General features: G+C 37.3%; 3 protein-coding genes across 3 annotated transcripts; 1 reads left to right on the forward strand and 2 right to left on the reverse strand.

The window, feature by feature from the left end:
• The first annotated feature begins 9,434 nt into the window (after window positions 1–9,434).
• On the forward strand, window positions 9,435–11,791 carry LOC104105108 (probable ascorbate-specific transmembrane electron transporter 1). The gene is made up of 5 exons (XM_018773745.3): window positions 9,435–9,572; window positions 9,886–10,069; window positions 10,143–10,191; window positions 10,316–10,515; window positions 11,344–11,791. Exons 2-5 carry the CDS (start codon window positions 9,917–9,919, stop codon window positions 11,605–11,607), a joined length of 666 nt encoding a protein of 221 aa, XP_018629261.1. The 5' UTR covers window positions 9,435–9,572; window positions 9,886–9,916; the 3' UTR covers window positions 11,608–11,791.
• A 9,504-nt stretch (window positions 11,792–21,295) lies between these two features.
• Window positions 21,296–22,156, reverse strand: LOC138901745 (uncharacterized). Its single transcript, XM_070189533.1, has one exon. The coding sequence runs from the start codon at window positions 22,154–22,156 to the stop codon at window positions 21,296–21,298; it is 861 nt and encodes a 286-aa protein (XP_070045634.1).
• Window positions 22,157–33,088: 10,932 nt separating this feature from the next.
• On the reverse strand, window positions 33,089–35,950 carry LOC104105116 (zinc finger protein 4-like). The gene is made up of 2 exons (XM_009613362.4): window positions 35,758–35,950; window positions 33,089–34,115 (listed from the first exon to the last, which is right to left on the reverse strand). The coding sequence occupies exon 2, from the start codon at window positions 34,057–34,059 to the stop codon at window positions 33,310–33,312; it is 750 nt and encodes a 249-aa protein (XP_009611657.1). The 5' UTR covers window positions 34,060–34,115; window positions 35,758–35,950; the 3' UTR covers window positions 33,089–33,309.
• Window positions 35,951–72,089: the final 36,139 nt, after the last annotated feature.

Genomic DNA, 72,089 nt, shown 5'->3' on the forward strand with positions numbered 1-72,089 from the left:
CTGCTGGCAGAATGACCAGGAGTTCCTTTCCACTCTAACCGAGGTAACCCCGATATAGCTAGAGTCACTGTCTTGGCATGACAATCCAATATAGCATGATAAAGGGACAGCCAATCCATACCCAAGATGACATCAAAATCCACCATATCAAGAAGTAGAAGATCCACACTAGTCTCAAGATTACCAATAGTAACCACACACGAACGATAGACATGATCTACCACAACAGAGTCTCCCACCGGTGTATATACACACACAGAAGCACTTAGAGAATCACAAGGCACAACCAAATATGAAGCAAAATAGGAGGACACATAGGAATAAGTAGATTCTGGATCAAATAGAACTTAAGCATCTCTATGGCAAGCTGAAATAATACCTGTGATCACAGCATCAGATGACTCGGCCTCAGGCCTAGCTGGAAAAGCATAAAATCGGGGCTGGGCCCCACCACTCTGAACTGCGTCCCTGGGACGGCCTCTGATTGGCTGGCCTCCACCTCTAACGGTCTGACCTCCACCTCTAATGGCCTGACCTCTACCTCTAATAGCTTGACCTCCACCTCTAGCTGCCTGAACCCTACCTCTAGTTGGCTGAGTAGGCGGTAAAGCAACCGGTGCTGGTATGATGGCATGAGAATCTTGTCGAGATCTGTTACTTGCCAATCTAGGGAAATACCTCTTGATGTGACAAATGTTCCCACACTCATAACACCTATCCTGATGCCGTGGCTGCTGAAGCTGAAGCTAACCCAAATGGGCCAGATAGCCACTGTAGTAACTCTAGAGTGGTGATGCACTGATAGGAGCTGAATGTGCACTGAATACTGGCTGCCCAGAGTAAGGCATAATAGGACCGTGACTCCTTGACGCACCGGGAGATACATGAAGTGCTGAATGAAACGGTCTGGGAAGATGACCCCTACCAAAATTACCTCTGCCTCCAGACGAGGGACCACTGAAACCACCGAACTGACGAGGCCTCTTATCGGACCTCTGCCCTCTCTCCTGTGCAAGAACCATCTTAATCCTCCTTGCGACATTAGCAGCCGCCTGAAAAGAAATCTCACTTCCGGTCTCCTTAGCCATCTGAAGTCTGATAGGGTGAGTGAGTCCCTCAATAAACCTCCTCACTCTCTCTCCCTCTGTAGGCAGTAAAAAGAGAGCATGACGGGCCAAATCTACAAAACGGGACTCATACTAAGTAACAGTCATACTGCCCTGCTGTAGACGCTCAAATTGCTTGCGGAATTCCTCTCTCAGTGTGATAGGGAGGAACTTCTCCAGAAATAGCTGAGAGAACTGCTCCCAGGTAAGAGCAGGCGATCCGACTGGTCGGGTCAATGTATAATCTCTCCATCACCTCTTGGCGGAACCCGTCATCTGAAATACAACAAAATCAACCCCATTGGTCTCAACTATACCCATCTTCCGCAACACCTCGTGGCAGCGTTCAAGATAATCCAGTGGGTCCTCAGAAGGTGTACAACTGAAGTGAACTAGAAAGAGCTTAATGAACTTATCCAGTCTCAATAAGGCCTCAAAAGACATGGCGGGCCTATCACCGGTCTGTGCCGCAACAACTAGCTGAACTACCCTAACTGACGGGGCTGCTGGAGCCTAATTTTGGGGAGCCATTTGCTCCGGAGCGGGAGTAGTGGGAGTTTGTGCTCCTCCCCCAGCCTGTGACACGGCTGGTGCCACTGAAAATGTATCATTCTGGGCCACGCCCTCCATAAGACTTACCAAATGGACTAGAGCGTCCTGAAGTACTGGAGTGGCTATAAAACCTTTCGGGACCAGAACTGGCCCAACTGGTACATTCTGAACTGGTACCTTCTCCTGAAGTTCTACCTGAGGTTCTACAACAGGTGCAGTTGCTCGAGCTCTGGACTGAGCTCTACCTCGGACTCTAGCACGACTTCGGCCTTGACCTCTACCCCTTGTCATAGTTGCCATCGGGGGTTCTGGTCCCTGTCCATCGGTAGAGGTATTACGTGTTCTCACCATCTCCGAGAGAATAAGAGTAGAATAGTTCAATCATCGATGAAAGAATAAAATTGCATGACAGAATAAGAAAGAAGTGATATTGTTCCTAAACTTCATAGCCTCTGAGAAATAAGTACAGACGTCTCCGTACCGATCCTTCAGACTCTACTAAGCTTGCTCGTGACTCGTGAGACCTATGTAACCTAGTGCTTTGATACCAACTGTCACAGCCCGAAATTCTCACCTTCGGACCGTGATGGCGCCTAATATTTCACTTGCTAGGCAAACCAATGTTAGAATAATATTAACCAATTTTTAAATAATTTTTAAATTATTAATAATCAAAGAAACAAATACGGAAGTAAAGTTTGAAATATAATTAATAATCCATAAAAATAACGGTGTCTAAATACCATCCCAGAATTGGTGTCACAAGTGCACGAGCTTCTAGAATAAATACAAATAAAGGTCTGAATAAAATAAAGCTGTCTGGAAATAAACACACAGCTAAAGTAAAATAGACGGGGACTTCAGAACTGCGGACGCCATGCAGTTATACCTTAAGTCTCCGCTGGTAGCTGAAATCCGAGCAAGTCTATGGTACGCCACTAGGACCAACTCCAAAATCTGCACAAGAAGTATAGAGTGTAGTATCAGTACAACCGACCCCATGTACTAGTAAGTACTGAGCCTAACCTCGATGAAATAGTGACGAGACTAAAGCAGGTCACTTACATTACCTGTAAGCAATATTAGTAACAACAATAATAGAAATAAATAAGGTAACTCATTTATAATAATTGAAGCCAACGCAGCAGTCATAATCAATTATCATTTCCATCAATTCTGTTGCAACGTGCAACCCGCTCTCACAATATTCACATTCAATTATGTTGCGGCGTGCAACCCGCTCCTCCAAAATATTCATTTTAATCAAGTCTGTTGCGGCGTGCAACCCGATCCCCCAATATATATATATATATATGTATGTCGACTTTTAAATAAGTCTGTTGCGGCGTGCAACCCCATCCTCCAATATGGACTTTTAATAAGTCTGTTGCTGCGTGCAACTCGATCCTCCAATATGGACTTTTAATAAGTTTGTTGCTGCGTGCAACCCGATCCTCCAATATGGACTTTTAATAAGTCTGTTGCTGCGTGCAACCCGATCCTCCAATATGGACTTTTAATAAGTCTGTTGCGGCGTGCAACGCGATCCTCCAATATATTCATTATAATCAATCCTGTTGCGGCGTGTAACCCGCTCCTCCAACATATTCATTTACCAATTCTTATAGAAGAAATTTTTCCAATAAATGTAACAATTAATATAAAATTATAAGACAACAAACATACAATAATTATGATTTAATTATGAAACAAACAATGACAAATAGCAAATTATTATGAAAATCAGGGAGAAAATAGGCAGTTTAATATTTAATATGTTAAATGTCAAATAACAATTAAGGCACATAATTCAAATAGCATGTAACAATTAATGCAGGAATTCAAGAATTAATATTTGACAAAGAATAGGAGGGAAACAATTATTATAATAATTAATTCATGATTTAAAACAATTTATGATTTTTCAAGTAAGAAGGCAAACAATTAATTTGACGACGTATAGACACTCGTCACCTCGCCTATACGTCGTTCACATGCAATTTACATAACAAACAATTTAAGGGTTCTATTTCCTCAAGTCAAGGTTAACCACGACACTTACCTCGCTTTATAAATTCCAATCAATTATTCAACCACAGCTTTTCCTTTTAAATTTATCTCCGAAAGCTTCAAATCTATTCACAAAAAAATTGATATATTCAATACGAATAATAGGAATTAATTCCATATGAATTTACTAAGTTTTCGGATAAAAATCTGAAATTCATTAAAATATTCGCCAGTGGGACCCACGTCTCAAATCTCGGAAAAACTTACAAAATTAGAAGACCCATCCCGAGACGAGTCCAACCATATAGAAATTATCCAATTTTGATGTCAAATGGACCTTCAAATCTTAAATTTTTATTTTTGAAAGATTTTTTGAAAAATCTGATTTTTCTTCCATAAATTCACGGATTCATGATATAAACGAGTATGGAATCATGAAATATAATCAATATAGGTTAAGGAACACTTACCCCAATATTTTTCCGTAAAAAGCGCCGAAATATCGTCTTACCCGAGCTCAAAAATGGGAAGGAGTTGAAAATGGGTCGAAACCCCATTTCTAGAACTTAAGTTCTGTTTCTGGGATTTTTACCCTTCGCGTTCGCGAAGATACTCTAGCGAACGCGAAGCACAACTTTGTGATGTCCAACTTTTACTCTTCGCGAACGCGAGGGCTACTTCGCGAACGCAAAGCTTGCCTGACTTGGCCTACGCGAACGCGAGATGCCCTTCGTGAACGCGAAGACAATTGACCTGGCCAGTCTCTTTCCCTTCGCGAACGCGAGGCTTCGATCGCGAACGCGAAGCTTCGCATCCCAAGCCTTCGCAAACACGTTCTCTATATCGCGAACGCGAAGCACAAAATGTGCTAGCCCCAATTTTCTCTTCGCGAACGCGAGACTCCCCTCGGAACGCGAAGAAGGAAACCAGAAGCAGGTTTCTACAGTTTCCTCAAGTAAAAAAATGATCCGTTAACCACCCGAAACTAACCCGCCCTCGGGGCTCCAAACCAAACATGCACCCAAGTCCTAAAACATCATACGAACTTGTTCGCACAATCAAATCGCCAAAATAACACCAAGAACTACGAATCGGATACCAAATCAAAGGAAAGTTTCAAGAAAACTTTAAAACTTATATTTTTACAACCGGTCCGAATCACGTCAAATCAACTCCGATTCTCACCAAATTTGGCAGACAAATCATAAATATTATACTGGACCTATACCGGGCTCCGAAACTAAAATACAGATCCGAGATCAATAAATCCAATTAGAAATATCTTAGAAATTATTAAGCTTTTAAGCTTTTAATTTTTCATCAAAATTCCATATCTCGAGTTAGGGACCTCTGAATTCAATTCCAGGCATACGCCCAAGTCCCAAATCACGATACAGACCTACCAAAATTATCAAAATACTGATCCATATCTGTTTGCTAAAATGTTGACTAAAGTCAACTCAATTGAATTTTAAAACTTTCCGAAAAATTTTACGGAATGCGCACGCAAGTCGAGGAATGATATGGTACTTTTTGAGATCTTAGAACACAGAATTTCTTATTAAATTTAAAGATGATATTTTGTGTCATCACAATACCATATAAGAGTTGATATGAATTGTAAAAGGCTTGTCGATATTGATTACAATAGAGAGGTTTATATACAATTACAAGAGGAGAATGGAGAGAGGAGATAGAGTTCTCTGTACATAAAACTCTTGTGGAGATAGAAAAGAATCTCATAAAATACAACTTAAACTAGGACTCCTGGATAGGCTTAGAGTGTCTATCCTTATCAAATATAAGCCTTTACGAATAGTAAAGGAGAAAATTTGACCCTTTTCCATGTTTAAATATCACTCCATTATTTAAATATTTCCTAGTTGTTTGAACTAAACAACATGAGGTTGTTTAAATAACATTCTATTATTTCTGGACGGACTACAGAATTTTCTATTATTATAAAAAAAAATTACAATTTTTTTTCAAAGATTTTCTCCAGAAGAGAATGAAAAAAGGATAAAAACTTAGAAGAAGAAAATTAGATCGCCAAAAGAAGAGAATGAAATAAAAGATGATGAAGAAGAAGAAAAAATTCAGAAAAGATAAGAAATGAGAAGAGAAGGAAGAAGAAGATGAGGAGACAAGAAAAAAGAAGAAGATGAAGAGAGAAGAGGGAATTTCAAGTTTGAAATTTGAAATTATTAAGTGGGAGGAATTTTTGAATGTTTTAATTCTTTCCCCTAACGTTTCAAAATTTCTAATTACACTCCAAATCCACTTAATTAATTTTGACAACATCAAAGTTCCTGATTCTTCATTCTGCACTTAAAAGGTCTTGGTACTCAATTTAATTAAGAGGTTCCTTGTACTTAATTCCATTCAACACACTCTTTCATTTTAAGAAGACCTAAAATTTTGACATCATTCTATCTCGATACATCTTTCATAACTTTTATGAATTTGAATTTATTAAACTATTCACTCTTCATTTTGAGGTGATGTTTCCTTTCTTCAACCACTATTTAAATATTTTCTATTCCATCGTTACTAATATATTAAATAATTAAAATTAATACCTTAATGTTCATGTCTAATAAATCAAACATTATCATATAAAATGAAATAGATAAAATATTTTACAGATGAAATGAGGTTGGCTTGTGATTGGGATAGAAACTAGAGAGTACTCTCCCTGTGATATTAATAACTCCAAATTGAGCAAATAAATTCTCGAATATTCAAAATTTGGCCATGTTCGCCCGACAATAAATGTGTCATATATTTAAGATTTGAGAAAAATACATCAAAAAAGATTTTCTTATTATGTGATATAGATTCAATCAAACTGGTCATAACATTATTGAAGTTGTCTTTTTTTTTTTAAATAAGCTAAATGTACAAATCACACTTGTTTATATCCTATAGCTCACACATTGCCCAAAGTTGTTAAAATGAGATATAAAGCTTCTAACAAATCCTTTTGGTAAATAAAGCCAAACCATGTACTAATAAGTGTCACTTGTCATGCTTTAGATGGCTAGATATTAAGAGAAAAGAAGTACAAGTGGAATTGTAATAAATATTGCAAGTATTATATTTACTAAATAAAAGTTACTCCTAACTAGTTAACCAAAAGCACAAATCTTGGGCTAAAAAAGAGTCCCACGTTGCAACTATATATCTAGACTAGACTTTGTCCCATTCTGATTTTATTTATTTTTTTATTTTGAACTTTTCCTTATGTAGTGCTTATGACAGCAAAGCATCATCATGACATTAATATTTAGGCAAAACAACTTAAAAACCTAAACTTGGCACATATTATTGATTACATCCTTAAATTATCTGTGGTCTTAATTACCCCTTATACTTGGTTATTTGATAGTTATTACCCCCTTGAATAATCTCATCCTAGGAAAGTTGCATGCACTCGCTTGCCACGTGAATTTTCCTGTCCATGTGGCATTTTTTAAAAAATAAAATATATTTTATACCTTTTTAGTGTGTTACTTTTTTAGATAATCTTTTTCGAATAAAATTTATGATAAACTTGGCTATAACTACATTATTTAGGCTAATTTTACTTATTTGGCTAAAAATAATAAATTTTTAGTTATTGTTTTTTGAATTTGACCTGAAAATAAAGAATTATACAGTTGAAATAAATAGTCAAGGTATCTAAAAAGATATAAAAAATACATAGTTTGATTTTTATTATTTTGGCTATAATTATTTATATAGCTCTAAATTATGGAGCTCTAATATATTTTTCCCCCAGATATTACCGAAAAAAATAAAAATACACAATTGAAATAAAGTCATTGGAAGAAATAAAAAGAGTGTACAATTGCAAGTTCATTATTTTGGTTATACCTTTTTATTTGGTAAAACATAATGGAGTTGTAGCCAATTTTTTACTGATTTGACTCCAAAAAAAAAATACACAATTAAAATAAATAGACATTATATCTAAAGAAAAGATAAAAGAAAATACACAACTAGTACTCCATTATTTTTGCTAAAAGTTTTCTATTTGGCTAAAATGATGGAGTTCCAACCAAACTTTTATAAATTTGGCCCAAAAAAAAAAAAATATACAGTTGGAACAAATAGATATTATATCTATAGAAAAAATTAAAAATAATAAAAGCCATAGTAAAGTCCATATTATATGTTAAGATAAAGCAAGAAGAAGTACATAGTTGTAACAAATAAATCATTATATATGACTATATGACAATTAAAAGTTAAAAAATAACCTATTTAGAAGCTGATTTTTTAATTTTTCTTTACTCCCACATGCTTAAAAGAGAATGCACCCACACTCTTTGCCACATCAGCGTCCAGGGAGGTAATGGCTTTCAAAAGGTCAAGTTCAGGGGGTAATTAAGACCATGAATAATTTAGGAATGTAACTAATAATCCGTGTTAAATTTAGAGGTTTTTTTTAGGTATTCCGCCTAATATTTATCGTACACTCTTGCCAAAATTTGAAGGAATAGAGGTTCTCAAATTCGAATTATAAGGTCTCTATTATTCCAAAAACAAATGACATCTTTTGTCTTCAAAAAACAAATTGAACGTCAGCCAACTTATCTTAATTCTTTTCTTCTTTAGTTTTAGTAAGTCAAAAACATCGAATTATAAAAATTTACTCTTGGCATGGAAATATATGTGCGTGTGTGTCGGGTATAATACACGATAGAACGTAAAAATAGCACGGACTAGTCAGTTTTTAGACTGATAATTGAAAAATAATCAGCGTTTGCAAAGTCATTGAAAAATAGCCACTATTTTGCTGCAACACGGACAAGTCCAGCATAATATACTGGAGATTGGTGCACCTGTGTATGAACATCCAGCATATTATGCTAGAACTCCAACATGCGAAAAATTTCAGCATAATATACTAGAGGTTGGAGCACATGTGTATGTACTTCCAGCATATTATGTTATACCGGTATATTATGCCATTATAATATACTGGAACTCCAGTATAATATGCTGGAATATTTTCCAGATTTTGAACAGTATTTTCGTTCAAATTTATCTTTACATGAAAAATGGTTAAATTTCGATTACTTTTGATATTGTGGCTATTTTTCAATTATCACTTGTAAATCTGGTTATTTTTGAATTTCTCCGTGACAGAACATATGTTTATAGTTTCTTCCTAATACAGTACGATAAAATATCTTTTCTTTTTCTTTTATCAAACGGAACCACCTTGCTTGTTGCCAAGTCGTTCACAATTTTTCCTCATTGAGTTTACCTTTACTGGTTTAGACGTTAACATTATGGTGACCTGCAAATTTACCCCCACCCCAAAGAAACTAAAACAACAGATAGTTAAATTAAAGTGACAATTTTGAGGAACTTCGGTTGTATTTTAGTCATATATATTTGTCAAATCTCCTAAATTTTGGGTTGATGGAAAGTAGAAGTTTCATGTGTCAACCTAGAATCATCCAGTTTTATTTTAGTACTTCTTTGATAAGGACCTCATTGTTAGGCATTAAAAGGGGGCAACCTGTAACATCAAAAATCCAACAAGGGTCCATTATTTGGTCCCATCTTTGAAAATTTGACCCTTCAAGTCTTTTTTGTTAAAATTTAATCTCTATCTCTAGACTCTAATGTTGTTGTATTTAAATAATATTGACAAACTTATCTCTTCTTTACTCCCTTTGTTATTGCTCACAAAAATCATCTTCCAATGTAATTAACTAAATCTTAAAAAGTTGTAAGATATTCAGCTTAAAGCATACTGACAAATCTAGACATTGTTATAAACAACATACACAAATCCCTTACGAAACGTTATCATATTCAATGCTGCTTTATTTATATCCATTTGTCAATCCGTAAGAGCAAAGTTTCAATCAAGTTCTTCCAAATTAAGTACTCTCTCTAACCCTTTATTCGCGTTTAATTAGCTTTTGATTATTTCCCGGGCTATATAGACAGTTTTACCTATTTTCTCTTAGTACGTCCATAGTTAAACCTCATTATTTTGTCTTACAACAATTTAAAAATGGAAAAAAAACAAATAACATGAAATAAAAATTCCCCTTTTTGTATCATATATTTGCTTAGTATACTAAGCAAGCAATATTTTCGAACAGATCTTCTTGCTTAGGCTTTTTCAAAACTATCTAAATATTTAATTTGCATTACAACTGTTATCACTACTTCATCTTCTTCTTGTGTCCAGAAAGCATTTGAAAGAAGAATTTGAGCAAAAAATGCCGAACAAGAATTACAAAGTGTCTCCAGTGCCAGTGACTTTGTTTGCGCACTTGTTGTTCATAGCTATCACTACACTGATACTAGTCTGGCTTTTGCACTTCAGAGAAGGCCTTGCTTTCACTTCAACCAACAAGCCCAAGATTTTCAATGTAACTAATTAAAAGTTACATTTGGTCTTTGATATATTTCTCTTTTAATTTACTAATTATTTGGTGTTTGCAGATTCACCCATTGCTTATGGTTATTGGGTTTCTCTTATTAGCTGGAGAAGGTAAGAAATCAGTTTTTAAAATATTCATGTACATAATTAGCAGAAATCATTTTATTTTTCTTTTCTATTTTTTCTGTCAGTATTTTAAAATATTCATGTACATAAAATTGGGGTTGTGGAACAGCAATAATGGCATACACAACAGTTCCAACATCAAGCAAGAAGCACAAGTTGTATCACATGATTCTTCATTTCATAGCTCTTGTTGCTGCGGTTATTGGTCTCTACGCAGTTTTCAAATATCATAAGGAAGCTGGAATTCCTCATATGTATACCTTTCACTCCTGGATTGGCCTTTCCACCATCATTCTCTTCGCTTTGCAGGTAAAAAAATGTTACTCATTGAATATTAATGAAATCCAGATTAGTCAAGATTATTTAAATGTTTATTTCAAATACCTTATTTGGTTTTTTTGTCTAAAAGATGATTCTTTTCCTTGACGTTCTTCTTGACACACACAACTAGAATTACTACGTATCATTTTTGTCAAGGAAATATTTGATCCTCTCTCCCTCTTTTTGTTACTAAGATATTAACTAGACGAAAACATAAGGGTTTAAAATTATTTATTGCGCCACCTCACCCTCCTCCACATAAGTTCTACTGCCTCTGTTCCAAGTTAGACGAAGTACTTTCCTTTTTAGTCTGTTCCAAAATAAATGACATATTTCTAAATTTGGAAATAATTCACCTTTAAACTTTTCATTTTACCTATTTTACCTTTAATGAGAAGTTTTTATAACCACACAAATGTCATGACCCCATAAAGCTTTTACCCTTTAAGCTTTTAATACCACAAGTTTCAAAAGTTTTTTTTATTTTCTTAAACTCCGTGTCAAGTCAAACTAATTCATCTAAATTGAAATGGAGGGAGTATTAACTTTATAAACATCAACAAATTGATTCAGGATTTCAGTTATTGAGTGCAAAGCTAATTCTTCTTTTTAATTTTTGCCAGTGGCTATCATGTTTGACGTTGTGGAATCTTTACCCAAATAGCCCGCCAGATTTATTTTTTACTTTTTTAATCGTTATATATAGATTATATATATATATATATATATATATATATTATATTCGTCGATAATTTTTAATTTAAACAATTGGTGAGCGTTTATTAGATAATTAATTTTTTTTATTATTTTGCCCAGTGGCTATTATCATTTTTGACCTTCTTATTCCCCGGGGCGCGAACGTCAACAAGGTCAAGGGTGGTTCCATGGCATGCCCTAATTGGGATCATCATCTTCTTCTTGGCAATAGTAGCTGCAGAGACAGGCTTGGTGCAGAAATTCATATTCTTGGGTCTTACAAGGAACCAAGAAGGACTTATAGTTAATTTTACTGGCCTTTTGATACTCCTCTTTGGAATTTCAGTTGGTGTCGCTGTTCTCCTGCCTGGTCGTGGTTATTAGTTAAATATTCAAATTTGTTGTAAATGTTTTTTATGTTTTTTTGTGTGCTATTAAGGGATTACTAAGTCCTTGTATGGGTGGGTTTGGTTTTATTATCTTTTAACCCTACACAATATTTCTTTCGATTTGGGTGTTACATGTATTTAAAAAGGTTATGTTATGTAAATAGACTGTTTTGTTTTTTTGTTCAGTTTATAAGTAATATTTTTGATCCATGACCTTTTCTGTAATTTTCTTCTCCATCTGTGGTCAAAGTCAATTCATCCCCTCTGCAAGATCAATTATAGCCTGTTTGGCAAGCAAACAAAAATCAACTTATTTTAAAAAATAATATTTTTTAAAAGCGTTTTTTTCAAATTACTTTTGATGAAAAGTAGTTTGTGTTTAGCTAATTAATTTGAAAAGTACTTTTAAATAGCAATTTGTGTTTGATCAAGATTTTAAAAAGTACTTCTAAGTATATTTTTTTTAAAAGTATTTTTTAAAAATATGATTATGGGAAGAAGCTATCTTTTTCTATTTCTTCAAAATTGCTTCTGATTCTATTTATTTTATTTTATTTTATTTTTCTAAAAGTTTGACCAAACGTAAACTTAAAAAAAAAAAAAAAAAGAACTTGGAGACGGGTGTTGATAAAAAGTTTCTTCGTGGTTAATCGAATTGAGCCAAATCCATCTTCCAGAATCTTCCACCACGAGTCAAGTTACCAAAATACCCTTTCATCTAAACTCAATCAAAGAGTTCAACAGTGAACAGACTCGCTCCAATGCACCAAAATACTTTCATATCCCAAAAAATCTCTTCCTTTCCTAGGAAAATTTTTACCCTCTTTTTAGAAATTTTACTTTTTCTTCTCTTTTCTCACGCCACCGACCCCCGCCCCATCGTCATCCTTTCACTTTAGAGAAAAAATACAAAAACTCTAGGACTCTTTCAGACCATCCCTCACCATTTTTATGCGAAATTCGACAACTATATGACTGCCAGCGTAAGAACGATCATATTAACTTTCAAAATTTTAAAATTCAAACAGACCATCCTAATTTGAAATTGAAGAATCCCACTATAAAAGGGAGTTCCATAAGCAAAAGTGACCAGGCGAGTTTAACACAAAAATGAGGGTATGATAATAAAATGTTAGTAGGGGGGACGACAATAAGAAGATCCGCATCTTGGCGTGGTCCATCTCTCTTTGTCCGGGCAAATACAGATGGTGAAAGTTTGGTTGAAACTTATGCTCTCTCCTGGTCTTTGATGGTGAAAGCTTGATTGAAGCTATAGTTGTGGACAACCAAGTCTTTCATCATGAGAGAGGGGAATAAGTGTAACAAAATGAACCCAGTAGAATACGTTATAAGCTCTTCACTCTCTGAATACGTTATGCACTTTCCGAGCCAGGATTCACCTACATACTTCTTACTCTCTTTTATATTATGTTTTTTTAAAAGAGTTTAGATTACCGTAATTAAAAGATTTGGAGAGTCAAAAGAGTTTTTTTAACCGTAATTATATTATGTTTTTTTTTAAAAATATTTTAGATTATTATTATTTTTTGTGACTTATACTTTTATTTATTTTATAATTCTATTTTAGATTATACTATTTCGTGACTTATATTATTTTTTGTGACTTATACTATTTTTTTATTTAATAATTCTAATTTTTGTGGCACATTTAAAATCTCACCTAGTATCTTTGCATCAAGAACTAGGTTCACTCCTCTAACTTCACAGTACTCACTTGGTCATTCTTTATCACTTTAAATTTCATGTAAAAATAAAGTATTGCTTCACCATACATGAGTGCTTGGCATAAGATCATATTAGTCCACCCCTGAACTTTCAACTTATCCGTTAGTTCCTTCATCCCAAACATAGTCACTACAACATGATCTATCACTAGAGGTATTCAAAATCAAACCGAAACCAAAAATCGAATCGAAATCGAACCTTAATAGTTTATTGGTATCGGGTTAACGGTTTAACGGATGGGAAACGGATTGAAATTTTTTTATTAACGGTTTATCGGTTTGGGGGCGGATTATTCAATTTTCTTAACGAATAATCTGTTAACCCGTTAAGAATATATATATATATATAATAGCGCATCTGCGTTTCCTGTAATAGCGCAACTACTTATAATCCATACATATTTCTATACATAACTGCCTTTTGCTCGGTATTGTTTGTATGGTTAATGATATAGCGTGAAATGCCTGGTTGAGAGTTTAAGTTAGAAATTTGAAGTTGTTGTTTGAACTTTGAAGCTGCATAAATTCAAGCTCGGTTAGGCGTTAGCTGCAGGCCAAACATTTCTGTGTATTCTGCTCACTTATGGATTAATCATTTTGAAATATGTATCCTGGACTCACTTTGAATATAGACTAGAATTTTCTATTCTGAATTTGTATGTTAGGCGTTAACAGACATATGTATGTCTGGACTCATGTAATGTAGTCTGCTTTGGGATTTAATGGTAGGCGTTAACATACATGTATGTCTGGACTTATATGTAGTCTGCTTTGGGATGTAATCTAGCCTACAATGTGTTCTACATTTTTCACTCTACAACACATGACACACTACATCATTCTTATGTAGGCGTTAGCAGACATGTTTGTCGGCGACTCAATGTGTAATTTCCTATTATGAATTTGTATACTAGGCGGTCAACAAACAATTAATGCAAGCAATATAGATTTAATTAGACCGATAAACTGCCCGATAAGAGCTAAACCGATACCAATCCGTCCGATATTTTATCGGGTGGATAGCGGATTGATACATTTAAAAGTCGATAACCGTTAAGCCAAACTGTTAAGAGTAATTAACCGCCTAATCCGCCCGATAAGCAGCCCTATCTATCACTCTTCCTTTCAACATCATCAACAAACCACTCATCTATACTAATAATGGCAATTTTTCTCTACCTCTTTTTCTTTCTTTTGGAACTAGTTCCTTTCACTTCAGGATCAGAGACCGCAGTTTTCTTTTCTTGGTAGGTTTTCCTTTGGGAGTGGCTGGAGAAGATTCATCCTTCTTCTTTCCCTTTTCTTGAATAGGAACTACCTCCTCATCCTCTTCATCGTCCTCATCTCCACTCACTAAGTCCACATTTTCTACGTCAGACTCATCAATTAGTTTGAAGCCTTGTCTCTCTTTATTCTTTCTTTTACACACCTCCATAGCTTTTTCAAGTGATGGCTTGCTTTTTCCTCTAGTCTCAGCTGTTTATCCCCCCTAAGTTCACAGCCCCAGAAGGCAAGACTGCTTTCTTTGCAATAGCTTTTACCCTCGTGGGAGCAGACTTTTCTTTAGCTTGTCGCTTCTCCTTCATCGTGGCAATGAGATTCACTAGAGCTTCATCATCACTGTCTTTATTGTCTTTCATTTCAACTTCTGCTTCTCCTTCCTTTTTCTTTTCTTCCTCAGTATCAATCCAATCAAAGGACTCAGATTTTTCATGTTTAGCATTCAAAGAAACCGGTTCTTGAACCGTAGTGGCCTCTTGCTCAGTCACAACTTCCATAGTAAGTTCTCCTTAACCAGCAGCAGAAGAACCTGGTTGTTGTCCATGGGCTTCTACTCCAGCACCTATAGTCTCCCCATGTTTTCCTACATCTTCCTTTTGTGTCCCCTTGCGTAAACCCTCACAAATATTTTCACCCTCCTTTACTGTACTCACCTCACTCTTCACCATTTCTTCACCTTGATGTTCATCCCTTTCCTTAGTAGTCGTTTTTTCAATAGTAGTTGTATCTGCATGTTCATCACAAACCCACTTCACATCATCAATTTTTGCTTCCCCCTAAATTCGTGGCTCATCCACAACTTGTTTCTCACTTTTGGGTCCTTCACTATCTTCTTCATTAGAATAGTCGACTAATCTGATAATGAGTTTTGGGGCTTTTAGTGGGGAGGGTAGTTCTTGGCTAGATCGGGATTAGGTGGTTGTGGAGATAGGTGCAGTAGAGTTAGGGTTTGTAGTTTCAGTGGTAATTTTATATGGTACTCTACTTGGTGAGGCTTCCATTATAATGGAGTTGTGTGGTTTTCACAGGAAGATGAAGTTAGGGTTTTAGATATTGTTGATAGCTTTTAGGGATTTTGATTAGAATGAGGAGAATGAAAAGAGGAGGAATTTATAGGGAGCAATTGACAGTTTGATGGCTCTAATTTTTCCTTTTAATTGTTCCTAATTCGGCTCTAATTAGGATAAGGTGTAACTGTCAATTGAGATGTGTGCAAGTGGTTTAGGAAACTGGTCCTAATTACATACGGACTGGAGCTATTCATGATTACCTTATGACTTGACGGTTTTGGAACCTGATCCATTAATTATTTTTTGGATTTAAGAGACTAGTTGACAAAATGAGTGGGAATCTGGTTTAATGACACGACAGTTTAACAGTTAAGCACAACAATCAATGGGAAAAGGGGTACATACCTGAATGTCAAATAACCAGGTTCTTTGACTTGTTTCCTTAGTGTTGGATGTGACATATTTTCTAGCCTAGACTTTTGTCTTCCGATTACACATCCATGCCCTAGAGTCCAGGTCATGCATGCATACCTGATACAGTATAAGACTGAGTTAGATATTTTTCAGCACATTTTCTTACTGAATACATTATTTATCCATAGTCAGTCATTGAGGGGAGTCAATAATGTCATAGTCGATTTTGATTAAATCAAGCTCCAAGCAGTTCCTTTCAAAGTTGTTACATCTCGCATTTTCGTATGTTAAAGTTTCGCCTTCTGTTAATCGACATAGACTCGGGGATGAGATTATCTTGAGGTTAACATATTTATGCTATTTATAACAAGCGATAAGTAAGTACCATGAAGGATAAAGGATACACAATAAAGAAAATGAGTTTCGTTGAAGGTTGTCGATTTGGGATAAAAACGGTCTGAGCTATAATACCCAATATTTACGGACTAGTACCATACAAGGTACCATATGACTGTGATAGTATGATGTATAAGGTATATTAAAAAATATGTAGAATTTTTAAGTAATTTAAAATAATTCTTAATTATGCGGCTAATTAGTTAATTATGGGTTAGCGGGATATTACCTAATTAATTAATAAACTAGTGGATAAAGATTTAAAATTCTCATCCCACCCCCACGTGGCAGCAAGCCACTTCCTAAGAATATGACTCTTAGTCATTTTTAACTAGGTGGAAAGATAATGTGTTAGTAACAAGATACCTCCCTTCTAATATTTTCTTAGTTAGCAATGTTAGTAACCAAAACACATCATTCTAACAAGACACCTCCCTTATAATATTTTTTTAGTTAGCAACGCTAGTAACCAAAACATATCATTCTAACAAGACACTTCCCTTTTACAAAGTTAGCAACGAAATTTCGTACAAAATTTCTACAATCAAAACGTTATCAATTCTTACAAGTTTTCAAAACTTCTTGCAACCAAACAATTCCAACAGGAATTATTAGCACCATAGCAACGTGAAATTTTACGGTTATAATGAAGTACGGTGCAACCTGTTCCAAGAATATCATACGGATTTTCCCTACTCCAGGTATGTTAAGGCTATCCCTTCTTTCATTTTGGCAAGATCCAAATTATACAGAAGAAATGAGCAAACGCACAGTTTTCATAAACGACTCTATTCATAGAAATACTAGGGGTCTCTGTGTTCTTGATTCCCCATGTGACATATTATTATATCTTCTATTCATGGGTCTCAGAATAATACGCAGTTGATAAAGTTTATCCGAAAGGAATATTGAGATTATTAATATATTTTCATGCATTTCATTCATTTATATATGTACATTGACCCATGACCAGATGGCGTTATATATGCGTATTTATATGTGTGTATATATATATATATATATATGTAAATGGGATATGGAAAAAAGGTTAAGGCGTTATATACGCACCACCACCTGATCAGTTGGTATATATTGATGATGTTGCCCACAGTGGCCGAGACAATATAATGGAATGCCCTTAGAGTCTTGATGATGTTATGTACACCTATACCTATGCATGACACGACATTTATATGCACGTGCATGCCACTATAAATGTTGCAGAATTTACAAAGTTATTCAGACTTATAGGTGTATTTCTTTCTTCTGTATTTTATCTATGTCTTTTATGTACTGATTTTCATGCCTTACATACTCAGTACATTATTCGTACTGACGCCCTATTTCCCGGGGCCTGCATTTCATGCCCGTAGGTGCAGGTAGGCAAGCTAACGGTCCCCCTTCTTAGGATCCTTGATCAACGAGAGTTGGCATGCTCCACTTGATCCGAAGCTGCTTTTGATTTTGGTACGATATGCTTGTATACATATATGGGTATGACGTGTCTCAGTCCCATCTTTGTGCAGTTATATTTCTATTAGAGGTTTGTAGACGGTTATGTATAGTTGTCTATAGCAGCTTTGTCGGCTCGCCCTACGTATTCCGTACGTATATGTATATATGTCTTTTGGACAGGTTTTCCTCACGCATGTTATTCTCGTAATTCAGCAGATGTTATTCATGTTTATATCTTAGTCGCATGCTTAAGGGTGTTCGACAGGTAGGAGTCAGCTTCAATGGTTGATAAGGCTACAGAAATCTATTTCATGGATGCCCATGAGATTAGACATGATCCAAGAAAGTGCGTCGTTCATGATGTGATTTTCCTGTCCACCATGTATCCAGCATAGTCAGCATTTGCATAACCAATCAATTCGAAGGAGTCTCATGTTGAGATATCTTAAAATTCTTTTAACGGCCTTCAAATGTGATTCTTTTGGACTAGATTGGAACCTTGCACACAGCCCCACACTGTACACAATGCCAGGTCTACTTGGAGTCAAGTAGAGTAGGGAACCTATCATACCTCTGTACTTCTTTTTACCAACAGGAGAACTGGATTCATCCACATCCTATCTGGTTGCAGTAACAATAAGAGTATCAATTGTTTTAGCATTATCCATATCAAACCTTTTGAGCAACTCCTTGATGTACTTATGTTGGTATATCATAGTTCCTTTCTCTATCTACTTAACTTGGAGTCCATGAAAGAAATTTAATTCTCCCATCATGCTCAATTTAAATTCACTTCCCTTGAGTTCAGCAAATCCATTATTACAAAGTGATTCACTTGTGGATCTGAAGATGATGTCATCAACATATATTTGCACTATCAGCAGGTTCTTACTACTCTTTAACAAGAATGACATGTTATCAAATTTGCCTCGTGAGAAACTGCTCTCTAGGAGAAATTTTGACAGTCTTTCATACCATGCTCGTGGAGCCTGTTTTAACCTATACAATACCTTTTCCAACTTCTACACATACTCTGGAAACTTATGACTTTCAAAACCTGGAGGTTGTCGAACAAACACTTCTTCCTTCAAGTATCCATTCAGGAAGGTACTCTTGATATCCAATTGATATAGCTTGAAACCCTTGTATGATGCAAATGCAATAAGCAATCGAATTGCCTCCATCCTGGACACAGGAGCAAATATTTTATCGTAGTTAATTCCTTCTTCTTGATTATATCCCTGTACAACCAATCTAACTTTATTTCTGGTACTTGATCATCTAACTTGTTCCTGAACACCCGCCCGATTCCAATAATTGTTTTGTCTTTTGGGCTGGGAACCAAGTCCCAAACTTTATTTCTCTCAAACTGGTTTAGTTCTTCCTGCATAGCCACTATCCAATCTGCATTTCCAAGAGATTCTTTGATGTTCTTAGGCTTCACCATGAATATGTATGTTGAGAAGACAATCATATTCATAAATTTTGATCTTGTTACCATTCCGGAGTTAACTGGGGTAAGCACATTTGTCAGAGGATGGGAGCTTTGATGTTTTCATCCCCTGGCATGAGATCTTTAATTCTCAGTGTTCTCTTCATGTTCAGCAGTGGTAGCAGGTGCTGCGGTTTTACCTTGATTCTTTTGTGATGTTCCCCCTATCTATGATACCTATTGAATCATTTCCGAAGGACCTGGTTCCTGTCCTGCATCAACTTCTAGTACTTCATGATTTATTTTCTCCTCATGATTTTCATCTGGTCCAAACTTACCATCATCAACAACCCGTGTATCTTTATCATCCAAAAGGTTATTAAATTCATCAAAGATTACATGAATGCTTTCTTCAAAATATTTTGTTCTTTTGTTATAGATCTTATTGGCCCTACTTTGTGGTGAGTAACCCTAGAAGACACCCTCATCACTCTTAGCATCAAACTTTCCTAGAGCCTTTTCCCATTGTTGTGTACAAAACACTTGCTTTCCAAGGCTCTTAGGTGGGCTAAATTTGGATTTTTGCCTTTTAGTAACTCATAGGGGCTCTTCTAAATTATTGACCTAATCATGTATCTATTTATTATGTAACATGTAGTATTTACAGTTTCAGCCCAGAAGGTCTTAGGAAGACCTACTGATTAGCATGGTTTTGGCCATGTCATCTGAGTTCTATTTTTTATTTCAACAATACCATTTTGCTGTGGGGTTCTAGGAACAGAAAAAATATGATCAATACCATTTACAGCGTAGAATTCAAGGAAGTTAGAATTTTCAAACTCAGTTCCATGGTCAGATTTAATGCTAGCTACATGACTATTCATCTTTCTTTGCAGTTTCTTCACAAAAGTTACAAATATATCGAAAGTTTCATCTTTAGTTGCAAGAAATATAGTCCATGTAAATCTAGAAAAATCATCAACAACTACAAATACTTACCTCTTACGTCTTCTACTCAGTACCTTCATTGGTCTACATAAGTCCATATGAAGTAGTTCCAAATGTCTAGAGGTACTTACTACCTTTTTAGATTTGAATGTAGACCTGACCAACTTACCTTTACACATGCATCACAAACTTTATCTTCTTGAATTTCGACTTGGGAAGCCCAAGGACCAGGTCCTTGGTAATTAGCTAGTTAAGCATAGAAAAGCTAACATTACCTAGTCTTTTGTGCCACATGTAGGAATCAATATCTAGTGCACTAAGACATGAATGTTCATTTTCTGGTGCAGACATGACATCAACTTTGTAAATATTTTTATTCCTTTTTTCTTTGAGAACTAGATTTCCAAAATTTTCATTTGACACCAAACATCTTTCAGAAGTAAAAAGAACTAGGTTCCCTTTATCACACATCTGAGACACACTCAACAAATTGTGCTTCAAACCTTTGGCAAAATACAAATTATCTATAGCATGAAAGTTGGACCTACCAACCTTACCTATGTCGATTATGTTTCTTTCTTTTTTTTTTCATTTTCAAAGCCTGCACTCCCTCCTTGATAGGCTCTTAATGAGAGAAAATTATTTATGTTTCCGGTCATGTGGTGGGAGCAAGAACTGTTAACATAATACCAATTTTTGCCTCCTCTCACCTTAGCCTAAAAACATATTCATGGATTAGTTTTAGGAATCCAGACTAGCTTGGGTCCCTTTCCTTGATTAAAAGGATGAATAATATTCTTTTTAGTCCATCCTGATAGTTTATTAACCTTCTGTAAAGGACCAGGTTTCACTGATTTCCTTTTCTCGGGATATGTAATATTTTTTAGACTTTCTTTGATTTTGGATGGGCATGTTTCCGTGAAGTATCCATAATTTCAATAGTGATTGCATAGGCGATTATCAGGAATGTCAACATATTTCCTGTGATGGTTGTATGGAGTTTTAATTCAAGTTCAAGTTCTTTTCTAATTCAAACTTGGTCTTGTCTAGGTTTTCTTGAAGTATCCTAACCTTTTTAGATTCAACTAGAAGTTTGTCATTTGTTTCCTTTAGTTCATTTTCTAGTGGCTCCTCACCTTTATTTGGTGCATTAAGCAATCTATTATTTTCAGTTTCTAAGGCAGCTTTTTTATCTTCTAACACAAGAATATGGTCCTTGAAATCCACTACGAAGACCTCGAGACTTTCTCTACTTATTTCTAGATCTTTTTCTTCAAGTTTAAGTGATGCATATTCAGTCATCAATTGCTCCTTTTCGTCATTTTTTTTATATGCATCAATTAAGAAGTCTGATAGAGAAATCAGTTTATTTTTAGAGTAGGTCTGAATTTTGTCTTTGATATCTTGAAAGCTTAACTCAGGTTTTTTTTCCTCATCGGCGTCAGAGTCTGAATTTTCCATCAATGCCAAGAGATCTTCTGATTCTGAGTCATTTTGCTTGGCCATTAATGACTGATCCTCATCTTCACTTTCATCATCATCATCAGACTCATCAGTTGAGGATGATTGTATATAAGCCATTGCCTTTTTCATAATTTTATCCATTGCCTTATTTGTCATTCTTCGTCCAGGAACCCGGTCTTTATTTTGTTGCTTTCCTTTATCATAATTTTTCTTTTTCCACTCGAGTTCCCATAGAGGACAGTCCTTGATGAAGTGGTCTTTCTTTCCACACTTGTAGTAACCATCAACATTGTTATTGTTATTGGTCTTCTCTACAAGCTTTGATTTTGATGAGCTACCCTTCTTCAAGAAACTACCTTTCCTTATTGCTCTCTGAAAGCGTGGAGTCAGCAATGCCATATATCTTCTTCAACGTCTTATTTGTGGGTTGTCTTAAGCATCAGGTTCTTGGTCTTGCGAGGTTCAGTATCTTATTGATCCAAGCGATCCTGATTATGCTTTAGCTCACAGGTTTCCAGATTTCTAGATGTCCAATCAAATCATCAAGAGTCATTGTATTCAGATTCCTTGCTTCAATAATTGCATTTACTTTGTTGTCCCATGAAGAAGGAAGTACGCTCATAATATTCCTCATAATTTTGTTGCGGGGAATCACTTCACCAAGAGATATTAGTTCATTAATAATTGAAGTGAACCTGGTATGCATCTCCAGGATTGTTTCCCCCTCTTTCATCTTGAACGGTTCATATTGCCTAATTAACATGTTTATTTTTGACTGCTTCACTTGAGAGGTACCTTCATGAGCATACTATATGGCATCCCATATAGCTTTTGTATCTCTGCAAGAAAATATTCTGTTATTTCATCCATAGATTAATATCTTCTTATCTTTGACATTCTTTTGAACTCCTTTGACATTTTCCTTAGAGTATTTTTCTCTTGGGTTGGTCCAGTATGGACACCCTTGTCATAAAAAAACATTGGGATTTTTGGTCCCTTTTCAACGATATCCCAGAGTTCTAGGTCTTCTCCCTCCATGAAATTACACATCCTTTCCTTCCAACATCCATAGTATTTTCCATTAAAAGTGGTGGCCTAATGACTAATTGTCTTTCTTGACAATCCGGTGGTGCAACCATTGTAGATCTTTTCAAGGTGTTAGCCTCTCATGAAAGAACCTGTTCTGATATCAATTGTTATTTTAGACTACACTTAGACACAAGAAGGGGGTTCAATTATGTCTTGCTTGATTTTCACTTTTTCAAAGAACCTAGTTCTTTGAATTAGTTTAGCACACTCAAACAAGAATAATTGCTGAAAAGTAATCAATACAGAAATTTTTAAGTGAAAAATCCCATTTCTCAAAAGAGTAAAAACCACGACCTACCTAGTAGAATTTTCTCCAAATCTCTACTAACTTCAAAGAGCAAGTTTAGGTTACAACTCAATAACCAAGGAAACTATCTCTAGTACCTTAACCCTTATAATCAACTCAATTGTAGCAACCCCTTTCTAAACTAACTCTAGTTTAGAAAGTGTAACACAACAAAGTCTCAATGATAACCTGTAACAAAACTTCAATGAAAGCGGATAGGTTATAACTCAGAATACAAAACTCAACCTAACAACTAAAGAACTCGAGAAGCTTCATCTTCAAGAACCTGTTCTTCAGTTTATTGAGTTGAATCTTCATAAGTATCTTGTTGCTTTTCTATGGTATTGTCAGAAGTATTCTCACGATTTCTCTCAATAGCAGTAGTCTTGAATTGTGGCAAAATATCTTCTTTTATAGGTGCAAGGTTGGCCGAAATTCTTCTTCAATTAATGCTCCAAAACCTAAAATATTTTGGTTAAGAAAATCCTTTCCCATTTAGACTAGGTTTCTTTATTTGACTCCAACTTGCATTATTCTTGCTTCCCACAAGTATTTTCCACATACACACATTCTTTTTATTGCACAAAATCCTCCAAACGCATATTCCTTTTTAGACACGGACATGATCTTCTAAAAATCCTTACTTGCATGGGAAAGCTAGTCTTCTGTGTCTGAGTTACTAACGTTAGCTAGCTTGCTGTAAACCTGGTTTTTTTGACGTTCAACATTCTTATTTTATCACATCTTCACAGCAGTCTTGTATACGCAAGACTAGAGCCTGAAACTTGATTCTTATCACAGTTTGTTAATCATCAAAACACAATACCATCTCAAATCAACACATTATAAAGTGATAATTTAAGAAACTATCTTAGGTTTCTCTTTATAATACTAATTTTTATGTGATTTACGAAGTTTTCCTTTGTTATTTTATTTTTTGTATAATAACTCTTTAACTTAATTAATGTGAAAAAATTACAATTTGCCAAATTTTTCCTTCCTAACACTCCTTTTGCTTAAATTCATGTGAAATTATTCGACTGAGTACTCAATTTAAGAAGAAAACATATTGTATGGCTATAAAAGCTTTTCATTATGGGTAAATGGAAAGTTGAAGTTAAAATTATTTTCATATTTAAAAGGTGGCCATTCTATTTTCTATCGAACTAAAAAGGAAAGGGAAAATATATATCTATACAGCTCCTTAAACTTGGCTCCAATTTTTATTTTGACACTTCGACTGTATTTTGTTATACCTATTAAACACAACGTATGACCGGTCAAAGGAGCGTTAGTTCCACTTATGGTAAGTGTGTGAGTGTTATTATTCTTTTCTTAAGTGTATATTCCAACAATAAAAAATTAATCCACCTATTGGAGCCACTTTAAAACGCCCAATTTGGCCATAATTTCTCTAAAAAAAAGCCCTAATTCCCCTCTCTTCCTCTTTCCCTTCAAAATCGCCATATTTGTTCTTCAATTGAAGCTTAGGGGTCGAAGCTTGAATCTTTATCTGATTTCTTCCTCATCTTTCTCGTTTTTGAGTGTTATGTCGCAAAAATCAACAACTTCTCGCAATGGAATAAATATTTGTCACTATGGATTTAATGTGCCACTAACTATATCATGGTCACCTGCAAACCCAGGTCATCGATTTTATGATAGTAAATTGGTGAGTCGATCGTACTGCTTTTCTCAAACATTTGAATTTCTTTAAGAAAAAAAAGAATCTGTTTTTCATTTTTTTTCCACAGTTCCTTCTCAATTTTGTAGGGCCGAGGTGGATGCAAATACTTCAAATGGTACGATGATGAAATGTCCGACCAAGCTAAGAGGGTTATACGGGATCTATTGAACAGGGTCGATAGAACTGAGAAAATAGTTGAGCACAATAAATTGGTTATTTGTTATTATTGTGGTATTGTTTTTATGGAATTGGATTTGTTGATGCTTGTGGTTAGTTGATATTTTTTGGATATAATGATTTAGGGAAGTTTTTGTAATGTTGTTGGAGTTGCTACTCATGTTTGATGTCTATTTAGTTGAAGAACAATGTAGTATTTGTATGTGGGTAGTATAAATTTGGCCTTTTGTTAATATACACTATCTTGTAATGAATGAAATGGAAATGACCTATTTTTTGTGCAAATTTATGTTCAGTTGCTTTTTCATATTATGTTATGAATGAAATGCAAATTTATATTTATGAACTGAAACTACCCAAACATTCTATTGCATAATGTGATCAACTAGCTGTGATGACCCGATAGGTTATTTTGAGTACTAGCATTTATTTTCATATTTTGAGACCTCTATTATCTCCATTTGAGATTTTTTGATTTGTGTGCATGGTCTGTGTCATTTTCCAGAAAGGTTTGTAAACAATTGAAGAAAAAATGATTTTAGGCTTAAAATGGGACTTGAGTTAACCACGGTCAATATTCTTATTAATTGATATTGAATCGGTATTTTGACGATTCTGGTAGGTTCGTATGATATTTTTGGACTTGTACGCACGTATGGTTGGGGTCTGGGGGTGACCCGCACACGTTTTAGCGCATTATGTGTAAAATAGTGAAAATTGAGTTTAAGTTAAAATTGTTTGAGTTTTGATGATCGATTGTTGTTATTTGATGTTATTTTGATGATTTGAGGTAGCAAGAAAGTTTGTATAATGTTATACACTTGCGTGTATGTTCAATTTGGAGCTCGAGGGGCTCGAGTGAGTTTCAGGTGTGTATCAGAGGAGTTTGGTTGGTTTTCGGATAGCTGGTGCAATGTTGGTTCTGGTGTCAATATGTAGATCTTGTATTTACGAGCTCGATTTTGCAGTCCAATGATCGCATTTCCGATAAGGGGCCGATGGATTGGTACTTCGCTTTTGCGAATATTTGACCGTATTTGCGGACTATGGGAGTTCAAGTTTGCGACCTTTGAGTTGCTTTTGCGACTTGGAGCTGGGGGCGAGCTTAGATCGCATTTGCGTTGAGGGGTGTATCGCATTTGAGAGATTTTTGTCGCATTTTCCACTTTTGTGCATCTAAACACTGATCGCATTTGCGGTCAGTGTGTCGCAGTTTCAGGCATCACATTTACGAACAAGTGTTTGCAAATGCAAGACTTGCAACCGGGTAAAAAAGGGAAAACCGTACTTAGCTTATTTTACACCATTTCTCAACCCCAAACACTCTAGAGACGATTTTGAAGTACTTTTTCTTCCCAAATTTATTGATTCAGTTGGTTTAGAGGCTTGTTTGAAAGGCAAAGTCATGGTTGATTGATTGAGTTGGTTGCGGAGTGAGGTAAGTATCGTGTTTAACTTTGATTTGAGGAAATTGGGGCTTGTTGTTCTATTTGCTATGTGAATTATATGTGGATACGGCGTACATGCAAGGTGACGATTATATATGTGTTATCATGGGTTAAAGCATACAAGTAGAAATTGATATATTGTACTATGTTGCTTATTTTACTATGCTTTCTATGCCTTAGTTAGATTATTATTATTTGGTGGTTCACTTCGTGTTTATTGAATAATTTGAAGTTGTTGGGATATCGAAAGTTGAGTTTGCGTATCATAACACCACGATTGAAGTTGAAATAAGTGGTTTTCCAACTTTCTTGATACTTTGGATTATTGTTGTTGCTTGGTGAAGAAGAGTGAAAAGCATGACGGGTGTTGCCGTGCCATATTTGTATATTGTTATCATTGAATGAGCGAATGTGAGGATTAAAGCACGAAGGGTAATACCATGCACTTGATTTATTTATTATCATTTATTATATTATGTGAGGATGAGAGTAAAGGCACGAAGGGTGATGTCGTTCCCCTGCATTTATTATACTACATGGTGAGGATGAGATGGAAAGCACAAAGAGTGATGCCGTACCATTTGATGATTTCATTGATTTATTTGATTTCCGAACTTGTGAATTATTTGACTGAATTGTTGTTCATTTCAGAAAGAGGCTACTTGGTGATTTTATACTTACTGTTCTTATCTTACTCCCTTTTTACGTGTTCCAGCCTCATTATTATTTTAAATTCTCTACTTGTTATTTCTTATCTTATGCACATATTTTTAGTAAGTGTCTTGTCAAAGCCTCGTCACTACCTCGTCGGGGTTAGACTAGACACTTACGGAATATATTGGATCGGTTGTACTCATACTCTGCACTTCTTATGCAGATTCTGGTATTGGTCCCAACGATGTCTAGCAGTGTTTATGCTCGGATCATATCTACATCTGGAGACTTGAGATAGACTTTCACGGTGATCGCAGACCCTGGAGTTGTCTTCCTTATATGGTGTTACTGCTTATTTTATTTCAAACAATTGTACTTTTATTCAAACATTGGTTTTAGCACTTTAGTATGCTCATGTACTTGTGACACTAGATTTCGGATTTTTGACTAGTCAATGTTTGAGTTATTATATTTACTTTGAAACTCTACAGCCTTAGTTCTGAATGTTTTGCTTTCAAATTTATCTAAAAATGATTAGTTGTGTACTAATATTGATTTACCAAGCAAGTGGACGTTAGGCGCCATCACGACCCCGCGGTTAAGATTTCGGGTTGTGACACTAGCATTACATCGAAGCTCTAAAACAGAACATAGTTTTGGTCTACAAAATACATAACGTAGAAGCTAAAAATAGAGACTTAGTTTGCAACCTACAATCAACTAAGCTCAAACAAAACATAATGTATCCAAAATATACAAAAAACCAGTGGTAAAACTTAGATAATATTTTACAAAAGTCGGCTACTTTGAAGATGAACTTGTACTTGAAGGGCCTTTTTTCCTTGATGCACTCATCTGCTGAAGTTGTGATCTTGTCACTGCATTTTTTTTCTTTAAACTTCAAACCAGGGGATTAAATCCATTGTGTATATTAGTTGCGGATGTATCCCTGAATGTCCCAACTGATATGACTCTCTCATATGATATACCAAGCTACAACATTCTATATATTAGTAAAAAGTTGGAAATAACAATACCACAAACTGCAATACAATAAAATTATACACCCTTACATTCAAGATAGTAGTTCCAGTCCTAGTGTCGGTGAAAATTACAAAACTAGCTTGACTTGGCCTTTTATGTCCAATGGTTGGCATATTATTTGAGCTTCCTCTAGATTGAGATATTGTTGAAGGTTTAGTGCTAGTAGATTTTTCTATAGCATATGCAAAATATCCCCTACCTATGCCAAGTTTAGTTCCCTTTTATTTTTCCCTGCCTAGTGTAAGGCCTTTTCCTCTTCCTCTTTACCTACCAAGCCTAGTTGATTGATTGTTTCTTTGTCTTTTGACAATATTTGTATCCTCACATATGGATAATGGATTGCTTTGTTGAGATGGTATTTCTTGAGATGATATTGGTGGAGGTAGTGCCATATTTTGACTTTGTTGAGTAGCACTTCTTGGAACATGTTGAAATAATAGTAAGAAAAGAATGTAAAACAATGTAAAGCTTAACATGTTCTTGCATCCAAATTTTGTTGGCAATTTGAACAAGTCATATTCATCCCTTTCTTTGATAGCTTATTATGCTATTTCCTTGGCTCGTCCTTGTTTTTTATCCTACATCTCTTTGGTCTACCTGGCAAAGGTTTAGGTTCAGGAGACTTTATACATGGATTTGTTGATTCTGGCCACATCCTCATGTTGAAAATTGGTTGAATGAAATGCTGGTAAGCTTTACGAAAAATTTCCTTTCTATACAAATGGGCAACATAATCATCTAGGTCCATTTCTTTATCATAGAATGCACATACTGCATATTGGCATGGAATACCCCTCAACATCCATGATCTACAAGTGCATGTCATATTTATAAAATCAACAATAATTATGTACACACCTTCATCAACCTCAAATTCGTGTTTTGCATTCCACATAACATTACACCTCTTAGAGAGGACTTTGTTCTCTTTCAGGATCAACCTAGCCCTTGGCGCAAGATGAGTAACCCAAGTCTCAACAAACTTTCTCATTTCAATAGTCCTCTTCATGATTTTATGTCTAATTGTTTCCAACATAGTTATAACAGACTTGTGCCTATGTCCTACTATCCAAGAATTGAATGTTTCACACATGTTATTCTCAATAACATCACTCTTTGAATCTTCTCTAAAGGATGCCCTACACCAATACTCTTTATCATATTTCAACAAGTTTTCTACTATCTTATAACCAAGCTATTCATTTCCTCTAGTTCTTCCTTGAATTTCACTTCATAAGATGCTTTAGTACATCTCCAGAACTGTTTCCTCCTTTCTTCATCCCTCCAATTTTTGGACCAGTTAGACAAAATGTGTCTAATACACATTCAGTGTTCTGCCATTAGTAGTAATTCATTTATAGTTAGTACTAGTCCCTACTAAAAATAGTAAGAAATGTTAGTAGACATCATATAAAATCAGGAAAAAAATAAGTCAAAAGTTGACTATAACTTCACCTTTTGCATATCTGGCATAATAGTTAAGCCAACACTATCTCCTAACCGTAAACCTGCAATCAAGCATGTGATGAACCAGCTCCAAGAGTGTTTTGTCTCTTGATCAACTACAACCCATACAATAGGAAAAATTTGATTCTTATTTCTACCAACATCAACAAGTAACTCACCCTTGCAGATTCCCTTTAGAAAATGACCATCAAATCATATGATCTTTCTGCACCCTTCTAACCATCCCCTTTTTAAAGCATCTAAACAGAGATAGAAATGCACAAATAGATTCTTGTCTGGAACAATCTCACTATCTGTCCTGATCCAGCAAGAACTCCTAGGATTTGTTTGCTTAATAATATCAGCATAATCACACAACCTGTTAAATTCCATCTTCCAGTCACCCATTAATTGGCTTATCACCCTACACTTAGCCCTATAACAAACAATCCTTCCAACATACAAACCTAACTTATCCCTGACCAAATTTTGAATCTCCCACAACTTAATATTTAGATAGAAATAATCCTATCTTTATACTTATTGGCAAATTACTTAGAAGTACATAATTTGTTCTTGTTTTTGGTATTGCACTTATAAGCTGGATAGTATTTATTCACAGTAAAGTCACATAAATCTCCATATTTGCTTGCATACAATTCCCATTTACAATTCACACCTTTACACTTAACTCTAACCAAATCCTTCTCATTTGGCCTAAGTGTTAGTTGTACTTTGTTCTCCACGGCATATTAGGCCACTGCTTTCCTAATTCTACAGCATTTTCAAAAATCATACCAAGCTCAAAAATAGTAAGGTAACAATCAGGGTCAAACCTTACCTTTTTACTTCTCCTTCTAGGAGGTAATTCAATACCCCTTTCAGCTAAAACATCTAAGTCATTTGTGTTATCATCACTTTCAATATCAGAACTGGTGTAGTAGTCCTCATCCCCTCTTAATTTTCAAGCAAACTTGTTCTCCTTAGATGGCCTACCAATATCCTTAAAGCCTTTATCCATTCCAGCTTCTTCCGGAATAATCTCCTCTGTTATAGTAGGTTTCTTTCTCTGTTTCTTCTAAAAAAAAATTCTTCTTCTTTCATGCTTTAATAAAGTGGGTTCTTCACGTACATCACTATCGTTTTCATCAAGTATGTGATCTAATTCAGACTCACTACTTGAAAGATCTAACACCAACATCTGCATTTATTGTTTCTTCAGCCCCTTGTAAATTCTCACCTAAAACCCCAACATCAACTAGATATTCTTCAGCCACAAATGTGTTGTCTGTAGCAGTTTCTTGGATATTTATATCCTCTAGAACAGTAAATGTTGCCCTAGCCTCTTTATTTAATGTAGTTTCACGTAGTTCAACAACTTCTGGCCCACATAAAAGTCTCGCCCCTAGATAATCAACCCAAGGTACTTGAAGCTGCCTCTACTTGAGATGACCTGTGAGTCAAGCCTCACATCCACGCCCTAATTTACTACATGCTTAATAAACAATTCCAAATTATCGAGATGATTAGAGTGACAAACTATATTATATAATTGTTCATCATTTTCAATCAAGACAAAGTCATTTATTTTCGGATTAATTAAATAGACTCCCTATACCTCAGCATACCTCATACTCATATCCTTTGTATATGACAGAAGCTCAAAAAGAGAAAAGTAGTTCTTGTCTATCATGTGATCATCCACACCCCTCTCCCCTATATATCTCGGGCCAAGATCTTTGACAATATGTCGACATGGTGAAAATCCACCAGAATATATTCGTTTTCATACATGACTAGATTTACCACTGTATTGAAAAACCCTAATTTTCACAAACTCCAAAAAACTAAATTACAACAACCAAAACCAACTAAATATTCGGTAAATAAAAGCTTACCAAGATGGAAAACTTCGATTGAAAGAGCATAAACCACGAAATTGAGCTAACTCCAGTCACGACCAACTCCAATCACCACCACGGTCGAAAGCAACAAACGGTTTTCAGTATTATACTATATAGTTGAGCAATGTTGTTGATAGAAAATTGAATCTAACTCAAAATCGATGAAAATTCCATCAAGAATTGGTCTCAATGCAGTTAATCAGGGTTTATTAGGTTAAGGAAAGGAGATTTGGGTGAAAAATCGAATAAGTTAGGTAAAATAAAATGGAGGTAAAGTAAAATGGGTCGGTTTTTATCTGACCCGGAGAAATAAACACATGTCAGTATTTTATTGGTAACCTATTCCACACCGGAAGCGTTTAAAAACACGCGATTAAGCTTTTACAGCTCGATCATGCGTTGTGTTTAATTGGTATAGACAAAATACGGTCAAAGTGTTCAATAGGAAAAGCGTTAGGTTAAAGTGTCAAAATGAAAACTAGAGCCAAGTTTAATTAAGGGGTTGTACACCTATTTGGCCAAAAGGAAATAAGTTCACATACATTGAAAAGGGAAAAGAGTATTATAATCTTTTAACCAATTAATTTTATATTCCCTCCGTTCATTTTTACTTGTCCACTATACTAAAAATATATTTTTACTTTTATTTTTTAATTTTAGCAAATCAAGAGAATACCATATTTTTTTGATGTTTTACCCTTATCATTAATTACTCATTTCACAAATCATTTTCCAATACTTCTCAAAATACTATCATTATAATGGATACTACGGTGAAATATGCACTTTATTTATTATTTCTTAAAGGTGTGCGAAGTTCATTGTGGACAAGTAAAAAAAAGGGAGTAAACATTTATTTAACAAACTGATATCTTGAGTCTGGCGTCCTCGAATCGCTCAATGCCCATAGCGCACCCTCCGATTACGTTAAAGATCTCATACAGGTAAAACTCAACCAGCCAGCTTTGTCCATTGTAATTTCAATCATACGTGCACGGATTTTCGAATTTACATTACTCTGAAAGGAAGAAACTATCGCATCCAAAGTAGAAAGGACAAATGGGTTTAAGAACAAATCCAGAAGTCGAAGACGAATTATAGTGTTGTGTGAAGTGGATGCAAAGGCAACTGGTTTTCATGCCTTATGCAGAAGAAAGTAGATCAAATTTCAAATTTAAAAGAGGATCTTTCAACTACTACTTGTCTTGCTTTATTTTTCAGAAAAATTTTACCAATGTTTTTCTAGGTGCATACTGTATGTAATTCAATTGAAAGTGAAAGGTGCAATTCTTGGCTAAAAGCTGTACAATTTTTAAGCAGTTTCTCTTGCAACGTCAAGGTACTAACCCTGAACAACAACAAATGTACCTCATATTCAAACAAGTTAGGGTCGGCTATATAAATCCTCACTTCTTCATTTAAGTTCAACTCATATCATCATATTAAATAAAATAAAAGTGAAAAATAGGGTATAGACTTTGAAGTTTCTACAAATTGGTTAAAGAAACACTACCATGGGTATTTGCAACCCTTAGAGTCCATTTTAAACAATCCTTAAAAACTAACAGGAAAGTAAGGATATACAGAAAGAATAGATGATATCAACAGTGTTCCAAAAATGTGAAATTTCCTTATAATCTTGTACAATTTTATAAACAAAGTAATGAATTAAGCACATTTCAGGAAGACAACAGTCTAATGAGGTAAAGTTGAAAGCTCAAATCAATCTAAGACATTTATCTCCCTGTACAGCGCGAATTTAACCGTGCATTTTGGAAAAGGACGCTGAAAATAGATACAGAAATGAAGTGTGAGTGTCACAGTTTCAAATTAAGATCAGGTAATGATGGATCTGTCCTAGGTGGTGGAGCCATTGCTACAAAATTAATATTGGAACTCTGACCTGAGTTGAACCCCACATTGCCACCAATTCCCTCAACTTGGCGGAAACTACCAGGCCAAAACATCTCCACTTCATCATCCTCCATATATACTGGCACCCCGATATAGCCCTGTTCAAATCTAGCCCCGCCTCTAATAGCATGCATATGCCTTTCTTGTTGTGACGCTCGCTGGTGCATAGACGCATGAGCTTCCATGCCAAGAGATCGATATGCAGACCCGTGAAGGGGCAGTGATGCCAAGCTGGCATACCTCTCTGATAGCATTCCCATCCGCATCGCCCTCTTTGCCAGAGTCCTCTCCCTCTTATGTGCATTCTGATGTCCTCCCAAAGCCTGCGAACTATAAAACTTGCGCCTACAAAAATTGCATGAGAAGATCCTTGGTACCGTTGCAGCTGGAGGATGCGGCACTACTTCACTGCCAGTCTCAGCATGTTCCTTCAACTCGGCATCACTGCTGTTGAAGCCAAGAGTCAAGTCAAGAGTAACTGGTTTTGACTCCTGCTGAAGATTAAAGGAGTTAGTCAGACAGGATGAATTGGTAGTGCTGTCCTTATAAGGATCAGGAGAGATTTCTTGGGCGGAAATGTTGGAGGAGGCAACTTGGCTGCTGCTGACTTCAGACTCGTCTTCCGATTCAAGATTGAAATTTGGGGGCTTCATGTTGCTTGCAAAAAATTGGTTACAGATTCGATGACGACTTCCGGTCCTTGATTAACCTGCAGGTACAGTGAAGTAAATGATTTTTTGAACGACAAAATAATCTCCACTGCCTAGAAGTATAAAGGTATGAGGAATAAAAGCTCGATAAGCAAAAGCATGTCTGATGTTCTCCAGTACAAAAGACAGTTTGATAAACGCTAGCTTGAAGACGCGGTTAATTGGGGTAGAGGGGACTCAACAAGATAGAAAAATTGCAAGACAATCTCAAAAAGTGAAGTGATCTATGGGTCTAAAATGGAATCATATATATCAGCAATCAGCACAACAATATGAGCTACAGTTCACTAAGAAAGTTTGATTCAATAACCTCTAGAAGAGCATAAATCACATAGGTCATTAGCTCCTTTACTAGAAAAGGATGCATAAAGTCTCTTAAATCTCTTTGTTAGATTATCAATAAACTATATTTTACCATGATTAAAGAGGAAAGTGATTTCTGTATGCTCATATCACACATTAGTCTGAGTGGAGTTCACAGTTACATACAAGAGAGTATTTGCGAGGTAATTCTGGATTATAACGTGATAAGGTTCCGTGCTCGGACAAACAAAACAACTCAATGAAAAAGATTCACTAAGCTACACTATATCCATTTGCTTTGTGTTACTCAAGAAATTAGATGGACAACAATTTGTAAATTTGTTGTTTTAAGAATAAGAACTCCTGATCTTCTTGGAGGTTTAAGCCAAGTTCGTGGTCTAGTGCAGGCATAAGAATAAATCGCGACATCCCAGAATTTGTGTTGACTAAAGAGATCGGGTCTAAATTATGATGGCATTCTTGGGGCTTTTCTTTTCTTTGTTTTTTGAATTTGTTTCGTTTAATGTTTAATATCTTTTTTTTTTTTTAAAACAACACTAGGAAGAAGAGCAAAGAAGCAACGGGAGGGCATAATTTCACTAAATTATTCTCTTTTGATGCTCAATGTAAATCCGATTAGAAGAAGGAAAATTTTCTACACTTGTTTGCTTAAAACAATAGGCTAATCGATAATACAAGAAAGAATCTAAAACCTTCTATTCTTGACTCGATATCTTCAGAAAGGCTTAGGAAATTTCAGAGATTAACATGCAGAAACTTTACTGTCTGAATTGACTTCTTCAATCCAACCAAGTTTGTTTTCCTTTGGGTGGGATCTAATCGAATACATATAATAAGCTCAAGATAACTGTATCAGAGTTCAAAATTTGGTACAAAAGGAATTTAAAGAGGAAAAAAAAACACAGTACTCCAGTGTAATCCATATTTCCCTTTATTGAATATTGCTAAAAACAGAATTGCACCCATAACTTGCTTATAGTGAAAAAAAAACTACTAATAGTGGTTAACACATATGCTAAAAGACTAAAGACCATATATATATATATATATATGTAAGATCCCAAATAATTAAATCACATAAACAAAAGCCAAATTACAAACTAAAAGCAGCACTTACACATCCAGAAAAGCACACAAAGTTAAAAAATTTACAAACAAATACTACTAATACTATTGATATAAAACTCAAAACAAGTAGACACTGCTAGAACTGGTAGATCATTTTATCATCAACAAAAAAGAGAGAAAAAAAAGAAATGGAAATATCAAATATGGAATTAAAACAGTAACCTGGGAAAAAGAACTGGAATGGCATACCTTACACTTTGAGGGTTGAGCTAGAGTAGTAGTGACATAACAGAGAGAGTTGTTCTTCTTTGAAAGTATTTTAGTTTTTACTAAATATGGTGAGGGAAGAATAAGAGATAACAGAAAAAAGATGGAGATAAGATCATTAGATAGAGAGAGACAGAACAGAAGTGGTGGGACGTCAGAGTAAGTAAGAAAGGAAAGCAGATATATTGCAGGTTTAGCCAAGCTTTTATAATAATTTTATTTTGAAAAGTGATTTTTAAAAAAATATATATATATTTTGGATAAGAAATTTGGTTAATTAATTTTAAAAGTACTTTTAAGTAGTAATTAGTATTTGACCAAATTTTTAAAAACTGCTTATAAGTATATTTTTCTTAAAATTATTTTTCAGAAAAATATTTTTAAAGAAAAGCTATCTTTTTTCTGATTCTCAAAAACTTTATCCTCAAAAATACCTTTTTTTATTGCAAAAACTTGGCCAAACACCTCAATTTTTAACAAAAACAAAACACTCTTGGCCAAACCGGCTAATAGTACGAGATAGTAGTAGTATATCTATACACTATTTTTGTAGTTCATAAATCATAGCTAAAAAAAGAGCATTTAACAATAAGACAGAGGAAAGAGGGTGGGGTGAACAGAGTATATATAGTATAGAAAAATATAAAGTGGACAACAGTAGTACAAGTCAGCACTTAAAAAAAGAAAGAAGAAAACTGAATCCGTAGTAGCATCAATCAAGTTAAATGGGGCATAAGATTCTTCTCTTCACTTTTCATTTTACCTCAAAAACTGGCCTTTCAGCCACTTGAATGGAAACCCATAACATCCCCATCCCCATCCCCCACCTCTGTCCTCTTCTATCTTTATATTTAATTCTTTTTCTTCTACTATTAAATAGAAGGTAAAATCAGGGAAATAGAAGGGTGAATGAGAGAATAACTCTGGGCTGCATAATTGTTTTAATTTTCTTTCTAATCTCTTCTTTTAATGCTTATATAAAAAATTTCCTCCTTTGTATTTTTTGTTTGTTGTTTTTTATGTGCGAGGGTTTGGGGGCTACAAGGTCTAGTTCATAAAGTGAGGTTACATTCATTTTGGCCATGTGACAATATTTGATGGCAACAAGACAAGCGCATGGACCACAAACCACTCTAAAAAGTTTGGCCAAATACATACGCATCCCCTTTGTCTCATATTTTCATTTTAAACTCCGTTAAGGACCGTTTGACCATAAATTTTGTCAAAATATACTTGAGTTTTATTTGGCAAACATAAGTTTGATCATAAATTTTGCTTATATTTTGGCAAAATCTCAAATACCAAATCCTAAAATTATCTCAATAGCTGGTTTTGGGCCAAATCCCTAATAATATACATATTTTTTCAAAATAAATTTGAGAAATATATTTTGAAAATGTATGTCCAAACACATATATGTCCAAACACATTTTCATTTTCAAGTCAAATTTTACCAAAAGCAAATTTTTCAAAAAAATTTTGGAAATCTATTATCAAACCCTAGTTAAAAGTGTTTCAATCAGACATAAAACAACAAAGATATAAGATGTGTGCACTTCACGCACGGATGAAGTGGTAAGAAAATCCAATGATATATCGAAGAAAATTGAGGGGAAAAAAATAAAAAGCTATATTCCTCAAACCGGGAACGGTTGCTATGGCCTCCTCCCCTCCGCTCGAAATATTCAATCAACTCAAGATGATGCATCAAGACAAAAAGAAATATTTTAAGATCTGGGCATGATTTTAAGAAAAGCCAGATGAAATTCTTCACTAGGAACCTGCAACCGAGCAAGAAAGAAACTTTTAATGAAAACTAAGAAAGCAAGCATCAAGAAATAGTTTTCGTGGAGAAAGCAGAGAAATCATGAGCTTTGAATGCTTAAATTAAGTTGGTTTGGTGGTGGCAAGAAAGAAATAAAGCTGGAAAGTGAAAAAAGATTGATTTTTTTTTTCGAAGTCGGGCGAGTGGTTCAAATCTAAAACAAACTTAAACTGAGAAATACATGAAAAGGAGATGATGAATTTGAGGAACCAATCTCTTGTGTTGTTCCTCAAAAAAAATTCAGCAAAATTGCAGCTGATTGTGGTGTTGTTGGAATTGGGTAGAGATTAGCAAAGCCAAATCTAAGATCTTTTGGAATGTTCTTGGTGATAGTGTTTTGGTGGAAAAATGAGAAACATGTTTGCAAGCCAACCTAGAACTTGCCATCGGCCATGAAACTTTCCGGCAAGGTGGTCGACCTTCAAGTAAACGGAGGTGAAGATAAATGGAAAAAGAAAAAGATAAAAAATGAATTGACCATTTCGGAGACCTTGAACGCGCTTAAAGAACGTGGAAAACACACACGCAAAATGTGTCTAATTGGAACATTTTTGGAGTGCTCAACTGAAAATGTCTGTATTTATTTGGCCTTAAAGTTTTGCAGATTCCGTTCAACAATATGTGCTCATTTCCATTCCTAGGTTGACAAGTTTATATTTCTTGTGATGAAGTTAAAAGTGGTCATATATCACAATAATTAGAAACTTTTTACTATATACTGAACTGATAGCCAGGTTTATGTTCCTATGATTTCAAAAAAAATACAATATTTTCTGGCATCAAGTTTTCTTTGCAACAAGCAATTACTTTGAAATATAAGTATTAGCTTTGTCATGAAAACAAGGAAAGGTATTATAAGTTTGCTTTTCCGTTCCTTTTTAAGTATGTCATATAATGCAACTTTTGTTTGGTCCAATATTCTACTTTTCTTGATGTTTTTGGAAAACGAAAATAAATGGAGATTGATTGTAACGCTTTAATTGCACTCATCAGCCAGTGTTTGTCTTTATTACACGAAATATACATAGAAAAATACGACAATAGTAACAGCGATCATTCTATTCTATGCAAGGGAGTACCAAATGTCCCTACCAAAGTTCTTTTTATTTTTCTTTTTCCTTCAAAACTTTCATGTAATGATTGCCTTCATGTTGGCTCCACCACTTACACAATGCAAGTTGTAATCTTGTTTGAAGTGAGTCATATTTGGACAGCATTAACTTAAACTTTAATTCTACTTGAATAAGAAAGTGTAAAAATTGTATGGTTCCAACAATATGAAAAATAAATTTGTAATATTATAAAGAAATATTATGATACATGGTAAATTTACTATATAAAAAGGTAGGATAAATGATAAAATAAAATAATTTAATAATAGTGAAGGGTAAGATGAGAGAAAAAGACAAACAACCACACCAAATCAGTCGTTACATAAAGTGACATATTTCGTCGTTACGTAACGACGGATTTAACAATACAATACAATAAAATTTAAGTGACAACCAAAACAAACACCATAATTAAAGTAACAATACGATACAATACAATAGGTAACGACCATCCAAACAAGCTGTAAAGTGGATAAGAATAAATAGAAAATATAATTGGTCAAGTCTTTCTAGACATTTCAAATTGTTACGAAGGTGCTCAATAATTAATAATCATGATATGCCATTCATTAAGTTTCATGTTCCTTTTGTCCATAATGCCCATCATATATATATATATATATATATATATATATATATATATATATATATGTGTGTGTGTGTGTGTGTTTTATCAAGGGCGGTATGAAATTCAAGGAGTTCGTGTTATACTTTCTTAATCAATATAATTCAGAGGTGATCTCGACTAGATCAACAATGGAGGAATCGAAGGTTCCAAAAGAAACTCTCAATCTATGGATGAGAGGAAAATGAATTTCATTTCTGAAAACTTGACTTATTTACACTGCTAGATCATCTATATATACAACTAAATTAGTATCTTTTAACTAACTAACTAACTTACATACAGAGAAGAGCTAAGCTAACTAACTGTTCCGTAAATTAGGTATAATTAACCAACATGTGCACATGTACCTCTTTCCGTCAATACTCCATCTCAAGCTAGATGGTGCGAACAAGTTGAGCACCCCCTAGCTTGTTCATCAAATACTCATGTCGTGTTCTTCCCAGAGATTTAGTGAATAAGTCAGCCTCTTGATCTTTTAACATCTCATATCTTGTCTTCACAATTCCTTGTTGAATCCTTTATCCGATAAAGTGTAAATCTATTTCTATGTGTTTCGTTCGTTCATGGGATTTGTAGCAATTTGAATTGCTGCTTTAATATCACAGTTTAAAATGGCAAATCAAATTCTGCACCCTACTCTCTATAAAGCCTTGTTAGCCACAAAATTTCTGAAACACCTGATGTCATACTCCTATACTCAACTTCTGCTGAACTTCGAGACATTGTGCACTACTTCTTTGATTTTAATGAAACTAAGGAGTCTCCTAGTTTCATTACATATCTTGTCACCGCTCTTCTATAGAATGGACATGATGCCCAATCTGTATCACAAAATGCAATGAGTTTGGTCGACTGTTTTGAGCTCATCAGTAGTCCTTGTCCTCGGGCAACTTTTATGTATTTAACCACTCTAATTGCTGATTACATGTGTGATTGTTTGGGATAATGCATGAATTTACTGAGTACATATGCTGCATAGCATATGTCTGGCCTTGTCATTGTGAGATATAGCATTTTCCCACCAGTCTCTGATAAGGTCCTGCATCATCCAACTTCTCATCACCTTCCTAGTAATTGTGTTTATCATATTCAACAGTAGTGAACTTCTGATTACATTCCATTGGTGTGCTTGCTGGCTTCAATCATGCCAAATCAAGCTTAGTGATCAATTCGAGTGCAAACTTCCTCTGATTCATCAAAATGCCTTGTTTAGATCTTGCTATCTCAATTCCAAGAAATAGCCTTAGTTCTCCTAGGTCCTTGATCTTGAAGCTATGTTGCAGTATGTCTTTGGCTTCTGAAATCATCTTCTCATCATTCCAGTTAAAAGAAGATCATCCACATACGCTAAGATGATTACCATTCATGTCCCAATTTTCTTGGTGAACAATGAGCAGTCAAAATGACTTTGTGTGAAACCTAAGCTAATGAGTGATTCAATCAACTTTAGGTTCCACTATCGTGAACCCTATTTCAGACCATACAAGGATTTGTGCAACCTGCATACAATCTCCCCCTGTCTAGGAAATCCTTGTTGCAAGCACATGTATACTTCCTCAGTTACATCTCCTTGCAGGAATGCATTGTAAGCATCCATTTGGTGTAGCCTCCAGTTGTGTGTAACAGCTAATGCTAGTACAACTTTGTAATCCAGTCCCTCTATTTGGTTGTACCCATTGGCTACTAACCTTGCCTTGAATCTTTCTATTTCACCATTTCCCTTGTATTTTATTTTGAACACCCACTTGCATCTAATTGGCACCTTATCTTTTGGAAAATCTATTAGTGACCAAGTGCCATTTTCCTTAAGAGCACTCAACTCTTGATCCATTACTTCCATCAATCTAGGGTCTATCATTGCTTCTTCATCGCTGAAAGGTTCTTTGGTAGCAATAAACTTGGACAAGCAACTCTTATAGATGGCTGAGAGACCTCAATGACATAGGTACTCTTCTAATGGATATCTGCAGGCATTCTTTGTTGAATGCTTTGCTGATGTACCTCCACATATATAGTCTTGCATCCATATAGACTCTTTCATTTTTCTTGTTGATTTTATCAATTGCTTATTTCCTCTAGTGTTGCTAGTGTCTGCTAAGGGGAAATCTGTCTGGTCTTGATCATGATCATATTCTACAAGTGATGTTCCTGGTTGTTGTAGTAGGCCTCCTCCTTCTGAACTTTGTTGTGTTTCTGTAGATGGTGAGTTTGGATGAGATAGAGTAGTTGCATCTTGTGGCTACTCCTCAATTGTTGTCTCCATTCTTGAGAAATCAGTGTGGGATATTACTCCATTTTGGAAGACTTGTAGTTTTCCTTCCTTCAACAACTCAAAGGGAAAAATATGCTCCGTGAACTTTACATCTCTGCTAACAAAAAAGGAGTTAGTTAGCATATTGTAAAGTCTGCAATCCTTCTGTGTGGATGAATACTCCATTAAAACAACTCCAGTTGATCTGGTTGTAAATTTGTCACCTCATCCTACATTGGTGGCAAAACATAAGTAGCCTATAGTCCTCATGTGTTGCAGTGGGGGTGGTCTTCCATACAGAATCTCAAATGAAGACCTTCAACGTGATGACCCAAAATGTCATCTTTAAATTTAATAATTAGTTATGTGTTCTAAGACCCCCAAAAGCACTATTTATCACTCTTCGACTTACGTGCATAATTCATAAAAAATTTCGGAAAGTTTTTATAAGAAAAATGGATTAAATGTGAAATATAGCTTTAAAACTCAACTGAGTTGACTTTGGTCAACATTTTGAGCAAACATACTCGGATCCGTATTTTGACAGTTCTGGCAAGTCCGTATCGTAATTTTGGACTGGGCGTATGCCCGAAATCGAATTCCAAGGTCCCTAGCCCTAGATATGGAATTTTGATAAAAAATTAAAAGTTTAAAAGCTTAATGATTTTTAAGAATTTACTGATATTGGATTTACTGACACCGGGTCCGTATTTTGGTTTCGAAGCCCGGTATAAGTCCACTATAATATTTATTACTTGTCTACCGAATTTGGTGAGAAACGTAGTTTATTTGACGTAATTCGGACGTCCGGTTGTAAAAATATAAGTTTTAAAGTTTTCTTGAAAATTCCATTCGATTTGGTGTTCAATTCGTAGTTCTAGGTGTTATTTTGGCGATTTGATCGCGCAAGCAAGTTCGTTTGATGTTTTAGGACTTGTGTGTATTTTGGAGCTCCGAGGTCTCGGGTGAGTTTCGAATGCTCAACGGGCCATTTTGGACTTAAGGAAGATGGCAGATTTCTGGTGTTTTGTTGCAGAATTTTTATTAATCGCGTGAGGTCGTTCGCGATCGCGTAAGGCAATCTAAGAGGCCAGCCAAAGTTGTTCTTTGCGTTCGCGAATTTTAGGACGCGATCAAGTAGGGGTGTAAAGTGGTGCTTCATGAACGCGTGGCCAAGATCGCGTTCGCGTAGAGTTAACAAGGCTAAAGCTGAGCCACGCGCTTTACTCATCGCGATCGCGTGAGGTCGTTCACGATCGCGTAAGTCTGTGAGTCAAAGCATCGCGTTCGCTGGTGTTTTACGCGTTCGCGTAGGGAAAAAAGATGGGCATCCAAAAATGTGCTTCGCGATCACGAATTATTGTACGCGATCGCATAAGGTAAAAATCCGAGAAACATAACTTATGTTTTGGAAAATGGGATTCGTCCCATTTTCAACCATTTTTCATTTTTGAGCTCGGGTAAGGCGATTCTTGGGCTATTTTCACGGGAAAACATTGTGGTAAGTGTTCCTTATCCTATATTGATTATATTTCATGATTCCATACTCATTTATATCATGAATCCGTAAAAAATTGGGAGAAAAAGCATATTTTTATAAAATCTTCCAAAAACGAAAATCTAAGATTTGAAGGTCTATTTGACATCGGAATGTGATAATTTTTGTATGGTTAGACTTGTCCCGGAATGGATGTTCGTATTTCTTAAGTTTTTCTGAGATTTGAGATGTGGGCCCCATTGTCAATTTTAAAGTGAATTTCGGATTTTATCCGAAAAATTAGTAAATTCATATGGAATTAATTCCTACGATTTGTATTGAGTATATCGAATTGTTTGTGAATAGATTTGAAGCCTTTGCAGTCAAATTTAAAAGGAAAAGTTGTGATAGAGAAATTGATTGAAATTGCAAAGCGAAGTAAGTGTCGTGGTTAATCTTGACTTGAGGGAATAGAACTCTTAAATTATTTGTTATGTGAAATGCATGTGAACGACGTATAGGCGAGGTGACGAGTGTCTATACGTCGTCAAACTAATTGTTTGTATAATTATTTAAAAATCATAAATTGTTCTAAGACACAAATTAATTGTTATAATAATTATTTCTCTCCTATTCGTTTTCAAATATTAATTCTTGAATTCCTGCAATAAGTGTTACATGCTATTTGATTTATGTGTCTTTATTGTTATTTGACATTTAGCATACTAAATATTAAACTGCCTATTTTCTCCACGATTTTCATAAATTATTGCTAATTGCCATTGTTTATTTATATATAAATTATAATTATTGTGTGCCTTGATGTTTAATAGTTTCTCATTGGACGTGGTATTTATTAGAGTAATCTTTATTACATTTATAAGTTGTTTAAAGTTATATTGGGGGAACGGGTTGCACGCCGCAACGGAAATGAAAGTAAATATATGTATATTGGGGGATCGGATTGCACGCCGCAACAAACTTATTTAAAAGTCTATATTGGGGGATCGGAATGCATGCCGCAACAGACTTATTTAAAAGTCTATATTGGGGGATCGGATTGCACATCGCAACAGACTAATTTAAAAGTCAATATTGGGGGATCGAATTGCACGCCGTAACAGACTTATTTAAAAGTCTATATTGGGGGATCGGATTGCACGCCGTAACAGACTTATTCAAAAAGTCTATATATATACTTGATTAAAATAAATATATGGGAAGGTTGAAAATGAAAATATTGTGGAAATGGGTTGCACGCTGCAACGGAAATTGGTTGAAATAATAATTAATTATGACTGCTGAGTTGGCCTCAACTATTAAAAATGAGTTACCTGATTTATTTTTATTGTTGTTATTTTTACTAATATTGCGTACAGGACAATGTAAGTGACTTGCCTTAGCCTTGTCACTACTTCATCAAGTTTAGGCTCAGCACTCACCAATACATGGTGTCGGTTGTATTGATACTATACTCTGCACTTCTTGTGCAGATTTCGGAGTTGGTCCCAGCGGCGTATCATAGACTTGCTCGGATTTCAGCTACCAGAGGAGTCTTGAGGTATAACTACACGGCGTCCACAGTTCTGAAGTCCCCGTCTACTTTACTTTAGTTGTGTGCTTGTTTCCAAACAGTTTTATTTTATTCAGACCTTTATTTGTATTATTCTAGAAGCTCTGCACTTGTGATACCAATTCTGGGATGGTATTTAAACTCCGTTATTTTTATAGATTATTCACTATATTTCAGACTTTACTTCCGCTAACATTATTCTAACGTTGGCTTGCTTAGCAAGTGAAATATTAGGCGCCATCATGGTCCGAATGTGAGAATTTCAGGTCGTGACATTCAACTAATAGAGGAAGCATGTTGGTCACAAAAACAGTAGCATGAACACACTCTTCCCAAAATTTAAGAGGCAAATAACCTTGAAGCCTTATTCCTCTAGCCACATCTAGTATATGTCTGTGTTTTCTTTCAACCGTCCCATTTTGATGTGAGGTGTGTAAACATGGACTTTGATGAATTATGCCAAGAGATTGAAAAAGATTTTTGTACTCAGAGTTAAAAAACTCAGTTCCATTGTCACTTCTCAGAATCTTCATTGATTCATCAAACTGGGTTTTTATTAGAACAAGAAATTATTTCAGACATACAATCACATCACTTTTTAGTCTTAGTAAGTAAATCCATACCATCCTACTACAATTCTCAACTATAGTGAGAAAGAATCTAAAGTCATTATACGTAAGTATCCTATAGGGACCCCACACATCTACATGTATCAAATGAAAGGGTTTATCAGTACTAGAAGAACTCTTTGGAAATGCCAATCTTCCTTGTCTAGCTAGAGGAAAGATTGTACACTTATTTATTCTATTACTGCTCGACTTAAAACTCATATTTGGAATCTGCTTCATCAATCTGTCAAGGGGCATGTCCAAGCCTGCCATGCTAGATTTTCAGGTCTTCTTCCTTCCCATGTCTACTTGTTACTTGCACAACTGCAACATTGGTTTTAACTTTCTTCTGCTGCAGATTGTATAGTTCTTCCAGTTCCTTACCAATCCCCCTCACTATTTCGGTGTGAAGGTCCTGCATTATCTAGAAACCAGGATAAAAGGACACAAAACACCTCAAGTCCTTTGTTAATTTTGAGACTGGCAACAAGTTATATTTGAAATCTGGTACATATAATACATTCCTAATGGTCTCATCCTCACCAATTCTGCATTCTATTGTGTATGCTATATCCAGAGATTTTCCATCTGGTATATACACCTTTATTCCTTTATTTATGCTATTGCTGTCTATTTTGTTAAGAAGTTTCTCATTGTGAACCATATGATTGGTTGCACCAGAATCTACTATCCAATTTATGTTTTCTACTGTATCACTTACATCAAAAGTATTGATTGTACCTGCATATTCTTTCATCTGATTACCAAAATTATCCTCCACAGTGGATAATTCTCAGTACGAGTCAACTGAATAAAGATTAGGGAATAAACTGGTGTATCACATGGTTGTAGGAACATAGGATGATGATGATCAATGGTGATCTCTGCACTACTTCCAACTGGAGTTTGGTCGCCAATTGCCATAAATGTCAAAAACTAATCAAGTTAATCTTCCATTGCACAGATCCTAGACCTCACAGACTGCTCAATCAAAAGACAAGAAACAAATTATAGAAAATTGCAAACCCCAGCTTGATCAGATGCTATCGTTGATCGCCAACAAATCTCAAAGCAATCAGAATCAATGTCCTCAGCACGTCGTGATCTAGATCCCCTACTCTAATACCATAATGAAGATCAGAGGTGAGCTCGACTAGATCAACAATGGAGGAATCCAAGGTTCCAGAAGAAACTCCCAATCTATAGATGAGAGGAAAATGAATTTCAATTTTGAAAACTTGACTTATTTACACTACTAGATCATCTATATATACAACTGAATTAGTATCTTCTAAGTAACTAATAGAGAAGAGCTAAGCTAATTGATAAGTGGAAATTTTAACTACTCATTAGTGCCTTTTAACTTTTGTTTTAGTCTAAAAGCATTGAATTGTGCTCCCAGAACTAATAAAATTGTACAAAATTATAAGAATGCTGGATGTTGGGCTTCCGAGATAAAATTCGACTAAAAGGAACAGTCTAATCACAAGGCATTAAAGGGCACAGAAGCACAAAATTTTTGGTCCGCAAAAGGAATTCTGTGGCCGCAGAGGAAATTGCGGACCGCAGAATTCCATCTACGACCGCAACCAAAGAGGGAAAAATCTACAGACAATTGTGCAAACTGCGAACCGTACATGAATTCTGCGGCCGCAAAAGCTGGGCTAGGAGTCAAGATCAACGAGTATGCAAATGACCAAGTTCAGAACCTTAGTGAATTGCGGATCGCACAATATTTGTGCGGCCACAAAAAATTTCCATGCGGCCGCAAACCTAACATTGCGGGCTGCAGAAGATTGTCTTGCAGCCGTAGTTCTAAATCTGCGGACCGCAGAAAAGCTCCTTCGCTGCCGAAGTTCAGAATTGTGTGGCCGCAAAACTCCTGCTCCTGTCAGATGAAGAAATCTGCGGAATGCACATGGAATTGTGCGGCCGCAGAACCTCCCGAGGGGTATTTTTGTCTGATATTTTTAGCCTTGTATAAATAGACGAGTTTAACAAAATTAGGTCAAGTTTGAACCTCTGAAATTACTGTAGTCATTTTGCTTTGCTATTTTTGGAAGTTTACTTTGCTTTGGTGTATTTTACAATAGACTTAATCATTTTAAGCTTTTACTATGAGTTTAATTAGTCTTTCTTCTTGATTTTCTTCAAACCCAAGTATGAGTAGCTAGATTTTTACTAGGGTTGTGACCCAACCCTAGTATGTAAATCTTATGGGTATTTAATGTAGTGCTTGTTTATGATTGAGTATTTATTATTTAGCTTAGTTCATGCTTTAATTTTGAGGAATTAATGGTTGCAAACATTATTTCATGTCTATTTGACTTAGTCTCTTCTTGCGAAAGAGAGACCTAGTCTGGGATAACTTGGCTAACAAGGAATTTGGTCAATTGAGAGATTGATTTACCCAATTAAAGGGTTCAACCTAGAGATAGTAATAACCCGACTTGAGCTTTTATCAACTCTTTTGTGTGATACCCGTTTGGTCTTGAGAAGCCAAATTGGTCAAAACCACTCTGTGACCGAGAGGTATTGAGTGGGTAATTTAGAGTTGATAGCTATAATATACCCAATCAACAGAACAAGCATTAACGTCTTTATCTCATTAGGCAAACACCTAGGTAATGGTCACAACCCTAGGCTTTTTAAAAATTTGAAAAAACCCAAAACAGTTATCTCTAGTCTTCTTTCTTTATTTTGCAATCAATAGAGTAAAATTAAAAATAGAAAATCAATCTTTTTGTGGAAGTGCAATCTCGATAATTCAATCACGCACATTGAAATATATACCCCTAATTCCCATATTAGCTCCTTATGGATTCGACCCCGACTCTTAGTTGGGATTCTGTAATTGCAAACGGCCGTTTCATATCTCTTTTGAGGTGTGCATTTGTACGCGGTCAATTTTTGGCCTAATTGTCGGGGAGTTAAAAACGGTTTTAGATATATATTTGGGTGTATTTTTGGAGTATCTTATTTTCCTTCCGTCTTACTAACTTGTTTGAGAAATCGTACGTACAACCATGGCAAACAATGAGCTCGAAAGTATTGCTTTGGAGGATGTGGACATTGAGGATGACCAAGTGGATGAGGTTCCTCTTGAACCGCAAGCCAATATAAGAGGTCGAGTGCCTCATGACAATGTGCCTGTTTCACCCCCACCTCCACCATGAGCGGCTCCTCACCGGGTGTTAGTCAATGAAAGATATGCAAGTGCAATAGTCCATTCCCGTATTAGGGTGGGCAACTTTCAAATAACAAACGTGGTGCTCATTTTGCTAAAGCAACAAGGTTTCTTCACTAATGCTAAAAGTCAAAATGCATACAAACATTTGAAAGGGTTTGTGGACATTTGTTGAGGGAGAAAACAAATAAATGTCTCCGAGGATTCATTGAGGCTAAGGATATTTCCCTTCTCTCTACGGGGGAAAGTTTTATTCTGGTTGGAATGTTTGTCGAACCATTCCATTCACACTTGGGATGAGTTGGGGAAAACGTTTATTTCTAAGTTATTCTCTCCAGGGCACATGGCTACACTTCAGGATGAGATTCTGGCATTTAAACAAAAGCCAAATGAACCATTACACGGGATATGGGAACGCTATCGAACAATGGTTTAGGAATGTCCAACAACAATATGACGGAGAACATGATTCAACAAACTTTCTATCGTGGGATCAATACAACCAACCAATGCGTAGTGAATCAAATTGCCGGTGGGAACTTCATGACTACGCCTTATGTGGAGGCATGTAAAATTTAGATGAAATGTCGGAAACATCATCGGCGTGGCAATCCCGGGCTAATGTTCCATAAGGTGATCCCAACGTGATCTACCTTCATAAAGAGTTGCATGACCATGGGCAAGCCATAGCCTAATTGACTACCACCATCAATCAACTAGCAAAGGCTTAACTTCAACAAGTGCAACATCCTAAGCAAGTCAATGCCACAGAGGGAGTGAACATGATGATGAACAAAAAAAGAACAAAGGGTCCACAAGTGCAACATCATGTGGATAATTTTGTACAAGATGATAGTAGTTTTTATCAAGATGATTCTTACAATGGCCAAGAAGATGAGGTTCAGTATGTGAACAACTTTCAAGGGCAAAGAAATAACTTCCAAGGCCCAAATCAACAACAATGACGACCTCAAAACAATCAAGGCAATTAAAATTCTAACAACCAAGGAAATTGGAGTGGTGGAAACAATCAAGGGAATTGGCATAACAATAACAATTAAGGAAATTGGGGGGAGGGGGGGTAACAATCAAGGCGGATGGAACCATAATCAAATAAATCGGGGGTCGAGTTTTTAAAGGCCTGACCCCCGATGTATCAACAACCAAACAACATGCCTTCTTATCCTTCCCATGGTCCTAGTTCTTCAACCAATGAGATGGGGCGTATTGAAAATATGTTCAGGCAAACGATGGAAAAGAATGCTGATTCGGATGCCCAACTTGCTTCACACAACACATCGATCCGCAACTTAGAAGTGCAAATGGAGCAAATCTATCAAGCTCTCAATTCTTGTCCTAAGGGGCACTACCAAGTGACACGGTGGTGAACCCAAAGGGTGTGAACAACATGGGGCATGCCATGGTAATTACTACAAGAAGTGGAAGAGGTGAAAATGCACTCACCTCAAGTTAAAGGCAACTTGTGGATGATGAGAAAAGGGGTACAAGAAGAAGAGGTCCTGAACAATGTGGTGCAAACAAATGATGAAGTTCGGATTGATATTGATGATAGTGTGGAAGAGACTCAAGAGGAGGTGAACCCGTCTAGTGATCACATAATTGACATGCCAGAATCGGTAGTGCAAAAGGCTAAGGCATCATTTCCTAAGCCTCCACCTCCATATCCTCAAAGACATGCCAAACAAAATGGCGAGAATCAATGTGCCATTAGTTAAAAATTTGGAACAAATGCCCGGTTATGCAAAGTTTATGAAGGATCTTATGACAAAGAAGCGGTCAATGAATTTTAAAACTATCAAAGTCACTCATCAAGTGAGTGCAATTATGCACTCAATGGCTCCAGAATTTGAAGATCCTGGTGCTTTCACAATTCCTTGTACACTTGGAAGTGTCGAGTTTGCTAAAGCTCTTTATGATCTTAGGGCAAGTATCAATTGATGCCATATTCGATTTTGAAGACCTTAGGAATTGGGAAACCAAGACCCACCTCTATGAGATTGTAAATGGCTGAGCATACCATGAAGATACCTTTGGGAGTGATTCAAGATGTCTTGGTTCGTGTTGATAAATTGATTCTTCCGGCAGATTATGTCATTCTAGATTGTGAAGTTGATTATGAGGTGTCGATTATTCTTGGAAGACCTTTCGTTGCTACGGGGAAGGCTCTTTGTGATGTTGAAGCCGGAGAACTCACCTTCCGAGTGGGTGATGAAAACGTGGTTTTCCATGTGTGTAAATCCATACGGAAACCAAATAGCAATGAGGTGTGTTCTTTTGTAGACTTGGTGACCAATGTTATTATTGATGATACAAGTGCCACAATCAATGTTGGTGATATGTTGGATCCCGTCTCACTCAACTTTGATGATGACAGGATGGATGGCTTCATGGAATGTGTGAACTCTTTGCAAGGAATGAGGTTGTACAATTATAAACCCCGAAAACTATCCTTGGATCTTGAAAATAGGAAAACTTCTCCTACAAAACCTTCCATTGAAGAGCCTCCTACCTTGGAGTTAAAGCCATTGCCTCCACAACTTTGGTATGAATTTCTTGGCCCTCGTTCTACTTTATCGGTTATTCTTTCCTCTTTTTTGACTAACGTACAAGTAGATTCTACATTGGCAGTGCTACATAAGAGGAAGAAGGCTATTGGGTGGATATTGGTGGATATTCGGGGGATAAGCTCTGCATTTTGTATGCATAATATCAACTTGGAGGAAGGTGCCAAACTATCTATTGAACATCAAATGAGACTAAATGAAGCTATGCAAGACGTTGTCAAAAAGGATATTATCAAATAGTTGGATTTCCCAAAGAAGGGGGGCATGACGGTGGTCACCAATGACAAGAATGAGTTAATTACTACAAGAACGGTGACCGGTTGGAGAGTGTGTATAGACTATTGCAAGCTCAACAAAGTCACAAAAATGATAATTTTCCACTTCCCTTCCTAGACCAAATGCTTGATAGGTTGGCCGGTTGTGCTTTCTATTGTTTTCTTGATGGGTATTCGGGCTACAACCAAATCCTTATTGCTCTGGAGGATCAAGAGAAAATAACCTTTACATGTCCCTATGATACTTTCACCTTCACACGGATGCCATTTTGATTGTGTAATACACAGGCAACTTTTCAAAGGTTAATTATAGCTATCTTCACGGACATGATGGAGGATTACCTTGAAGTTTTCATCGATGACTTCTCGGTGGTTGAGGATTCCTTTGAAGAAACGAATTTCGTGCTCAATTGGGAGAGGAAGGCATTGTCCTTGGCCACAAAATCTCAAAGAATGGAATTGAAGTTGACAAGGCAAAGATTGAGTTGATTTATAAACTTCCACCTCCAACTTCGGTGAAAGGTTTGTGGAGTTTCTTAGGCCACATAGGTTTTTACCGGAGTTTCATCAAAGATTTCTCTAAGGTGGTGAACCCCTTGTGCAAGCTTCTTGAGAAAGATGCTAAGTTTAACTTCAATGATGATTGCATGAGAGCCTTTGAATTGTTAAAGTTCAAGTTGACAACCACTCCCACCATCACCGCTCCTAATTGGAGTATCCCCTTTGGACTCATATGTGATGCTAGTGACGTAATGATTGGGGCTGTTTTGGGGCAACGCATCAATAAGATTTTTAATCCGGTCTACTCTGCTTGTAAGACCATGAATGGTTCTCATGTCAACTATATCGTTACAGAAAAAGAGTTATGTTGCCATTATGTTTGCAATTGAAAAGTTGCGCCCGTACTTGATGGGTGCGAACGTTATTATACACATAGATCATGCGGTACTTCGTTATCTTATGAGAAAGAAAGATTCCAAAGCTCAGTTAATGAGATGGGTTCTTTTGTTACAAGAGTTTGATATTGACATCTAAGATAGAAAAAGGGAGTAAAAATCAAGTGGCAGACCACTTGTCTCGTTTGGATAAGGAGGGAAGGCCGTATGATGGCCTTGAAATCAATGACTCATTCCCCGATGAGCAACTCTTGGCTATTTCAATAAAGGATGTTCCATGGTTTAGGGATCTAGGAAATTTCCTTATGTGTGGAATTATCTCGGATGAGTTCTTTTCAAACCAAAGGAAGAAACTCAAACGGGATTGTCAAGATTATTATTGGGATGAACCATACCTCTTCTAGATTTGCACAGATGGGGGTGATTAGAAGATGTGTACCAGAAAAAGAACAAGGTAAAATTCTTGGAGCTTGTCATACTTCTCCATATGGTGGTCACCATGGTGGAGTGAGAACGGCAGCCAAAGTTCTTAGTTGTGGTTTATATTGGCCCACTCTTTACAAGGATGCAAGTGATGTAGTGAAAAGATGTGATGAATGTCAACGGGCCGGTGGAATCTAGAAGAAAAATAAAATGCCTCTCACTACTATTTTGGAGATTGATATCTTTTATGTATGTGGTATTGACTTCATGGGTCCTTTTGTGAGTTTTTGTGGTAACACCTACATCTTGGTCGCAGTTGATTATGTGTCTAAATGGGTTGAGGTCATTTCTCTACGCAACAATGAGGCAATAAATGTGGTGGCATTCTTGAAAATGAATATTTTCACAAGGTTTGGTACTCCACGGGCTATCATAAGCGATGGAGGGTCATATTTTTGCAACAAGGCTTTCGACACTTTACTTAGTAACTATGGTGTCACTCATAAAGTCATGACTCCTTATCAGCCACAAACTAGCGGTTAAGTGGAAGTCTCCAACCGGGAGATAAAGAGTATTTTGTCCAAAACAATTAGTGCTAACTAGACGGATTGGTCCAAGAAGTTTGATGATGTATTATGGGCTTATCGGACGGCTTACAAAACACCTATCGAAATGTAGCCATACTGGTTTGTGTTCAACAAAGCTTGTCATCTTCCGGTGAAACTTTAGAACAAAGCCATGTGGGCTCTAAAGAAGTTGAATTTTGATTGGGATGTAGACTCTAACTTGAGGGGTGCACATTTGAATGAATTGGACTGAGTTCCGGTATCATGCTTATGAAAGTTCATCCTTGTACAAAGAAAAGATGAAATATCTTCATGAAAAATACATTTGGAACAAAGATTTCGAGGTGGGCGATCTCATATTGTTGTTCAACTCGAGGTTGAGGATGTTTCCCGGAAAGATAAAGTCTAAATAGAGTGGTCCTTTTGAAATTGTGGGTGTGGCACCTTTTGATGCATTGGACTTGAAGAACAAAAATAATGATGTATTTCGAGTCAATGGTTACCAGGTGAAGCACTATTTGGGAAAAGGTGGATATCGCCACATCGTGATGGTGATTCATTTCAACTGATGGTATTCTGCGTCGTATCGCGACGTTAAATCAGGTACTCCTTAGGAGGCAACCCATGTTTTTTTATCTTTTATTTTATTCTTTAGTAGCTAGGTGTTATTTTTGTGCTAACTTGATTTAAAGTGTGCTACAGGGATCACTGTTCCTTACAAGAATTGTGGACAGAAATCTGATGAAGTGTTGAAAGAATTGCGGACCGCATGTGCATTGTGCGGACCACACAATTATGGTTGTTGTAGCAAAAGTGCTCTGCGGCCGCACAATTAACTTGCGGCTCGCACAAATGGAAGATGGAAAATGACAACTCTCTAAAGTTGGTCTGTCAGAAAAATGATCGATCTGCAGCCGCAACAGAAAATCTGTGGTCCGCAACAAGGGATCTGCGGTCGCACACAAATGTTTGCAAACCGGAGACAAAACGATGGTTTTAGCTCACAAGGTAATAGAGTGTAGTCTGTAACTGAAATTCTACGGCCGCACTCGCTCCTCTTCCCTTAGACAATCGGTGAGTATAAATAAGAGGTCTAGGTCTACTGTTACACTTTTCCCTTTCTGAGCAAATACACAACACTAAAATTGAAATCTCTTGGTGACTCGTCTGCCCACACGCCTAGCAATTGTTGATCACTCATCCCTTGCACTCATTCACATCTGGTATTCTTAAATTCCTTGTTAAATTTTTGCATTTTTAGTTTAATTTATAGTTTTTTAATTAGTTTTAGGCCATTTGTTAGCAGAACTCAATTGTAGAACCATATGGGGGTAAATCTGTAGTGGGTTATCTAGTACTTGCTTATTGGGGATTGGGAAAGCGTGTTTTCATACTTTTATTTTGTTGCCATGTCAAAAATTGCACAAACAAATTGCAAAAACTAGTTAGTCATACTGGCCTATTCATAATTGTTTGAATTTTGCGGACGCAAGAAATTTGTGTGTTCCGTAGAAGTTGAGTCTAAGGCTACTTTAGTAACGAATTGGTCTACGGTCGCAAGGAAAATTGTGCGGACCGCATAAATCCCATTGCGGCCGCAAAAATGCCTTTGTCGTTTTATCAGAGATTTTACAAATTTGTGACTCATATGTGCGGCCGCAAGACAAATTGTGCGGACCGCAGGAATCAGGTTGCGACCGCACATCAACCAATTCTCTGTCATCATAGAGTTGGGATAGTTTTGGTTTATGAGTTGCGGCCGCAATGAAAAATGTGTTGACCGTACTTCACATCTGCGGCCACAAGAGAGAATTGTGCGGTCAGCAAGGCCCAATCTATAGCCGCAAGGAAAAATGTGCGGACCACAGATCCTTATCCTGCAAGCATGTTTCAACTGTGTTCCTCACTGTGTCTTATTGTGTGTCCTTACATATCTCATTGTATGTCTGAACTTGAATTACAACTAACAATCGCCTTTGCTTGGTACAGAAAATGGTTTGATCTAGAGGCAGAGGCGACACTTCGAAAGGAAGGGGTGAACCTTCTAGAGGTCGAGGCAAGAGTGCTTTACCCCTTGGCCTACAAAAGACAATCACAAAGAAATCTACAACGGGCAGAGGGGGGGTGCATACCTTTCCGAGACCAGCTCTTATGTCCCATCTAGGGAAGCATCAGAGGGCAACCCATCCTCTATAGAAGAGAAACCGACTATCTAGTCAAGGCCGCTAGGGAGGTATCAACTCAGGGAAGAGTCGTCTACATCTCATAGCACTTACGAGGGCTAGGAAAGTTCTAGTCAGGCTTTTGAGCCATCTACTACACCTGCCCCTGAGGCACTAGAGACATCAATTCAAGACATCCCCGATGATGGCAGAGGGTGAGATGCTACAGTTGCCGGCCTTGAAAGAACGTAGAAGAAAGAGGTTTAGGAGGACCGGTTTGTCAACTTGGTTGTCTTCACCAGCTTCCGCCAATGGTGGCTAGTAAGGTCACTTACTCTTGAGCGGCAGTTTCAGTTGAAGGATCTAGAGAAGTATAACTCGGCAGTGCTGAGACAGTTCAAGAAACTCAAGGGGTGGATATGGTTCACCCCAGAGTGTGGTGGATGCCAAAGAATATCTTGTTCAAGAATTCTACGGCAATGTGGTACATATCAAGAAGGGGACAAATGTAACCAAAATGCGTAACCTTACAGTGAGATTTGATCAAGATACTCTCAACACTTACTTGGATTTTGAGGATGTGTAGCCAAAGGAATACTTAGAGAAGTACGCAATGGGAGATGAAGCCCGACCTAGGTTAGCAGAGATTCTAGCAGATCCTGGGCCACTGATCGCGTCCAAATGCACATCTCTAAACAAGGTATGAAATAGTCGATTGCAATTATAGTAACCCAACAAAGAGTCTGGGTCGAATCAACAAGGATCTTGATGGGAGTTAGGGGCATATATTCTAATACATGAAATTGAATTATCTTAATTTGCACTTCCACAAAAAGGATTGTGTTTCTATTACTACTTTTACACTAAAGTTTGTAGAATAAAGAAATAAGACTAGGATAGTTGTTTTTTATGTTTATCAAATTGGTAAAAAATATAGTATTGTGACCATTACCTAGGTGTTTGCCTAATGGGATAAAGACCTTAATGCTTGTTTTGTTGATCAGGGTGCATTATAGCTATCAACTCTCAATTACCACTCAATACCTCTCGGTCAGAGAGTGGTTTTGCCTAATTTGGCTTTCTCAATACTAAATGTGTATCACATAAAACAGTTGATAAAAGCTCAAGTCGGGTTATTACTATCTCTAGGTTGAACCCTTTAATTGTGTTAATCAATCTCTCGATTGACCCAATTCCTTGTTAGCCAAGTTTTTCTAGACTAAGTCTCTCTTTCTCAAGAAGAGACTAAGTCAAATAGGCACGAACTAATGTTTGCAATCATTAATTCCACAAATTAAAACATGAACTAGGTTAAATAATAAAAACTCAATCATAAACAGCACTAAATTAAATACCCATAAGGTTTACACACTAGGGTAGAATCACAACCCTAGTAAAAATCTAGCTACTCATGCTTGGGTTTGAAGAAAAAGAAGAAGAAATACTACTTAAACTCATAATGTAAGCTTAGATAATAAAATTTATTGTAAAATACACCAAAATATAGTAAACTTCCAAAAGAGGCAAAGGAAAAACGGCTACAGTACTTGCCGATGTCAAAACTTGGCCTAATTTTGTGAAACTCTTCTATTTATACAAGTGTGAAAATTTCGGACAAAACTACCCCTCGGGAGGTTCTGCGGCCGCACAATTCCATGTGCGGTCCGCATATGTCTTCAAATTGCAGGAGTTAGGATTCCGCGATCACACAATTCTGAGTTACGGATGCAAGGCAACATTTTTGCGGTCCGCACATTTATGTCTGCGGACGCAAGGCACTTCTTCTGTGGTCGCACAATTCTTGTGCGGTCCGCGATTCTCAGGGACTCGGGACTTGGAAATTTGCACACACTCTACAGTTGAGTCTTAGCCCAGCTCTTGCGGCTGCACAATTCATGTGTGGTTCGTAATTTGCATAAAACTCTATTGAATTTTGCTTCTTTGTTTGCGGCCGTAGGTGGAATTCTACGGACCGCACATTGTATGCTTATATGCCCTTTTGTTGCTTTGTGCTCGAATTACTCCTCTTTGAGCCGGATTACATCTCGGGAGTCCAATATCCAGCATTCCTGCAATTTTGCATATTTCATTAGTTTTGGGAACACAATTCAATGCTTTTAGACTAAAACAAAAGCTAAAAGGCGCTAATAAGTAGTCAAAATCCCCACTTATCAACTCCCCCAAACTTAAGTCTTTGCTTGTCCTCAAGAAAATAAAATAGTTTCCTCATCCACAAGTTAATGGTTATTTCATCCAGTCAAAGGTGAGCCATTCACACATCTGTTGGGACCAACAATTACCCACACTACTTACGTATTATCAACAAGGAGACAAGTTAAACATTCATGCACATATAGTTCTAATATGACACTTGACCATCAAGAGTTGACTTTATTCATCAAAGAAGCGCTCTCTCTCTCATGTAGATTATTGTGGATCCAAAACTCTTCCTCCTCTACTCTCCTTTTTCATAGCTCATATAAGAATTTTAGCACTTAAACCAAAGATTTATGAAAGGTTCACTCATCTCTCTCAAGAGAATGTCGCAAGTACAGCTTCCAGTACCATAGGATTGCCCCTAATGTAGATCGCCACTAATGTAAGATCACTCAACTTGAAATCAGGTAGGACTTCTTTCGAGATGTAATGGAGGCTTTTGTATTAGGATTGGATACAATATGGTTGAGTAATTACACCTTTACTTAAGCACTCCATTTTTTTATTCTCGGCTCACACTTTGCCAATTCTTTGAACACTTTCTTTTCCTTGGGGAACTAGAGAGACTTAACATCAATCTTTCTTGATCATTACATTCATTTTCTCTCTCTTTGATTTCTCCATATTTTGGATCATTACCTCTCTTTAAATCCCTTCAACTCTTCTACTTATTTATTAGCATTTTTTTTTTGTTCTTTTCTTTTCTTGCCCTTTCCTTCCCATCATTTCTTTTTCTCTTTTTGTGCCTTGATACCTCTTTCAAGTTCCTTGTATCTCCCCCAAATTTATGTTTTTAACCAGTTGTTTCACAAGAGTGTTAAGGAAAGCTCGGGTGCTAAGAGAGGGTCACGACAAAACGGGTAAAGTCTTGTAACATGGTTATCAAATGAGAAAGGCTCAAGGCTCAAATGGGTTTACTAGGGATAACAACATTGGTAGGCAATGTAAAATTCAAACAGACCACGGAAAACCTACAATCACTTCTCAAGCCAAGTAAAACTTAAGATTTCGCCTTGAAATATATTCGTGGCAAGTTTTAGATCTTTCGCACGGGTACTTGGACAAGCAACAAAGCATCTCACCCCTCACACAAGTGAATTGTTAAAGAGGATAGAGTCAAGGGCCCACAACGACCACATTCAAGATTGAAAATCACTATGGTTTGATTAAACCACTCGATGTTGGTCAAGTCAACACAAGAGTCACAAAGTCACTAACTAGAGCTATTTCTTTCAAAAACCTTTTTTCTAATCATAAGCACGTAGTTAAGTGTGTTGATACCAAATAAAGCACGATTGACTATTCGAGCATGAATCAATTAGGTATTTTTATTCATTACTCCTACTATTATTACCTAAACACAAAACGAACTTATTACCTTAAGAAGGTTGTCACGCCATCTGTCGTTGGAAAAAGTCACTTGGTTCACACAAATACTACCTTTGGAAAGAACCGTGACATTAAGAAAATCAAAGGCTTATTATCTACTAAAACCTAAAAAGAAGCTACTAAAACAAACAAAGAAGCTACTAACTCAAAAAGAAACTACTAAATTTAACACTAACTAATAGGAAAACAAACATAAAGAAGCTACAACGAAAAAACTATTTAAACCATAACGAATATACATAATGAGGGAGAAAGAGAAGATATATACATAATGAGAGAAGAAGAAGAAAATAGTATCAAGTTATTACAGGCCAAATGTTTCAGAATCATCAACTAAGATCAAATAAACTCTACCACCACCCACCCCACCCCCCGAATAAAAATAAGCATTGTCCCTAATACTTAACAAAATAGGAGTAAAGAAAGGGAAAAAGTGAAGAAAACTCCCTATGGATCCTTGGACATCTCTGTGTCCCCATAAATGTCACTACCCTCAGTCTCTTCCAACTGGATCTCATTATCCTCAACTCTAGGATTGATTGGGTTGGTGAACATCTGATGCAATGCCTCGGCAGTGTCGGCAGCAGAGTCTGGGTCCTCATATTGGCCAACTGGTGTTGTTGGTATTGTAGGATATGGGCATGGGTGGTGTGGGTCAATCAACATGTCAAATGGAATATCTCCGGCTGTAGCAAGCTTGGTAACCTGTCTGTGGAGCTTGTCCACTGACTTTTTGGAGGCTTGGTATTTTCTCATCTTCTTTACTTCTTTTCCCAGCTTTTCAATCAGTGACTTATGTTGTACCAATGTAGCCATAATAGTGTTCTAGTTTTCCAGGAGCTTCTTCAATGTTTCTTCCACCGATTGGGGCATCTGAGGTACCGTAATAGAACACTGCATTACAACAGTTCTAGATAAGTCAGACAACTTTGCAGTGGTTGTCTGCATCCCGTTGTTGAGGCTCGCCAATGTCTGAGAGACTCGAAGCGCATAAAGTGGAGCAGTTGGCATGGGCACCGGCTTAAAAGCTGAGGTGGAACCTGTGGCATGAGCTGCAGTGGGAATTGAAGATAGTGTTTGAGGCATAGCTGCGACACTAGATGAAGTCTCGGTCGAAGTGGATGGAATATCAATTGGCTCTATAACTACCACCGATGGCTCATCAGACTGGACTGTGGTGATAGACGTCAGACCCTTTTTCTTAGGTTTGTGTGCATCCATCCATGAGTACCATGAGAAATGTTTCTTCGGTTGCATATTTGTATCAAAGTCCCTCGGCTCTACCCACACATCCGTGAGATACTCTATAATGTTGTTGGGATACGGGTAGGATATGTGTGCTTGTCGGGCGACCACAGAGATGTTGGATGACATCACGACACCTATATTGATAGGGTACCCGACCATGATAGAAGAAACTAGAACTGCCCAAGGGATCAGAAGATATGTCTCATTCTGGCACGGGTCTAGTCTGCTGTATAAAAAGGTTTGCCACCCATTTGCCTCGAAGCTCAGAGTGCTCCTATGAATAGAAACCCCTTGTTGTGATCCATGGTGGTGGTGGCCTTAGAGCTGCTAGAATCTCTACTAGCCAAGGACGAGTTGCATCCCCAAGTACACATTTCTCTAAGTACTATGTGGGCTTGAAATCATCAAATCCCAATTTGGTGTTCAATATGTGCTGATCAAATAGCACCTTGAGATTTCTCACTTTTGTCAGCTTTGTCCCTTTCTTGATATGCGCCACATTGGCCTAGAATTCCGGGACATGGTACTCCTTAGCATCCACCATACTCTGGGTAAACCATATCCACCCTTTTCATTCTCTAAACTGCCTCAACACTGTCGGGTTATACCTCTCAAGATCTTTCAACTGAAACTGCTGCTCAAGAGTGAGCGGCCTTACTGGCCACCACTCACAAAAGCTGGTGAAGGCGTCCAAACTGAAAAAATGGTCCTCCTGTATCTCTTTCTTCTTTGACCTCTCAAGGCCGGTAATAGTAGCATCTCCCTCTTTACCATCATTGGGGATATCCTGCACTGATGTCTCTGGTGCCTCAGGGGAAGGTGTAGTAGATGGCTCAGAAGCTTGACTTGCAATTTCCGAGACCTCGGAAGTGCTATGAGATATGGACAACTCGTCCATGAGCTGATACCTCCCTGGAGGCCTTGACTGGATAGCCGGCTGCTCATATACGGAGACTGAATTTCCCTCTGATGCTTCCCTAGATGGGGCATAAGAACTGGTCTCGAAAAGGTCTACACCTCTCCCTCTGTCGGTTGTTGTTTTCTTTGTGATTTCATGTTGCTGAGCACTAGGTAAGGGTCTCTTCCCTTGTCCCCGAGAAGGGTCACCCCTTCCTTTTAAAGTGTCGCCTCTGCCTCTAGATCGCACCATTTTTTGTACCAAGCAAAGGTGATTGTTAGTTGTAGTTCAAATTCAAACATGTAATGAATGTAAGGACACACCAGAAGATGCAGTGAGGAACACAGTTGAAAATGCTTGCAGGGTAGGGATTTGCGGTCCGCACATTCTTGATTGTGGCCGCAGAAAGGGCCTTGCGGACCGCAAAATTTTCTCTTGCGTTGCAGTTGAGGATTACGGTCCACACATTTTGTCTTGCGGTCACAAAGCAAATATCTAAACTATGCCAACTCTCTGATGACAAAGAATTGGCTGATGTGCGACTGCAACATGTTTTCTGCGGATCGCACATTTTGGTCTTGAGGACGCACATTGAAGTACTAACATGCACACTCTCTGAAGACAGTAAAATAATTGTTTTGCGGACGCAATTGAAATTCTACGGTCCGCACAATTTTCCTTGCAGCCGTAGACTCATGCTTGACTACAGGTTCCCTAGACCCATCTTCTGCGGACCGCACAATTTCTTGTGCGACTGTAGATTTCAAACAATTACAACATACAGATATTTTTATCTAGGGCTTGCAATGTTTGTACAAATTTGACATGGAAACAACGTACAAGCATGAAAATCTAGTTACCCAGTCCCCAATTAGCAAGTACTAGTTGACCTACTACAGATTTACCCCCACAAGTATATACAATAAGATTTAATAGACAAGTCACCTAAAATTAATTAAACACCTATGAATCAAACTAAAAAATGAAAAATCTAACAAGTAAATGAAGCATACCAGATATGAATGAGTGCAAGAAATGAGTGATCAACAATTGCTAAACGTGTGGGCAGATGATTTAACAAGAAATTTGAAAATAGTATCAATTGTGTGTTCAGAGAGGGAAAAGGGGAATAGTGGCCCTAGCCCCTCTATTTATACCTATAATTTTTTGTTAAGGTAAAGAGAAGTGAGTGCGGCCGCAGAATTCCAATTGCGGTCCACACTCTGTTACCTGGGGTCTTAGTTGCCCTTTTTGTTTTGCGGTCCGCAGAATTATGTGTGCGGCCGCAGATCCCTGTTGCGGACCACAAATTTGTTGTTGTGGCCGCAGATTGACCCCTTTTTTTGACGGACCAACTTCAAATAGTTGGAATTTTTAACATTCTATCTCTACGGTCCGCAAGATTTCTGTGCGGCCGCAGAGCACTTTTGTTGCAACAACTAGAAATGTGCGGTCCGCACAATTTTGCACACTTAGCCAGATTTCTGTCCACCATTCCTGTAAGGCACACTTATTCATGTAGCACACTTCTAATCAAGTTAGCACAAAAATGACTCCTAACTACAAAAGAAATAAATAAAAGAACAAAACACATGGGTTGCCTCCCAAGAAGCGCTTGATTTAACGTCGCAACACGACGTAGATCACCATCATTTGAAATAAATTACCGCTACAACGTGGCCATCGCCAACTTTTCCCAAATAGTGCTTCACCCGGTGACCTTTGGCTCGGAATACCTCATTGTTTTTGTTCTTCAAGTCCAATGCACGAAAAGGCATCACACCCACAATTTCAAAGGGACCACTCCATTTAGACTTTAGCTTTCCGGGAAACATCCTCAACCGTGAGTTGAACAACAATACAAGACCACCCACCTTGAACTCTTTGTTCCAAATGTATTTGTCATGAAGATATTTCATCTTTGTTTTGTACAAGGACGAACTTGCATAAGCATGGTACCGGAACTCATCCAATTTATTCAAATGTGCAACCCTCACGTTAGCGGCTACATCCCAATCAAGATTCAAATTCTTTAGAGCCCACATGGCTTTGTGCTCAAGTTCCATCGGAAGATGACAAGCTTTTCCAAACACCAACCGGCATGGAGTCATTTCGATAGGAGTTTTGAAAGCAGTCCGATAAGCTCATAATGCATCATCAAGCTTCTTGGACCAATCCATCCGGTTAGAATTCACTATTTTGGACAAGATATTCTTTATCTGCCGGTCGTATACTTCCACTTGACCGCTAGCTTATGGATGATAGAGAGTCGTAACTTTATGTATAACACCATACTTTCTAAGTAAAGTATCAAAGGCCTTGTTACAAAAATACGACCCCTCATCGCTTATGATAGCCCGCAGAGTACTAAACCTTGTGAAAATATTCTTCTTCAAGAACGCCACCACACTTCTCGCTTCATTGTTGGGTAGAGCAATGGCCTCAATCCATTTAGACATATAATCAACAGCGACCAAGATGTAGGTGTTTCCACAAGAACTCACAAAATGACACATGAAGTCAATACCCCACACATCAAAGATATCAATCGCCAAAATGGTAGTGAGAGGCATTTTATTTTTCTTCGAGATTCCACCGGTCCGTTGAAATTCATCACATCTTTTAACCACATCACTTGCATCCTTGTAAAGAGTGGGCCAATAGAAACTACAACTTAGCACTTTAGCCGTCGTTCTTGCTCCACCATGGTGACCACCATATGGCGAAGAATGACAAGCCCCAAGAATGTCACTTTGCTCTTCTTACGGTACACATTTTCTAACTACCCCATCCGTGCAAATCCGAAAAAGGTATGGCTCATCCTAATAATAATCTTAAAAATCTCGTTTGAGCTTCTTCCTTTGGTTTGAAGAGAACTCATCCGGGATGATTCCACACACAAGGAAATTTGCGAGATCCGTGAACCATGGCACCTCTTTCATTGACATATCCAAGATTTCCTCATCGGGGAATGAGTCATTGATTTCAAGTCCATCATGCGGCCTCCCCTCCTCCTCCAAACGAGACAAGTGGTCTGCCACTTAATTTTCACTCCCTCTTCGATCTTGGATGTCAATATTAAACTCTTGAAACAAAAGAACACATATCATCAACCGAGCTTTGGAACCGTTCTTGCTCATAAGATAGCGAAGTATCGTATGATCCGTGTGGACAATAACTTTCGCAGCCATCAAGTACATGCGAAACTTCTCAATTGCAAACACAATGGAAATGATCTCTTTTTCCGTAATGGTATAGTTTACTTGGACACCATTCATGGTATTACTAGCATAGTAAACCTGATTAAAAGTCTTATTGATGTGTTGCCTCAAAATAGCCCCAACTGCTACATCACTAGCATCGCACATGAGCTTAAAAGGAATACTCCAATTAGGAGCGGTGATAATGGGAGTGGTTGTCAATTTGAACTTTAACAATTAGAAGGCTCTCATGCAATCATCATTGAAGTGAAACTTAACATCTTTATCTAAAAGCTTGCACAACGGGTTCACCACTTTAGAGAAATCCTTGATGAAGCGTCAGTAAAATCCCGCGTGGCTTAAGAAACTCTGGACGCCTTTCACCGAAGTTGGAGGTGGAAGTTTAGAAATCACCTAAATCTTTGCCTTGTAGACTTCAATGCCATTCTTTGATATATTGTGGCCAAGGACAATGCCTTCCTCGACCATGAAATGACACTTCTCCCAATTTAGCACCAAATTCGTTTCTTCACATATTGCCAATACTTTATCCAAATTTGCCAAGCAATCATCAAAGGAATCTCCAACCACCGAGAAGTCATCCATGAAAACTTAAAGGTAGTCCTCCACCATGTCCATGATGATAGCCATCATACACCTTTGAAAAGTCTTCGGTGCATTACATAACCCAAATGGCATCCGCTTGAAGGCGAAAGTACCATAGGGAAATGTAAAGGTTGTTTTCTCTTGAACCTCCAGAGCAATAAGGATTTGGTTGTAGCCCGAATATCCATCAAGATAGAAATAAAAAGCACGGACGGCCAACCTATCAAGCATTTGGTCAAGGAAGGGAAGTGGAAAATTATCCTTCCTTGTGACTTAGTTGAGCTTGTGATATTCCATATAAACTCTCCACCCAGTCACCGTTCTTGTAGGAATCAACTCATTCTTGTGCTTGGTAACCAAAGTCATGCCCCTCTTCTTTGAGACACAATGCACCGAGAAGTCCATAAACTATCGAAAATGGGGTAGACAACCCCGGCATCCAACCACTTGATAATCTCCTTCTTGACCACTTCTTGCATAGCCTCATTGAGTCTCCTTTGATGTTCAATATGTGGTTTGGCATACTCCTCCAAGTTGATATTGTGCATGGAAAATGCGGGGCTTATTCCCCGAATATCCGCCAATATCCATCCAATAGCCTTCTTCCTCTTATGTAGCATCGCCAATGTAGAGTCTACCTGCACGTTAGTCAAAAAAGAGAAAAGAATAACCGGTAAAGTAGAACAAAGGCCAAGAAATTCATATCGAAGATGTGGAGGAAGTGGCTTCAACTCCAAGGTAGGAGGCTCTTTAATGGAAGGCTTTGTAGGAGGAGTTTTCTTATTTTCAAGATCCAAGGATAGTTTCCGTGGTGCATAGTTGTATGACCCCATTCCTTGTAAAGAGTTCACACCTTCCATGAAGCCATCTATCTCGTCCTAATCAAAGTTGAGCAAGACGGCCTCCAACATATCACCCACATTGATCGTGGCACTTGTATCATCAACAATCACATCGGTCACCAAGTACACAAAAGAACACACTTCATTGCTATTTGATTGCCGTATGGATTTGCACACATGGAATACCACTTTTCCATCACCCACTCGAAAAGTGAGTTATTTAGCTTCCACATCACAAAGAGCCTTCCCCGTAGCAAGGAAAGGTCTTCCAAGAATAATATGCACTCATAATCCATTTCACAATCAAGAATGACAAAATCTGCCGGAAGAATGAATTTATCAACACGAACCAATACATCTTCAATCACTCCTAATGGTCTCTTCATTGTATGATCAGCCATTTTCAATCTCATAGAGGTGGGTCTTGGTTTCCCAATTCCCAAGGTTTTGAAAACCGAATAGGGCATCAAATTAATACTTGCCCCAAGATCCCAAAGACTTTTAGCAAACTCGGCACTTCCAATGGTACAAGGGATTGTGAAAGTACCGGGATCTTCCAACTTAGGAGCCATTGAATGCATAATTGCACTCACTTGATGAGTGACTGATAGTTTCAAAATTCATCGACTATTTCTTTGTCACCAAATCATTCATAAACTTTTCATAATCGGGCATTTATTCCAAGGCTTCAACTAATGGCACATTGATTGAGAGATTCTTCATCATTTCAATGAACGTTTTGAATTGATTCTCACTATTTTTGTTGGCGAGACTTTGAGGGTATGGAGTTGGAGGCTTAGGCAATGGTGCCTTAGCCTTTTGCACTACCGGCTCCGGTATGTCAATAATGTGATCCCTAGACGGGTTCACCTCCTCTTGAGTCTCTTCCACATTGTCATCAATATCAATTAGAACTTCATCATTTGATTGCATCACGTTGCTCCGGACCTCTTCTTCTTGTACCACTTGCTTATCATCCTCAAGTTGCCTTTGATTTGAGGTGGGTGCATTCCCACCTCTTCCACTTCTTGTAGTAATAACCATGGCATTCCTCATGTTGTTCCCACCCTTTGGGTTCACCACCGTGTCACTTGGTAGTGCCCCCTTAGGACGAGAATTCAGAGCTTGAGAGATTTGCCCCATTTGAACTTCTAAGTTGCGATTCCGATGCCCATCCATCTCGTCATCATCAAAGTTGAGTGAGACGGCCTCCAACATATCACCAACATTGATTGTGGCACTTGTACCATGAATAATAACATTGGTCACCAAGTTTACAAAAGAACACACCTCATTGCTATTTGGTTTCCGCATGGATTTACACACATGGAAAACCACTTTTTCATCACCCGCTCGGATGGTGAGTTCTCCGGCTTCAACATCAAAAAGAGCCTTCCCTGTAGCAAGGAAAGGTCTTCCAAGAATAATCGGCACATCATAATCAACTTCACAATCTAGAATGACAAAATCCGCCAGAAGAATGAATTTATCAACATGAACCAAGACTCTTCAATCATTCCCAAAGGTCTCTTCATGGTACAATCAGCCATTTACAGCCTCATAGAGGTGGGTCTTGGTTTCTTATTTCCCAAGGTCTTGAAAATCGAATATGGCATCAATTGATACTTGCCCTAAGATCACAAAGAGCTTTAGAAAACTCGACACTTCCAATTGTACAAGGAATTGTGAAAGCACCGGGATCTTCAAATTTTGGAGCCATTGAGTGCACAATTACACTCACTTGATGAGTGACTTTGATAGTTTCAAAATTCATTGACCGCTTCTTTGTCACAAGATCCTTCATAAAATTTTGCATAACCGGGAATTTGTTCCAAAGCTTTAACTAATGGTACATTGATTCTCGCCATTTTGTTTGGCATGTCGTTGAGGATATGGAGGTGGAGGCTTAGGCAATGATGCCTTATCCTTTTGCACTACCGATTCCGGTATGTCAATTTTGTGATCCCTAGATGGGTTAACCTCCTCTTGAGTCTCTTCCACACTATCATCAATATTAATCCAAACTTCATCATTTGTTTGCACCACATTGTTCAGGACCTCTTCTTCTTGTACCACTTTCTCATCATACACAAGTTGCCTTTAACTTGAGGTGGGTGCATTTTCACTTCTTCCACTTCTTGTAGTAATGGCCATTCCATGCCCCGTGTTGTTCCCACCCTTTGGGTTCACCACTGTGTCACTTAGTAATGACCCCTTAGGACGAGAATTGAGAGCTTGAGAGATTTGCCCCATTTGCACTTCTAAGTTGCGGATCGATGTGTTGTGTGAGGCAAGTTGAGCATCGGAATCGACATTCTTTTCCATCATTTTCTCGAACATGTTCTTAATACGCCCCATTTCATTGTTGGAAGAACTAGGACCATGGGAAGGATAAGGAGGTGGGTTGCTCGGTTGTTGATATATCGGGGTCCTTTGAAAACCTAACCCCCGATTGCCTTGATTATTGTTTCATCCGCCTTGATTTTTACCTCCCCAATTACCTTGATTATTTCCATTCCAATTTCCTTGATTGTTATTATGCCAATTCCCTTGATTGTTTCCACCACTCCAATTACCTTGGTTGGTAGAATTTCAATTGCCTTAATTGTTTTGAGGTCACCATTATTGTTGGTTTGGGCCTTGGAAATTGTTTCGTTGCCCTTGGAAGTTGTTCACATATTTAACCTCATCCTCTTGTTCATTCTAAGAATCATCTTGATCAAACCCACTATCATCTTGCACAAAATTGTCCACTCGTTGTTGCACTTGTGGACCCTTGGTTTTCTATTTGTTAATCATCATGTTTATTCCCTCCATGGCATTGAATTGCCTTGGATTTTGCACTTGTTGAAGTTGAGACTTTTCTAGTTGATTCACGGTGGTAGTCAATTCGGTTATGGCTTGCCCATAGTCATGCAACTCTTTGTGGAGGTGAATCAAGTTAGGATCACCTTGTGGAACATTAGCCCGGGATTGCTATGCCGATGATGTGTTCGTCATTTCATCTAAAATCTCACACGCCTCCGCATAAGGCGTAGTCATGAAGTTTCCACCGGCAAGTTGATTCACTACACATTGGTTGGTTGTGTTGATCCCACGATATAAAGTTTGTTGAATCATGATCTCCGTCATATCGTTGTTGGGACATTCTTTAACCATTGTTCTATATCGCTCCCATATCTCATGTAGTGGTTCATTGGGATCTTGCTTGAATACTAGAATCTCATCCCCAAGTGTAGCTATGTGCCCCGGAGAGAAGTTCTTAGAAATGAACGTTTCCGCCAATTCATGCCAAACATGAATGGAATGGTTCGGCAAATGTTCCAACCAATCTAAAGCTTTCCCCCGTAGAGAGAAGGGAAAAAGTATTAGCCTCAAAGTATCCTCGGAGACCTTTGTTTTCTTGCTCCCCCAACAAGTGTCCACAAACCCCTTCAAGTGTTTGTATGCATTTTGATTTGGAGCACCGATGAAGAACTCTTGTTGCTCTAACAAAGTGAGCATCACATTAGTTATTTGAAAGTTGCCCACCCTAATACGGGGAGGGACTATTGCACTTGCATACCCTTCATTTGGTAACACCCGGTGTGAAGTCGCTCGTGGTGGAGGTGGGGGTAGGACGAGCACATTGTCATGAGGCACTCGGCCTCTTCTATTGGCTTGAGGTTCAAGAGGAACCTCATCACTTGGTCATCCTCAATGTCCACATCCCCCAAAGCAATATTTTCGAGCTCGTTGTTTGCCAAGGTTGCACCTACAATTTCTCAGAAAATTTAGTAACACGGAAGGAAAAGAAGATACTTCAAAAACACACCCAAATATATAGCCAACACCATTTTTAACTCCCCAGCAACGGCGCCAAAAATTGATCGCGTCCAAATGCACACCTCTAAACAAGGTATGAAATGGTCGATTACAATTATAGTAACCCAACGAAGAGTCAGGATCGAATCCACAAGGAGCTAGATGGGAGTTAGGGGTATATATTCTAATGCGTGAAATTGAATTTCTTGATTTGCACTTCCACAAAAAGGGTTGTGTTTCTATTTATACATTTATACTAAAGTTTGCACAATAACGAAATAAGACTAGGATAGTTGTTTTTGATCTTTATCAAATTGGAATGCCTAGGGTTGTGACCATTACCTAGGTATTTGCCTAATGGGATTAAGACCTTAATGCTTGTTTTGTTGATCGGGGTGCATTATAGCTGTCAACTCTCAATTACTCACTCAATAACTCTCGGTCAGAGAGTGGTTTTGTCTAATTTGTCTTTCTCAAGACCAAATGGGTATCACACAAAGCAGTTGATAAAAGCTCAATTCGGGTTATTACTATCTCTAGGTTGAACCCTTTCATTGGGTTAATCAATCTCTTGACTGACCCAATTCCTTGTTAGCCAAGTTTTCCTAGACTAAGTCTCTCTTTCTCAAGAAGAGACTAAGTCAAATAGGCGTGAACTAATGTTTGTAACCATTAATTCCACAAATTTAAACATGAACTAGGCTAAATAATAAACACACAATCATAAACAAGCACTAAATTAGATACCCATAAGGTTTACACACTAGGGTTGGGTCACAAGCCTAGTAAAAATCTAGCTACTCATACTTGGGTTTGAAGAAAAAGAAGAAGAAATACTAATTAGACTCATAATGTAAGCTTAAAATAATAAAATCTATTGTAAAATACACCAAAATATAGTAAAATTCCAAAAGAGGCAAAGGAAAAATGGCTACAGTACTTGCTGATGTCAAAACTTGACCTAATTTCGTGAAACTTTTCAATTTATACAAGTATGAGAATCTCATACCAAAATACCCCTCGGGAGGTTCTGCGGCCGCACAATTCCATGTGCGATCCGCACAATTCCATGTGCGATCCGCAAATGTCTTCAATTTGCAGAAGTTGGGATTTTGCGGCCGCACAATTTCGAGTTGCGGCTGCGAGGCAACATTTCTGCGGTCTGCGGATTATGTTGCAGTCGATATCCAGTCTTCTACGGTCCGCACATTTATGTCTGCGGCCCCACAATTCTTGTGTGGTCCACAATTCTCAGGGACTCTAGACTTGGATACACTCTTTGAAGTTGAGTCTTAGCCCAGCTCTTGCGGCCGCACAATTCATGTGCGGTCCGCAATTTGCATAAAACTCTGCTGAATTTTTCTTCTTTGTTTGCGGCCACAGGTGGAATTCTGCGGACCGCACGTTGTATGCTTCTGTGCCATTTTGTTGCCTTGTGCTCAGACTACTGCTCGTTGAGCCGAATTTCATCTCGGGAGTCCAACATCCAGCATTCGTGTAATTTTGCACATTTTATTAGTTTTGGGAACACAATTCAATGCTTTTATACTAAAACAAAAGCTAAAAGGAGCTAATAAGTAGTCAAAATCCCCACTTATCAGCCACCACCGCCATGGATCACAGCAGGGGTTCCTATTCATAGGAGCATTTTGAGCTTTGAGGCAAAGGGGTGGCAAAACTTTGTCTGCATCATACTGGACCCTAGTCAGAATGAGACGTATCCCCCGATTCTTTGGGCAGTTCTAGTTGCTTCTATCATGGTCGGGTACCCTATCAATGTGGGTCCTGTGATGTCGGTCAACATCTCTGTGATCGCCCGGCGGGATGATTCTTCCTACTCGTACCCCAACACTATTACAGAGTTTCTTACAGATGCAGGGGTGAAACAGAGGGATTTTGATACAAAGGTGAAGCCGAATAAGCCTTTCTCCTGGTACTCACTTATGGATGCAAGCAACCCAAAGTGAAAAGGTCGGTCGTCTACCACCACAGGCCAGTCTTATGAGCCAGTTGTGGTAGTTACGGAGGGAGCTTATGTCCCATCTACTTTGGCCAAGCCTTCCTCTAGTGACGCAGTTATGCATCCACCATCATCCATAGCCCCTTTTGCAGCTCCTGCCATAGTCTCCACTTCGGCTTTGAAGCCGGTGCCCATGCCTACTGCTCTAGTTTCTGCACTGCGAGTCTCCCAGACATTGGCGAGCCTCAACAACTGGATGCAAACAGCCACTGTAAAGCTGTCTAATCTATCTAGTACTGTTGCAGCATAATCTTTAGTTTAGGTACCCCATATTCCCCCGACAATTGAGCAGACATTGAAGAAGCTCCTAGAGAACTAGAACACCATCATGGCTACCTTGGTACAACACGGGTCAGTGATCGAAGAGCAGAGAAAAGAAGTAAAGAATATGAGAAAGCCCCAGGACAGTAAGAAGTCAATGGACAAGTTCCGAAGGCAGGTGACCAAGCTTGTTGCAGCCGGAGATATCCCTTTTGACATGCTGATTGACCCACACCCTCCAGGCCCAGATCCTGCAGCACC

The sequence above is a fragment of the Nicotiana tomentosiformis genome, chromosome 11 (assembly GCF_000390325.3).
Source record: "Nicotiana tomentosiformis chromosome 11, ASM39032v3, whole genome shotgun sequence".
NCBI classification, from domain to species: Eukaryota; Viridiplantae; Streptophyta; class Magnoliopsida; order Solanales; family Solanaceae; genus Nicotiana; species Nicotiana tomentosiformis.

Excerpts from the sequence above, each read along its gene's own strand:
- LOC104105108 (XM_018773745.3), top strand. The coding sequence starts at position 9,917 with ATGCCGAACAAGAATTACAAAGTGTCTCCAGTGCCAGTGACTTTGTTT. Across the intron at positions 10,192-10,315 it reads TCTCTTATTAGCTGGAGAAG|CAATAATGGCATACACAACA; the intron begins GTAAGAAATCAG and ends GTTGTGGAACAG. Across the intron at positions 10,516-11,343 it reads TCATTCTCTTCGCTTTGCAG|TGGCTATTATCATTTTTGAC; the intron begins GTAAAAAAATGT and ends TATTTTGCCCAG.
- LOC138901745 (XM_070189533.1), bottom strand. The coding sequence starts at position 22,156 with ATGGCATTGCTGACTCCACGCTTTCAGAGAGCAATAAGGAAAGGTAGT.
- LOC104105116 (XM_009613362.4), bottom strand. The coding sequence starts at position 34,059 with ATGAAGCCCCCAAATTTCAATCTTGAATCGGAAGACGAGTCTGAAGTC.